Source organism: Candoia aspera, chromosome 1, assembly GCF_035149785.1.
Source record: "Candoia aspera isolate rCanAsp1 chromosome 1, rCanAsp1.hap2, whole genome shotgun sequence".
Taxonomy (NCBI): Eukaryota; Metazoa; Chordata; class Lepidosauria; order Squamata; family Boidae; genus Candoia; species Candoia aspera.
Window position 1 is genome coordinate 63,608,083 of NC_086153.1, and position 60,948 is coordinate 63,669,030.

A 60,948-nucleotide genomic window follows, 5' to 3' on the forward strand; every position below is an offset into this window, starting at 1 on the left:
AGGGGCCGACCAAGGGCAAGATGGATGGGTGATATTCTAGAGGTGACGGACTCATCCCTGGGGGAGCTGGGGGTGTTGATGACCGACAGAAAGCTCTGGCGTGGGCTGGCCCATGAAGTCACAAAGAGTCAGAAGTGACTGAACGAATAAACAACAACATGTAACTCAAATTCGTTAAAAAGCTGGGGAAGCAAACTAAAGCCAAAGACTCATTCTTCCAGCATTCATGCAGGCCTGGCTGAAGGGAGGGCTCTTCTCAGGCAGCTAAAGGATGTAAAGTTGGTCCTTCCTGAACTTCAAAGAGAAGCACATTTGACTATACAGGTACCTCCAAGAAGGCCCACCCACAAACAACACCTGTTGGCCCTCCTTGGTTCTTAGAGCACCTTTTAACATGGCATCAGTCACCAAAAAAGCCACTCATCTGGAATTGATCAGTTTGAGAGAAGGACCTTGAGAAATAGCAATGTGACGGTGATGATGTCATCATTTGAAGTGAAGACAATTGACCAGTAGTGGATGTGGAGTGTTTTGTGCATGCTGGGAAGTGTGGGGACACTCCTTCCTTTGTGGTTTCTAACCAGCCTCCAACTCATCCATTTCTGTCCCCTTCATTGCCATCTGCATTAATTCTTTGTTTCCTGAGTTCCTTTTATATATTCGTCATCTCCCTACTCACTCTACTTTTGATGCCAACTTCCCTCTGGTCTTCAATCAAGCTAGAGTGGGAAGAGGAGGCTGTTTCCACTATTTAATTTTAGGAAGAAAAGGGGGCACATTTGGGCTTATTTGGCACTTACTCTGTTGAGGAAAGAGAGTGGCTGCCCAGAATCTTGTCTGCTTTAATTCTTCCACTACAAGACTCAGCTTGTTGCAGACTCATGGCAAGGTCTGCCTCCCTCCTGTCTGTGCTATTTCTGTCCTATCACTTCTTCCATATGATTCTGTATTTCACATTATTTTAAACTTGGGAGATACCCAAATGGGCTTGGGAGGAGGAAGCTTAACCCTTAAAGAAGACAGACAGAGTCCTGAAGTCAGATCATCCCCATGTCTGTCACAGTCCCCCAACTGATGGATGGTTTCCTCACTTGGCTTGTGATATGCACAGACCGCAACAAAGCTGAAGAAGAAAAGCCCCAACCCCCCGTGTGGCTCTAATAACAGCCATGCTCACCAATCAGAATAGTACCATTTGGCAGTGACTCGGTAGAGATGCAACAAGGGCAGGTACTGTGGCAATTGGCAGTGAAGACACCAAATGCGATGCTGATTTTCTTTTGCACTGATGGCAGCACTTTAGCTTAGTGGCGGGAAAACTCAAAGCTACAATAGATCATTGATTGTGGTTTAACCTTTGGGGAGCCCTGCCAGTTGAGGTTTATTCAACAAAACATGGGAAGGCAAACCATGGTTCAGCACAATATATGGTATCAGCCTGTATAAAGGTAATTTCAGCATAAGATGCAGAAATAATTACCCTGTAAGAGGGGTGAACAGATTGGAAATAAAATTATGTCAGTAAAAGAAAGTCACCTCCTGTTTAAAAACCATCATGTGAAAAACAAAATACCAGCGATGGGGCGTGCTAATTCTTTCTATGCCTATTTTCCACAAGCTTATTACAGACACAGTGCTAAACTATCACATCTGTTTTTGTTATGTGTTAAGCCAGGAGGGGGGAGGGTTAAAAAAGAATGAAAACATTTTGTTTACAAAAACAATAGAATTAGCCATTAATTTTCAAAGAGACATGTGACAGATTACTGTAAGACCATAATTAATACTTAACTAAAACATTTATCCACACAATCTAAGCCAAATAATATCATGTGACTCACTTTAAACACTTAGTGGCTGCTAGTAAATATGTCTAAATCAGTGTTTCTCAAGCCTGGCAAGTTTAAGATGGGTGGACTTCGACTCCCAGAATTCCCCAGCCAGCAAGGGGAATCTTAAACTTGCCAAGGTTGAGAAACACTGGTCTAAATAATTTAAGTCTGGAGTCCTGGATTTCCAGGCAACTTATCAACACAACTCTTCAACATACTAAAATTCCCAAATGATTACTTAAGAATTAACTGAACTACTATTTTAGCTAGGCTGACTTGTGATTAGCTTCCAGCCCTCCTAACCCCTAAGAGGCTCTGAGAAACTGGAAATAATGACAAGGAAAACCATCACACAAGAATGGGCTGACAAGTTCATGATAGAGTCAACCCACAAGCCACACTGTTGCACTTTAGCTTTCGTAATTGGCATACTTGTGTAGTCACAGGCAAGTGTAGATACAGATGGAGAAGAAAAGCAATCCAACTCTGACATCAGGCTACAGACTATCCAGAAGAACCCTATTGGAGCAGATCAAAAGCCTATCTGGTCCAGCATTCTTTTCTCCCAGAAATAAGTAAATGCCTCTGAGAAGCTCACGGTCAAAAACCAACACAGAAAACTTGGCTAAACATATTTGCAGCAAAGGGCATTAGTGAGAGACCTGTCTGGGAGCAGGTTCTCTCAGGGAGGTTCCCAGTCTGGAATGCCTTTTCCAGCAAGATATGCCTGGCACATAGAGCAGACGAGTACAGAAATGGCCATGAAGAAGGTACTCAAGAGGTTTTATGTAAACACCAGCTTAGCCTAGAATGAGAAGCCAGAGTGAGAAAGAAACTCAAGATTGCCCTAACTTGATTCTCTTTGGTATAAGAGAGGGGAGATAGAATCTCTGTCAGGTTTTCAAACTTCCGTTATCATACCCTTTAACAATAAGTAGAGTTCTAGTCATTCTTGTGGTGTCTGTTTACTGGCCTGGCCTACCTCAATGAACTTACATCAGTTTTGAAAGTCTCACTACTTTCTATACAAATCGGCTATGAACCTTGACTTTGACTGTGGAGATAGCATCAGATCTACTGGCACTCCACCATTCACAGAACAACTTGTTGAAACACTGTTACAGCATCAAAGAGCAAGAGGATATACAAATAACAGGGACATGGTAAAATCTACAAACCATTTGGGACAAGGCTTGCCTCAACCAAGAATTGTACAGCAGCCCAGAGTCTAACCCATATTTCTGCACTCTCATGAAAGTTTAGCAGAGAAGTTCAGAAGAGCACAGGGTCAACTTCTGACTTTCACAATTCAGTGCAAATTATTTATGGCAAGTCAGCCGGCAGGATTTTCTACAGATCGTTCCAAAGTGACTTTTGTTCTGAATCTGCTGACAGAAGGTCAGCCAATAGGTTGTGCCCCTCATTGAAGGCAACGATCCCTTGCTGGACAATTACCAGAGCATTCTGCAAAGATTTAGAGCTGCATTTCAGTAGCAAATCAAGAGATTTGAAAGCTGAAGAAAGGTAAGCATAGAGCTCGTGGACCATATACTGGATTTTCAACTATTTGTCAGTGATCTGGAGCAGAATGGTCTTACTTTGATTAACCAAATTCAAGTAGGATTTGATGGGAGATGACAGTGAAATAAAGCACTCCAGAGAATTTGGGAGAGCTGTTCCAACATTGTGTGTTAATTGACGGGCATTTGGAAGACTTGAGGCAAGGTTTATATCCTCTCTTCAAGCCTATTCCCCCTTCCCTGCAGATGCTTTAAACACCAGAGCTGGAGAACCCATGCAGGTAGGACCAGTAAAAAGATCCTCAGAAGACAAACAGAAGAGGAGAGACTTTGGTTTATGTGCTCACTGTTTAATTTCACTGCATGAAATTCTGGTATTATGAAAGAGCATGTAGCAGAGAAGAGACAAAGATGATTCCCTGTGATTCAACATAAGGAAAAGTAGATATTCTTTTGCATCATTGATAAAATGATAGAGCAGAACCAGGTAGTTCACTAATGAAATAATCGAGTCATTGCTGGATCATTAGGTGAAATGGTATGCAAGATTGACCTTGGAAGACAGGAGGAAGAGCCACTAACTAGGCATGGTCAAATAAGAGGCAGCTGAACCCACAGAAGGAATGGAGGACTGGCAAACTTCTCAGAAGGGACCCCCATCCCCCTTGTTTCTTGGGCTGTAAAGGTGAGAGGGGAAAGATGTACTTCCAGACTTGCAAGATTCTGCTAATGTAACCTTACAATAAAGACAGAGCTAGTACTGCTGGATTTGCTTCTTATCTGGAGTACATCACAAGGCTGACATTAGGTGAGATAGTCTGTTTAAAATATACTGGTGGCTTTAGAGCCTGCATTTATCTTGACCATGCTGTAGAAGGCTGGGTATGTGAAATCATTCTGTATTGGATGCAATATTTTTTTTCAAGCATAAGATTATGTAGAAATTCCATTTCTCTATCATTCAGAATACACCTTGAGATAAACATTAATATTTCTATCCATATTTTCTGGATGTTTTAATAATGGAGCAAGAAATACTACAAGGCTAAAATGGAAGCAGAGAAATCTAATTTTGGAGAATTTATTAATTAATTTATGAAATAAATTAAATAAGCACATGCAGTCAAAACAAGAGAAGGAATTAAGAGAATTAAGAAATACTTACAGATAAAATGATGCTGATGGTAAATATAATCTAGAACAGCGGTCCCCAACCTTTTTGGCACCAAGGGCCGGTTTTGTGGAAGACAATTTTTCCACGGACCGGGGGAGTGGGGAGGATGGTTTTCCTTGGATTCACAAGGCACACGTCAGGCACTAGGACCGGCACAGAAACCAGCAGGTTCAGGCAAGGAGCTCCAGCCTGGTAACCATTGGAGGCTTCGGCAGCAGCACGGATGAAGCTTCGCTTGCTCACCCCTCCCGCTCACCTCCTGCTGTGCGGCCCAGTTCCTAACAGGCCACGGACTGGTACCGGTCCACGGTCCAGGGGTTAGGGACCCCTGATCTAGAAGATATACTGAAATATATGTGTGCCTATATATAGATATAGATAGATGTAGATGTAGATAGATATACCGTATATGCACACATATATTTCAGTATATCTTCAGAACAAAACTACTTTAAAAATAGATAACCTTTGTTAAAACATTTGATAGATTTGAGGTAGGAGAACTAAATAATAGCCTTCTCTTTATCTGTGTTCTATCTGAATTTTGAGATTTTCATCAAGTTTCATATTTCTGTTATCTCATATTTCAGGTAACATGGGCATCAGACAGGCTTTTCAGTTGTGGTGCCCTGCTTTAGAATGCTCTTTCTAGAAACAACCATTATATGGCTAGATTTCCAGAAAATTCTGACAAATTCCTTTATAACAAATACTGGTATAAATTTAGTAACTGTGAGGTGAAAGGACAGATCATGTTATAAATGGTAAATGGTTAAACTAAGGAGCAGAGATTAGGGCACAAATTACTCATCACATTGGATTAGTGGGAAAAAGAAATCTGGATCTTGTAAACCCTCAAAAGTAGTCAGCTCCAAGCTTTTTCCAGGAAGGTCCTCCAACCTCATCCTCTTCCAGGAGGTCTAGAGGAGCCAAACCATCTCTTCACCATGAGGCAAGCTCACAGGGAAAAGACTGGCAGGAACTAATTGGGGTTCTTGGTTAACCAGAATGTGTTAAAAGCACTGAGTGAACTCTGAATTCCTAGCAGCAATGTCAATTTGTATTAAGACCACACATACACAGATAAACATCTTCACAGTCGCACTGCTTATCTGCTTTTTTAGGAATCCAGCAGTTCAACCGGTTACTTCTTTTTTCACCTCTGTGATCACGCCATTGCTCTGAGCCTGTCCTAACAGCCAGGAACCATGCTGAGACAATGAATAGGTCTCTAGTGCTTTATTACTGCTACATTAGACTGAAAATCCTAACAAACCGAAGCAGCATGGGAAAAACCCAGACAAACCCCAAAAGTCAAGGCAGGTCTGATCTGTGTCTCTTCGAATGGCTGCTCAACTCCTCAGTACTACACATGCGTTTTCCCCCCTGGATAGGGGCCCCCTCCTGCTCACCATCAGTGCCCATGACAGAGCCAAGCTAACCAAGATGCTGCCACCTTGTCATTCTGTCCTCCATAGTGAGCAGGTCTCTATGTGTTGCATGATAATTTACCATCTAGCAAACAGACAAATGTGTTGGGCTTTACTCTCTCCAGCATCATCAGCCAAGCTTTGTGTTGAGTACCAATAAAGAGAGGCTGGGTGGGAATCCACTACCCATAAAGCTCAGTGGTCAGAAGATGAGAAAGACAAGCTTTTCAGTTACTGACCAGGTTTCTGGAGACTCTGAGCCAAGTACACTCTAAAAGCACATCTGGAATGAAGTTATAACCTGTACCTTCTTAAAGAGACAAGCATATCAAAATGTGCCCAGAACAATAATCTTCAACATTTTCATACCTATTTGCATTCCTACCGTTACGAATATTTTCATGGCTCCATAGTTACCTATACATGTCACTTCTTTTGCCTGTGAATGTAGTACCCCTTTGAGCCTATGTGTTTGTTTCTGTTTCTAACAGGATCTTTGCTTAACCAGAGGGAAGAAAGAGGAAATCCATATGTAATGAACCTGTTTGTTTTAAGGAGCTCCCTTTGAGAGAGACAAGGGAGCAGGAGTTATGCAAAGCTTTGGCAGCGGCAGCGGCTGCTGGGAAGACTGTATCTGGTTTTCATTTCTGCCAGTAAGTGGAAGTGACCACATCAGGCAAGACCTGGTAAACTCCCAGCTGGGAGAGCAACACACTTGTGTGGACCTGTCAAACTTCATCTTGGCCATTAGTCCTGCACAAGGCAGTCCTCCTCCCTCTCTCCCTTCTATTTATTGCTGCCCTGGCCCACCAACTATCCTAAGTCAATAGGCAGGAAGTGCTTAAAACCAGCATTAATCAGCACAGCAATTATATTGTGGGGAGCTGAAGCCAAATCCTTGACAACTCTTCTAGATCCTTGCCTCAGTCTGAGACTGACAAACTGTATCATTCCTTACCTCAAAACTGTGTGTGTATGTGTGTGCATGCTTTTGAGTCAGTGTTGACTCCTGGAGGCTGCCTGGACTAGTCCCAGCAGTTTCCTTGGCAATATTTTTGGAAGTGGTTTACCATTCGCTGAGAGCGCGCAACTGGCCCAAGGTCACCTGGCTGGCTTTGTCCCTAAGGAAGGACTATAATTCACGGTCTCTAGCCTGGTGCCTTAACCACTATACCAGACTGGTGCTCTTTCCTCAAAATGCAGAGATCCAAATCTCCATGTAACTACAACAGGCCAACGTTACACTTGCTGCACGGAAACTGAGAGTGCAGGGTACAATTTAAAATAGAAAGGAAGTAGATGTATTGACCCTCTCTTGGTAAAGTCACTTTTCTATCCTTGCAGTGTATTGGAAAGGGTCATATGGAGAAAACTAACTGCAAATAGGGGCACAGGGGTATCCACAGGGAGGTGGGTCAAAATGGAAGCCACAACCATACAGTCAAAACCCTGTCCCTTTTTTACCTGTGTCACAGGTAGGACTTTGATTGCATAGCTGTGGCCATCATTTATTTCTCAAATTTGTCACCCCCACCTCCTCCCACCAGAGGGGATCTGGGCAGTTTACAGCAAAACAATAAAACAATAGAAATACAATACATAAAAGTACAATATCTAAAAGTACAATTAATGTCAGCAATACTTATAAATAAGAATAGAATCCAAATGGGAAATAATCTAAGTCATCTTGACTTTCTCGACCCTCTCTCTGAGGACATGCCTATAGGGGCACTCAAGGGATAGGAAGGAGGTAAAACAGAAGTTGCCTCTGTTCCTTTCCAACTTTAAATGTTACCTCTCCTTTTATAAAAATGGAGAAAAATCTAATAACAATAACAATACTATAAATATATATAAGATTAAGGCCAGCCCATCGTGGTTAAAGATATGGGTTCGCCACCCATTTTGTTTGCTCTTAAGCACTTTCTAAATTAAAAAATTAGAGGTGAAGTGCCTGCAGGGACAGTAGCATATATACCTGTGTGTATGCGTGTGTGTATGCGTGCATGTGAGAGAAAATGGTCTTAGATTTTACATCTATATACTTTTTTCTGTTTGCTTGCATATCACTCTCTAATAACTCATTATCACTCTCTAATCTGATATGGAGTCATTTATGAAGACTATCTAGGTGTGATCATTCAGAATTAAGAATTCATTTAACAGTTGTATCATCTAGTTCATATTTTACCATGTTATTAATAAGTTCTTACCTCTGCAACTTTGTTCCTGTCACATTTCATAAATACAAATATATCTCTATTCACTTTCCTAATCATTTTTTTTCATACTTCCATAACTAAACTCATTGCTGGTTACACTTTGGCCTATTTAGCAATGAAGATACCGACAGTATAAATTAATTTCGTCCAAATTACTGGACAAACCTAAGTAAATCATCTGAATCAAGTTGAAAATGAGGGGTGGTTTCCCAAACCAACAGTCTTCTCAGTACCAGAAGGAAATCAAATATCCCTTTTGTGCTGGGAGAAAAGAAATCTTAGATGCTCTGCTAAGTCAGAATATTTTCAAATAAATCCACATGCTAAAGCTGATAGTCTGAAATGAATTGACGCTGGCTGGAATTTGAATCAGATACAGGTTGAAATTATATATTAAAACAAGCTTAAGGTCACAATACTGTACTCTTTCATCTAGGAGTAAGCCTCAGTAGAACTTACTTTATGGTAACTAAAGCTGAGCCACAAAACTCAGAACAAAAATTTGTTGTTTATTCGTTGTCGCTTCCAACTCTTCGTGACTTCATGGACCAGCCCACGCCAGAGCTTCCTGTCGGTCGTCAACACCCCCAGCATCCCCAGGGACGAGTCCGTCACCTCTAGAATATCATCCATCCACCTTACCCTTGGTCGGCCGCTCTTCCTTTTGCCTTCCACTCTCCCTAGCATCAGCATCTTCTCCAGGGTGTCCTGTCTTCTCATTATGTGACCAAAGTATTTCAGTTTTGCCTTTAATATCATTCCCTCAAGTGAGCAGTCTGGCTTTATTTCCTGCAGTATGGACTGGTTTGATCTTCTTGCAGTCCAAGGCACTCTCAGAATTTTCCTCCAACACCACAGCTCCAAAGAACAAAAACTAGATGGCAGCAATTAAAAGTTAGATTAGTAATAAAAGTTAAAGGCTTTTATATCTCTTTGCAACTACCTAGTGATCATCTGGATCTTCACAACACAGATACAGGAGACTTAATTTACTTCACCGAAGTGGGTTACCTGGGAGGTCCCCCAAAATGAGATTTACTCCCAAGTAAAACCACAGCCCATTCTTTTGAGATTTCTCATTCTGTGAAAAGAACACATGCCTTAAATTTGGTGGATTCTTTAAAAACAACTGATCGAGTATAAGCCCTTTATCGCTTGGGACCAGGTTACTTGAGGGACCATCTCTCCTCATTTGTTTCTACCAGTCCAATCTGGTCAGGCAGGGCGGGCATATTTCAGGTCCCATCAGCTAAGGAATGCTGGTTGGCAGGGCCTAGAAGACTTGCCTTTTCTGCCATAGCACCTGCCTTATGGAACATTCTCCCTCTGGAGATCAGGATGGCCCCAACCCTGCTGGCTTTTCCTAAGTCCTTAAAGACCTGGCTCTTTGCCCAGGCCCAAGTATGTCCAGGGCCCCAATTCTTGGTTAGATTAGTAATTACAGCGCATGATTTATTTTTGGCTGCTATTGTCAGGCCTAGCCCAAGAATGACGCGGAATCATTCCAGCCAAACATCAGTTCTTTATCTAATCACACCATATAGACAGAATCTTGCCAGACTAAAGCTACTCTACTCTAACTTAAAGGAAATAACCTGGGAGGCTCTAGATCAGGGCTACTCTGAATCTCTTTGTCTTCCCATGTTCTATCTCTGTGTTTCTTGTCCTGCCCCCCTCCTTGGAATGTGCTCCCTCTTTCCTGAGAACCAGCTGCATTACTGAAATCCATCAGCTCACCTCCCCCCTCAGAGACATATTCAATCACATCTACAGTATGTACTTTAATTTATGTATTATTGTAATTGTTTTTATTTTATTTTTAATTTTGTTCACCTCCGAGAGTCACTTGTTGAGATGGGCAGCTGTACAAATCGAATAAATACATAAATCTGACTCTTCCATGCTAACACAATACGTATTGGGGGGGGGGTGGTTGTATCTGTGCAAAGTTGTCTAAATTCTACAGACGAGAGGTTTCACTTCCTTCTGTGTACACTATTCAAGTAATACCGGGGCACAGGAGAGGATTAAAGCTATCTTTGTTAGGATATTTAATATATAGGATATTTATCTCTTTTAATTCCCACTTTCTAAAGTTCTAGCAGCAAGATCATAGCAAAATATTGCTTTATTCTTATGCCATATTTTGGAAACTCATCTAGTTTAAAATAAGATGCTGACTTAAAAAAAACCTGAAAGTACTGTGCATGCAAGACAACCACCACCAACAGTAGTGATAGAAAATGCATTCTTTAAAACTGGAAATGAAGAGGACATACTTCTTACAATTTGTGAAAGCTGTCTAAAAGAACATTCCTGTAATTTTGTTGCTTTGGAACATACTGTAATAAATTTTTCAATGGTAATAACAAATAAAGTAAGGACCACTCATGCCAAAGCTAAGAGAGATTAATTGAGGAAGAATTATGTAACACAAATACGTCTGGGAAACATGAGGATCTCCTTCTCAAATACAGTGGAGCTGAAAAACAGGATTGCGATGGAAGTATAAGAAATTAATTCACTGATCATTACTAATTATATAAAAGTTAGTAACTGAACTATGTCCACCAGCTAATATAGGTCACAAAACACCTTCACACAACTGTTGAAGATTGCAAATCGGCTGACCAGAAAGTGATGTAAATAATAAAGCTAAAGTTCTCTCTCTATCCCCAAGATCTCTCCATCCCTGTTGTGGTTTAGAGTAACCTCTCTTAAGATCTGGGCCTCTGTCTGATCCAGTGCACACTCATTAAGAATTCAAAAACTGACCTTGAGGAAGCCATTCTTCTAAACCTCATATCCCCTACCCAGTTAAGACTGGTTGGTGAAGATCACTCAGGAGGTGTCTGCTTTGTTGAGGGAGGGAGTGATTCTAGTTGCACTGAAAGATGTGCTGATCCACCCCCTGCTCAAGAGCCATTCCCGGGCAGAACAGTTCTAGACAATTTTTGTCCAGTCTCTAACCCTTCCAAAGAAGGTTGGGCTGCAGCTTCAGAGGGCTCTAAAGAAAACTGATATCTACACCCCTTCCAGTCAGGATTCAAGCCAGGATATAATTCTGAGATAGCACTGGTCATGCTTATTGATGACCTCTGGTGGAGCCAGAGGGTAATGCAATCATCCTGGTTCTCCTTGGTCTTTCAGCAGCTTTTGATACCATTGACCATTCTTCTGGACTGCTGGGAGAATTAGAAATGGGGGACATAGTGTTGCAGTGATATTCCTCCTTTCTCTGTGGTCAGGTCCAGTCACTGAGCCTGGGCCCCTGATGTGTGGAGTGTCCCAAGCCTCAACACTCTGACCCCTCATTTTTAACAACTACATGAGGCTGCTGAATGAGGTCATCCAATGTTTTGGGGTTAGATGCCATCAGCATGCTGATGATACCCAGTTGTATATCTCAATGTCATGCCAATCAAGTGATGTGTCAAGGTCTTGTCCAAGTCCCTGGTGGCTATAAGGACCTAGATGGGGAAGAACAGACTCAAGCTCAAATCTGAAAAGACCAAGGAGCAATAGCAGCTGTACCAGGAAGGTCTTCACCCAAATTCATCCTTCACCTAGACCAGGATGCCATTTGGACAGTCATCCATATGTTGATCACCTCATGTGTGGATTATTGCAATGTGCTACATATGGGGCTGCCCTTGAAAACCACCCAGAAGCTGGTCCAGGAACATGGGCATTTATGGACATGCAATGGCATTCCCATGTAACATCTTTGGTTCATGAGCTGCATGGCTTGCCAGTAGAGCTTCCAGGTGCAAATCCAGATGCTGGTTATTACCTATAAAGCCTTTCATAGCATAAGGCCTGGTTATGTGAGGGACCTTCTGTCTTCCCTAGTTTTTGCCTATCCTGTTCAATCAGGCAGAGTAGAAAGCATGCCTTCTCCATTACAGTGCCTGCCCTCTGGAATACCATCCCCCCAGAGATTCATTTGGACCCCACCCTGACTTTTTTCCAAAGAGCTCTTAAAACCTGGCTCTTTCCCCAGGCCTTGGACCAAAAGGATGGCAGGCCCCTTGTGTGTTATACGGCTTGTTTTTTTAGAGATGGTAGCATTTTTCCCATATGCCTACAATTCTTTTATTTGTATTTTAGATTGTTTTACTATTATGTGTCACCCAGAGTTGCACTAGAGTCAGGCTGCCTTATACATATAATCAATAAAGAAACAAACAATTCACTATGATTATGCTTGGTTGGACTTCAGAACACTTGCACACTTAAATGAAATGAATCTGAATCCTGAAATGCTGATTTTAAAATATGTGACTTTCAGTGGCCCTGCATCAAGAACTTTCTCTAGAACAAACTTCATCAAAACAGGACACAAATAAACTGATTTTACTTAAAATCTTTAAAAAATAGTTTATAAAACAACTACCTATGTATCCACTACACAAACATACAATAATCTGTCAACTACAGCTCATTAGAAGTAAACAAATAATAGTAATAGCTATCAATTTTTCTACTATTCCTTTTCTTGAATTTAACTATTATTTTCAACTTTACCTTTAATAACATTAGTTTAATATAATGTGTATCAAATGCTTATTTCATAAGTTTCTCAAAAGAATGGTTCTAATAATTAAGATAAGCTACCAGCACCTAAATGGTTGATCAAGAGCAATGTTATTAAGTATACAGTATTTAATTATACTTAATTAAATAATTAAGATGGACAAGATTGGATCAAAAGCACCAGAGACCAGCTGTAAATCACCTAAGATCTGTTTCAACATCCAAAGCTGAACAAAAACAAAACAGTAATTCTAGATTTTCTGATATTGATGAATAAGTATTTCATTTAGGAAAGTCTACAGTATTAACTTAGAAAAGACTGCTTTTTCTGTAGTGAAGAATCTCATAAATTTTAGTAATTAATAGGTATATAAATAATCTAAAGTATCAATCATATAAGTAATATATTTAACATAGTAAGTATTCAGACTTATTCATTCTTCTGTGTATCTGCAAAATGGGTTATAATTCTTTTTATTATGAAGAGAGTGTTAAAACAGAGAAAAAGTGATTCCGAGATCTATAGAAATATGTAAAAGAAGGCTTCAGAAACATACATCCTTTACTAAGATGGATGCTGTTAATAATACAGACACTAGAGGGAAACTCAAGATTGTCCTATACTTTGGAGGAATGCCCGTTGCAAAAGCACCACTTTTAAATTTGTCCAGCATTTCTCTGTGGCCACTTTACTTTTGGCTTTCTATAGATTTTCACTAACATGAATACAAAAAACACACACCAAAAAAAAAAACCCCAACAACTCCTGAGTGGACAAGAGTCTAAGCTTTGGACACACTTTCCTGCTCTGAGTTCTCAAGTTGTACACAGACGCAACCCCAGCTCAAAGTACTAATGAACTATGATTGCAATGAATCCGCCCAGCTACGTCAGCATCAATGTCATGCTACAGTTCAACACAGATATTGTTTTTCTAATCTGCCCTTTTTTAAGAAAACTTTCTCAAGCATTTTCTTCTTTGCTATGATCAGTGAGTTTAGGGGTAAAACAACAAAGGGACAATTTTCAGATTACTGCATTTAAGAAAGTAGCATGAGCACTCTTCACTTACTTACAGCAACCCTACACCAGATACTAATAGATCCACCAGTGCTTTATACGTCAACACACTGTCATTGTGATAATGGGCAGCCGTGACAATGACTCACTTGCTTGTTATTAGTGTTTATTCAGTCATTTATTTAACAACATGCATAACCCATCCCAATCCCAAAGGACCATTAGATGGCTCACTCCACTAAAGTTTTGAAAGCTCCACAAATAAGTTAGTGTATGGTTTTTTTGTTTTTTGTTTTTTGCAGGATCTACTGACATTTCAGTTTTGGAGTACTTTGCAGCAATGATGGAGCTTCTTCCTCTGGAACCTGTTCTGCTAATAAAAGGGCCAGCTGAGATAAGAGACACAGATTGAAACCATAAGTGATAGAAGATGTCAGGGTGGGGGAATTGCATAATGTGTTATGATGTCACATCATACATGGTTTGAATTATACATTAAAAGACAGGGGAGAGAAAGATATTGAGCAGCTGTTCTAAGCACTATCCATCAGCAATACTGTTCCACACAGCTATTACCTATTTTTGTCATAGGGGACCAGAGAACATCCTGGAATGATATGCTGTTGTACCAGTCTAAGAAGGGCAAAGGACCTGAATAGCTAAAGTTACATAATGCCCAGTAGTAGCAAAGGCAGATCCAGATACCTCCAGACTACAACTCTGGGTCTCTAAAAAAAGTACTATCCAACTAAGACAGACTGGTTTCATCTTTCCACACCAGCAGTCATACCTCTGTCTAGCGTAGATTAAAATTCAGACTAATCACTCTCAGATGCTGATTCAGAGCATTTACTGTATGTAAACCAAATACCAAATGCCAGAGCTAGAAAGGAAAATAGAAATGGGAATTAGGCAGGTGGACAGTTAAATAAATTGTGGTGGAACAACCTCCTGAGAGTGACTGGGTCTGGGTGATCATATGCCTTTTCTTCTCTTATTGCACCAACAATTTGTCAAATATCTTCTCATGATACTTTTGGGAGAGATTAGATCCACCTGATGAAAAGGCCTGTGGTTTCTCAAATGGCAGAGAATCAAGGAGTGTTATATATCACAGCAGATTTCACCTTTAAATCACAGTTTTCTGAGTTATGGAAATGACTCTCTCAGTATCAACAAACATTCACTGAGAAATATGTAATTCAGAGCAAAGGGCACACACATTGATTAGAAATGAAGTAAACTGGTCTGGATGATATAACTGTCAACATGAACCTTCACCTAAAAATTCTAACCCGACCAGCTTGAATCTTTATTGAAATCTCACATTCACCCATTAAGATTTTGTAAGATCAAAAACATCATCATTTTCCTTCCAATGTTCTCTTTCACTTAGTGCTTTACCCTCTGAGGGGTCACCAAAAAGTCACCTGCTCTGTCCAATTTACAAAGATCCAAAAGATACTGAGGAATTAACATTGGATCTCTTCCAGGGTTACAAATCAGTAACTGCCTGGGAACCTGAAATCATACTGTTTAGAGCTGACAAAGAGGGAAGTTGGAGGATAATACAAAATCAGGAAAGACAGCAATTATTAGTGCAACTCATAATGTTCAATGATTTCAGCAACTTGGAAGAAAGAGCCCAAATGGTCCAGAGTTCTGCTACATTATTTTATGACACCAGCTTGTTTGCCTGAAAAGTGCTGGCCCCACTGTTAAACATGGCAAATAAAAATGGATATTTCAAAATAGATTAAAAACAAATTTTCCTCCTACAACTAAAAAATGGGGAGTTTAGTCACATCTAGTCAGAATGGGAAAAGGAAAAAAGAGAAAAAATTGGCTGTGCTGGAGATGAACAAAGACCTCCTACACAGCACAAAGGACTAAACAGAAGATTAAAATCATCTGGCTGGAAATGTCATCGGACAGCCCTGCAGAAAATCCTTATTGTGGTACTCTGCTGTTAGAATATGTGTTGAGCTTCTCATGCTGGTGCTGGAACTAAATGAAAGGAAGAGTAAGAACAGAGCATTTTCTCTAGAGTTGTATCTATCTGACGAAATCCCCTGTAACTATTAAATGTATCAAACAAGATGTAGAAAAGAGATTTATTCGTTACTTTGCATGCATATCCTGAAACTAATTTCAAATACTACCTGAGAGGTTGGATTCTGAAACTGAGGGCAGATCTGCACTTTCTGCTTGGCCCATCACCAATATGGGCCACTCCCTGCTTCCCGAGTGCTGGAACAGATGACATTGCCCCCCTCTCGCTCCCAGCCCATTGTAAATGCACCTCACACCCGTGTCTTCCAGGTTCAGTTCAAAACCTTCTCAGCACATTCTAGCCACCCTGTCTCCAACTGTGTCCGCCCTTCAAGGAAGGCCAGATCAGAAAACCTTGGTGGTTCTCTACAGGACATGTTCCTTATTGCTTTAACTACTGTAGCACTGGAGCTGCCAATGGTACTGTAAGAGGAAATAAGAAAGCTTTGTGTTAGTATCAAAGAAAATAATGTAGGGAGGGTGGGTGGGGCTGAAGGCATCCATGCATACAAGTTTCTGGGAAAGCAAAAGAAAGATATGGGGGTGGGGAGAACCATAGTGAGGAGGGAACAATCCCTAAAAGGAAAAGACAGGCACTGGTAGATCAGCCCACACAGAACCCCACCAGTAAGGCTTGTCTTCCCTGTATAGGTGGGAAGGGCAAGAAGCAAGGGAATGACCAATCAGGAGTGAGCACCAGCCTAGCCCCCTAGCCTATCCACTGCAATATGGACTGGGATTTCCAAGCTTGGCTTAAGAAGCAGCCTGAGCAGCATGGGAAGCAAGCAGCTTAAGCTGCAGGTCAGAACTGCCCTGAGCATGAAATGGAAAGGATGGTACTAGCACTACAGACTAGCATCTGAACTTAGAGTAGCAACACTCAAGCCAAATGTTGAGCCCTAGTCACAAAATGGAAAATACCACGTATCCCAAGACGGTCAAACAACAACTAGCTGATAACTGAAGGATATTTTTTTTTTTAAAAAAGGGCAGATTTGTCTCTTCAGCTTCATTCTATGGCTAGGTTGAAGAATGGTGAATCACTGATAAAAACCCAGAGTTCCTCTGAATCAAGCAAGATGCTAGTTAGAAGATAGCACCTTTACAAGAAACCTAAGCTGCGAGAATGTGGTCTTCCTTACAACAGTCTTTCAAAAGTCACTGTTTCTTTCTGTCTTCTAGTTTGTTCTGTTTTGATATTTTTTTTAAAAAAGCTATCAAGCATCCAAGCTAGAGGGAGGAGGAGGAGTGAAGGATCAAATTTTTTTGGAGGGGAGGAATGTATAAATCTTTCTAGGTAAACGTTTTTGGGGAACATTTCCTGCAGAACAGGGAGAGAAATTAGAGTTGTATCAAGTGATGCAAAAAAATAAAAAATAGCAAGTTCCAGCATACCTGGTTCCTGTTTAGGAAAAAGTCTAACAAGATAAATTTAACTTAAGGACACCTTGTTTATCATGTGGCAACTCATAGCCCACTGAACATACTTGGTTCCCAAGTTTTTTTGTGACTACTGGAACCCCTAGAATATTTTGTTAAATGTTGGCAGATTCTTCCCATCCCCCCCTACACACCCAATAAGAAACAAAAGGTACATTATGCACCCCCCAAATCAGACCGAGCAACAAAATGTTGGGTCCTGCCCCTTCCAATTTACATCACTGTATCATCATTGCACACTCTGAGGTTGATTTAAAAAAAACAGGAGCAAAAATTACTGATCACAATTATTTTTCCTTCCTGTTTCTCCTGCTACAATCAGAATTCAGTGAAGAAATGAGAAACTGCATGATTTGCTTTTGGTTTGTTGTATGCTGCCCAGAGTCACTTTTTGTGAGATGGGCAGCCAGAGAAATTAGATTAATAAATAAAAATAATCATAATGTATCTGTTTAATTTGAGGCTTTAAATCTGCACTAACGTTTTTTTTTCTCTCTGAATGTATGCATTTCAAGCTTGAGTTTGGCTGCAAAATTCAATTAATTCCCCCATTGAAGCTGACTTGTTTACACTTAGTTTGAAGTGTAATAAAATTATGATGACTATTTTACTATGAAAAATAACCAAATCCAGGGGGAAAATCAGGAAACACTGGAAATATAAACATGTTTTCAAGAGTGTCTTCTCCACTTTCTCATCCTGGGACCTATTCTCCTGTTTCTTTATTTAATATATCATCATTCTCTGTTATTTGTATTTTCCCACCATTAATATTCATTGTGTGCTCTTTAGCTACTCCTCTAAATCATACTGGCAGGAAACATTTTCTGTTACACCTTCTAAATATATGATCAGGGTCACTGTTCTAACATTCTTTCTGTGTGGAACTACACACTCTAAATCAGTCTTAAAACCCTGCCTGTCCCTTTCCTTTTCTTAGCAGAGCAAGAAGGACAAATCAAGCAGTACACAATACACCCTAATCGAGGAACTAGTAACTCAGTCAATCAACCAAGCAGCAAACAACAGCCTAACCAAGGAACTCCCAAGGAGAGAACCACATCCCCAACCAACACTGGCAGGGCAAGCCATGGTATATAAACAGGGAGCAAACCCCACTCCCTTCTCGCACTGAAGATGTTACCTAGTCAGGCAACAAAATGTCTGCAAGAAAACCACCAGGCTCAGAGAGCACCAAGGACTCCAAAGCAGGACATAGTATCTAGTTCTAGCAGGAGAACTGCAAGGTATTCCTGTCTTTTGTGCAGTGCATTCCTTGACTAGCACACTCTTCTGTTAAGGTTCTAGGGGCTGGGGAGAAATAATGGAATAGCCTATCACCAACAAGGTTGGATTTTCAAAACTTCTTAGAACAGAGAGACACAATTGTAGCCTATAGGCCACCTGTAGCCCCCTCCAAATTTCTGGTGCAGCCCATAGAGTCTTTGCAGTCATTGCTCTTGAACTTCTATAATATTCCAATGTGCTGCAAATTGCACTTACAATTAAGGTTGCTCCAGGAGCTTCACCAAAGACTTTGGGGACTTCATTGGTTATATCAAGTGGGCTTCCTTTCACACTGGTATGTCCTGTGCTGTCGTCAGCCAAGAAGCAATTTTGCACAGCAGGAACAGGGTGAGCACAAGCATCTTTATAGGTACATCCTACATCTTCATAACCAAGGAGCAACAGGAAGAGCACTTTGTTCTCCATTGCTTCTACTGGTGCCACCACTATATTCAAGACACTAGCACATTCTCTCCCTCCAGCTTTTCTACCTCATCCCCTGCACTATCTTGCCACATCATATACTCACATGTACAGAGACAATTATTCCAAAAGGATACGTTCTTCAAGCTAGGGGGTCCCTAAATTTTGTCAGGAGGAAATCAGCCTGTTCCAATAAACTAAACAAGACCTAGTGTTCAGTTTTGTTTGCTACTTTCTTACATTTCTGTGCTACCCTAACTTCTCCTGAATCAAGATTTACATAACTATAAAATACAATCAAATATAATAAAAATAATGAAAGGAAGCCAAGTGCACCATCCATCTAAAAGCATGATAGTATGGGTGGATAGTATGGATAGTATGGGTTTCTTTGTCTTGGTTAAACTGAATGGGGGATGTCAGGAGGGTTCTCACCTGCTATTTTAGTTATTTGTGTTATTTCTAATTTTGGTTGTTTTTACTCTGTTTTTATTGTTTTAATTATTAGTCACCCAGAGTCATGCATTTGAGATGGGCAGCCATATACATTTATTAAATAAATAGGTAGATAAAATGTTGCAATAATATAGTTGTAGAATATAAGCCAGGTGGAGAGTCCCTCAAGAGACAAGGTGATCTGTAATGTGAGAGCCACCACTGAGAAGGCTTGCTTCCAGGGCCCCACCTCCTAAACCTCACATGAGTTAGGGATCTGGCCCAGTTTTATTTAGGATGAACACACTGGATGGTCTAACTTGGGTTAGGAGAAATGGTTCTGAAAGTATGTTATCTATAATTTGAAGAAAATGTATCAAATTTATGAAGGCCTATTTGAAACATCTTCAAAATAAAACAGGATGTATCATTACTCTCCCTCAAGAGGAAGTTATGAAGTTATTTGAATATAATTCACAATTCTATTACTCCTTTGCTTCTCTTTGGATGAATTTATCATTCGTCAAAGAAAATACGTAAAGTTTCATGATATGATGTCCATTTTTGCTCCATTAAGAAATATGAACCTAACCTTTAACATTTTACTCCTCTTATACCAAATCAAATTTGCCAGCAAGTTGGCTTAGAATCATAGCCTATGACTTCCAGTTTGATCATTTGAAAAACTATGGATACAGTTAGAATATTTGTCCACTGAAACATTTTAGTGTCACAATGAATAGCCAATTGATGAGCTGTCTAAGTTCTGGGGATTGTTTAATAATACTAGCACCAGGCACTGTAGTATCCTAGGAATGGAGAAGAAAATATACTGTGGAGAACAAATTTTAGCTGGAAATTTCTGTGTATGGGACCTAGATGGCCTTGGTTTTTCCATCTCCATCTCCATGTTCCCTACTTCTTTAATTAGGATTGATTTGATATGCCATCAGCCCACTAGTTAAATAGATATGCAGGCTGAAAGAAGGTAGCCTGAAAAGCATACATATGCCATTCATTAACTTTGGCAAACTGTGGAAAGTGGAAGGGAGCAGGGGAGGCTGAACATTTTGTCTATAATTGGAAAAGACAGCTATAATAGGAAATTATCAACAAGGAAAACAGCAAGTCAGATTAAATGTACAGAATAAGAAAATTAGAACCTGTGTTTTACATACATAATATACAACATAAGATTTTATATATTTGTTTATTCAGTTGTTTTGGTTAGCCATCTAGAAATTCTCAGGATAATTTCATATTTACAGAGATGTGTATATGTGTACTCTGGAAATCTTAGCAGATTGGATCAATGTTAGTATCTCCTTGCTGAGCACATTAGCACACATAAAGCAGATATTTTCATAGAATCATAAAAACACAGAATGCAAGGATTTGAAAGGACTTTGGAAATAATCTAGTCTAGCCCTCTGCCCAGTGGAGAAATCCATCACACAACCTACCCAAAAGATAGCCATCCAGCTTTCGTTTAAACACCACTGGTAAAGGAGGATCCACTACTTCCCATTAGTCTTCAATTGTTGGACAGTGTTTACTATTAGGACTTTTTTCTGGTGTCCAACTAAAATCTCCTTTCTTGGAATTTAGATTCATTGTTTTTTCTGGAACAACTCTGAACAATTCTGCCCTGTCTTCTGTATGACAGCCTTTCAGATACTTCAATAATTAATTGATTTTATTTTTATTTCTCTTGCTAAATACCAATAGCTGTTATCTTTCCATAATCTAAAGCAGAGGAGGAATCTGTGGTCTTCCAAGTATTGGATTTCAATTTCCATCAACCCTAGTCAATGTATAATTTTTTTCACAAAAAAGAAAGCTTCAAGCTATAGCTCATTATACTTTTAATAGCAGTTGTTCTCATTCCAAAGCTCCTTAAGGGAAAAAAAAACTGGCTTCCTGAACATTCATATTACAAAAACATCTTTCTCAGCAAAACAAGATTAAAGAAAACTGAACTCTCCTGGAAAGCCTTGAAAAAAATATATTAAGATATGGTATGTTTTGTGTCCTCTATTTCCAAAATGTCAGGTCATGGAATTTCTTCTGGATTCATCTTAAGGTTCCTATTAAAAAACAGTAAGAGTTGTATTGGCTCATTACCCCCAAGTCATGACTGATGGTGGTAACTGTAGAAAACTGCACACCTTTTTCTTTCCTTGCAATGTACAAGGAATAGCTCTAGAATTCTCTTTCCTTTCTTCTTCAGGGGAAGACTAAACATATGATCTTTCCAAATTCAGAACTATGAAGGGGGAATCTGAATATGATAAGCTTACATTTTAAAGGGCTTTCTGCTCAAGTTGGCATAGAGTTTTTAGCCTGAGGACTAAATTACTTACACTTAACAATCATGATAGAAAATCCACTCCGATCAGATAAGTAAATAAAGTTGCAGGCTGTCTTCTGGTTCCAATTTGCTACAAGAACAGTTAATTTGCAGTAAATTAGGTGACATTTTATGCGCAATCGCTCTTAATTATCCCATGATTAAGAGGAAAGTATAATATCAACAATGAAAAAAGTATTAAAGTAGGCTCATAAGTAGCTACTTGCCTTGTCAACAGTGATGAAAATGAATTGTTGTCATATTGCAATACAAGCTAAGCTGTGCCATGAGTCAACTGCAAGATGATACTTGTGACCTCTAGCAACTGTAGTTTTATATAAGAGAAAGCAAACTTTCTAAAGAATAAAGGAAAGGAAGGGGCCCAAGGCAAAACTTCAAATGGACCATGCAAATATACTGGGCAGAACATGCTCAACGCTAGAAGAGTTACATCATTTTTCCTCAGCTAGAGATGAGAAAAGGCATGCCTATGCATGTATCTGCAGAAGGAACAAGAGACATTGAGACAAACCTGTGAGTGCCCTAGACTAATACAGAGGGAGGGTAGTGTTTTGGACTCTTGAAGGTTAGAAGGCAATTTGAGGAACCCTGCATAGAGCAGTGATAATAGCTGACTAGTGGAGCATGAAAATATGCTCTCCCACACCTTCATCTAGAGGTCTGCAGGAAACTAGATTCACTAGGAACAGTGCAAGATACTAACCCAACTCTCCAATAGGAACTTAACCTAGATGAGTGTTGCTTCCTTACCATTCCCATGGGTTACCAAACCCATCTTGATTCAAATAATGGGCATGTCTTCCTTCAGCATACTTAAATTATCCAAAAACAGCATCATCACTGCTGTTCTATTGGTGGTGGTAATAGCTGCTCATAGGGGAAGCCAGCAATATTTCTATTAACATCTGCCATTTTATGATTTTCTATGTGTCGTGCTTTTCTTTTCTCTCCATGTGAATATCCCATTAGTCTAATAGGAATGTATCTCTCCCTTCTTTCCTGAAGTACACATGAAGCATACAATTGTTTCATTAGTCTATAATTTCTTATTGCTTAGCCTGAATATTTATCATTAGCTATAGTATACAGAAATTCCCCCAAACAGAAATCTAATAGTGTGCCTATTTCTGAAAACTCCAATATTCCAGTTTACTAGGAGAAGAGCTATATTTTGATATCAGTTTCTAGAAGAACACTGACTTTGTCATTTGGGCAGATATATTTTAAACTGTTTGTATGAGGAGATATTATTCCTCAGGTTCAAACTCCAAACAAGAATCTTTAGAAATTAAATTTCTGACTAGACAGCAGATGCATCTATCCTGACTTCAGTACACAGATATGAGAACTAAGGCCAAAAGGTTAGATAGTTGTTAAAAATTGTAGATGGATGGAGAAAGATCCATCCACTGTACATATATTTCCAAATTATCCTAATATTGTCCCTGGTCAAATCTATTTTTAAAACATTAAAAAAATCTGTTACCAAAAAGCAAACAGATGTTCAGGCATTCAACTTTTCTTTAAATTTTAAGGCTATCAGATCTGGCCTGCAAAAATCAAGATGACCATTAGACCACTTTCCATTTATTTCCCAGGGAACACAAGAAAGATGGAATGGGGAACAAAGGGGGTGGTGGGTACAGCAAAGCCCACTTCATCCACAATTCTGCTGATCCCACTGTTGCCAATATATTGTGATTTTTTTTTTTAGAATTGTTAAAAAGGAGGATATTGTCAGCCAGCCAGCCATAAAAAAAGGGAACTGGAATACTAGCCAAGATGGCTGCTGTCTTGTGATCTAGAGCAGTGTTTCTCAACCTCAGCAACTTTAAGATATGGGATTTGAGTCCACACATCTTAAAGTTGTTGAGGTTAAGAGACACTGATCTAGAGCATCCTGAGGTTGAGTGTCACCTGACAGTGAAACACCAAGTAGTTGTTTATGCCAGGCTGGTCCCCACACATCATGCTAATATCCCTGAATGCACTCTGCAATAGTGGTTGACTGTTGGGCTAGTCTTGAAGCTGTGCCTTGCGTTACCTAAAAAGAGTGGCAGATGTGTGTCCAACCACTTCCCCCCATCCCCCAGTTGACAGGTTGGCAATGCCCTGGAGGGCTATGCAACAAAGCAGGAAGGCCACAGATGGAGCATCAACCGAGCTCCCTCCTGCTTCATCCTATACTCAGGCTGAAGGGGAGTCAGCATCATAAGAATCTGTCCCGAAACAATGGTTAGCAAGGCATCCTCAAACTGCTGTTAGGGGGATGTGTGAATGAGCCCTTATATAGTACTTTCAGCCTTTCCTAGAGTTACCAAATGTCCAGCAAAAGGAAGCTATGTCCTCTTTTTTGTCCTCATGTCCTCTGTCCAGTAGGCATAGCCTTAAAATCAAATATTGTCTGGCTTTTTGAGTGTCTTTCTTTGTGGGATGGAAATGTTTTCCAACAGTAGTCATTCAAATTTTCATGTACTGCGGCCTTGTAAATTGTCTGCTTCTTTCTTTCCCTCATCCATTGACAGACTCAACAGCCTAGATTTACGTTATGTATTTCCTGAATCCAGCAATCAGCTCTGAACCAACCATGTCAAATCTATTATCACTGTAGCCTGTAGATCACCATTGATCATATGTTTCTATGGTAAAATTTGAAAAGTGCATCGCTGATTTTATATTATCACTAAGGTGTTCTTGAAAATACTGTAAGAATTTTTAGCTGATAGAAACAAGAGGCATTAAAAATTCTTCAGGACAAGCCTCTCACGCTAGAGACTAGATAAACATTTGAGAAAGGAATGTACTGTTCCACTGAAATAATACATTCAAGGTTAGCTTCAAATAGACTGGAACTAATGAATAGTGCATTCTATTCATTTGATGAGTAACTGTATTTTATGTCAAACTAAATCCTCCCTGAAGTTACTACATAAAATATTAGGATGATAATAAAGATGAGCTAGTGAAATTAATGTATTCATGTATCATTAGATGTATAAATACTAAATTATGTCTTTGTATGGTACAGCCACAGTATACAGAGTTATTTTGAGTTGCGTTGTGTACTAATAAACTTATTTCTGACTCAGCCAATTAGAGGTTTCAGTTGGTTCCCGGCTTGGGAAACGAATGGGAAGATTTCCACCTTCTAACAATACTGTAAAGGTTTGTTGGGAAAATATTGCAATTGAAAAACCAAACTTTCTAATGCTGGAAAAAGTAATGTCAGATACATGTAGGCCTAAGTACATTTTTTTGCAGTTTTTGTGGAGGATGCCAAGAACGTTTGTGTCCTCCTTTCCTATTGTCCGTGTCCTCCTTTGCCTGTCCAGATACCTGGTAACCGTGGCTTTTCCTATCCCACAAAATTGTGTCTGAGAAGACAAAATCAGTAGTGTAAGAAGAATTAAAGCCGCTGACGCTTCTTAACAAACAGCAGCATCTCAGTGCTTAACTTAGCACTCATATTTACAAAACAAATCCACTTGGAAAGAGAAATCCACAGGCAACTCATCCTCCCAATACTGGTAGCAAAGGAGACTCCCAGTTAGCAGGTTAACGTGTAGAAACCCTCGTCTTCATGGCACATCGTTAGAGCAAACCTATTTCGTGGATGAGATCCTGCTCTGCCGTATTTTTGGCTGAGAAAGGTTAAGCGTCCAAACATACTTCGAAAGCCCGGAGTTGGCTAGCCGCCGCGGCATCGGCGGCGCTTTCCCGGGGCGGAGTCGGAGACCGCCCAGCCCCAATCGCGGGACTGCGGAAGCGGAAGCGCCGTAGCGCTTCTAAGATGGCGGCTCCCATGGGGTTATTCTCTCGCTTTACCGCGCTTCTGCCTCGCTTTTTGGGGGGCGCCTGGACTCGGCCTCCGTTTCGCGGACTCCGGCAGGGTGAGTGCCGATGTTTTCTTTCCCTACCAGATGCTTCAAAACCAACGGCCGGGGCCCAGGGGAGAAGCGCTGGCCAAGGAGTGGTTGAGCATCTTCCGCAAAGAGCCCGAGCATCTGGGGCACTTTCCTCCAGGGCGATGTCTGGCGGCCCTCGAAGAGAAGCGCCGTTTCTGTGCAATTTTTTACGGTCTTCCGCTTAGATCGGGATTTAATGAGTCCGAGAGTGGGTGGGGGTCGGGGCACGTGCTCGTAATCCCTAGGATACACCGTGCAGCGCAAGGTAGAAAGGCAAGACCACATTATCAAGTATATAATATCCGTTTCATAAGCGTGAGCAGGTATGAGGTATGCTCCACCTCTTCCTCTTTTCTTTCTCCTCCTCCTCTCGGGGTATGAAGTGTCGGAGAGTTCACTCTGTTGTAGCAAATGCACCGAGATAGTATGTAACCTGGAAGTACTGAAAAGAAAGTTCAGGTGGAAGTGTAGCTGCAGATAATACAGAGACAGTGCATTGGATTGATCCTCGTGGATGTAGATTGTAGGGAAAAACGGCAAACACACCTAGGCTGGGGAAAGCTGGTGTAGTAAGAATGTGGAATTAACAGTCTTAAAATAGTATCAAGTGTCTAGATCATTGTTTCTTCAAGTGTGGTCCCAGGATCCCTGGTGTTCCCCAAGATCCTCTCAGAGGTTCGGGAAATCAAAATTATTTGCCAGCCAATGTTGAAAAATAATACAATATTAAACCCCATCAAACAATTGTGAGAAGTGGTAGTGGCAGCCAATACATCAATTTTAATTTTTAACATGGTAAATGTCAGTAAATATAACCCATACAAACAAAAGCTGTTTTGTAGTCCTCCATAATTTTTAAAAGTTGGAAGGAGTCCTGAGAGGACAAAGTTTAAGAAACACTGGTCTAGATTGTCAGTCAGAATTCTGACAGATTGATTTTCTTAAGGGAGGGGAGGTTGTTTAGTAGTAGACCATATGTTTTATATATATAAGGTTAATCCCCGCAACTCCAGGTTAAGACTGGAAAAACATTTATTGGAAACCGGAGAACTGCTGCCAATGAGAGACATGCTGGGTTAAATATGCCAGTGGTCTGACTCAATGTAAGGCTCTTCTCTTCCCATTTTCTTGCCCCGCATATTTCCTATTGGTTGAATACTTTTCATTTCTTTCTATTAAGCTTTTTAGGAGGAAAATACTAGTGTTCTGTGTGTTACACTTGTTTTCCCACAATGTTATCAAGTTGCACTGGACAACTCTAGTTTTTCTGTGTAAGAGTACAGTAAGTCTGTAATCTGTGCAGGGATTCTGATAACATTGACTACTCTAGGATTTTTTTTTTAATCTGCCTCTCCCATATTGGGGGGTTTTATTTATTTATTTTGCTCCCTAGCTGATGAGATTTGGCACATGAGATTTGGCACATTTTCAAATTCTATCTTTCTCATGCTAGCTTCTCCCATATCACATTTGGTCCATTCCACTTTGATTTCAGAGAGTTATCCTGCTAATAGACAGAGTCTTAGGCTCCTTTACATAATTTATTTCCAACATTGCTTCGGATTGGCAAGAATAAAAAATGTAAGAAAGAAACCTAGATCACACAACACTATTCTCTATGTTTATCCAAATCTTTATATTTAACTGAGCCATCTTTGCTTCTGTCATGTCCACACATGTTTCATGTGTTCTCTTTTTTTCTTTCTCCCTATTTTTGTCATGTAGTTTTGTTTGATTGAGGATCTCACCAACTCTGTTTAGCAGTGATATTCCCAGTCTCCCACTTCTTTTCAACCCATTTAATCTTCCTTTGTGCTTTTGTTTTACCATTCAGTTCTTATTCATGCTCTTTATATGACCAAAACCATCTCATTTTAGTATCCATTCATTCATTTTCTATCCAATCTCTTCCTTTGTTGTTGTTTATTTGTTTAGTCGCTTCCGACTCTTCGTGTTAAAAGGTGCTCTAAGAACCAAGGAGGGCCAACAGGTGTTGTTTGTGGGTGGGCCTTCTTGGAGGTACCTGCATAGTCAAATGTGCTTCTCTTTGAAGTTCAGGAAGGACCAACTTTACATCCTTTAGCTGCCTGAGAAGAGCCCTCCCTTCAGCCAGGCCTGCATGAATGCTGGAAGAATGAGTCTTTGGCTTTAGTTTGCTTCCCCAGCTTTTTAACGAATTTGAGTTACATGTTGTTGTTTATTCGTTCAGTCACTTCGGACTCTTTGTGACTTCATGGACCAGCCCACGCCAGAGCTTCCTGTTGATCGTCAACACCCCCAGCTCCCCGAGGGATGAGTCCATCACCTCTAGAATATCATCCATCTTGCTCTTGGTCGGCCCCTCCTCCTTTTGCCTTCCACTCTCCCTAGCATCAGCATCTTCTCCAGGGTGTCCTGTCTTCTCATTATGTGGCCAACGTATTTCAGTTTTGCCTTTAATACCATTCCCTCAAGTGAGCAGTCTGGCTTTATTTCCTGCAGTATGGACTGGTTTGATCTTCTTGCAGTCCAAGGCACTCTCAGAATTTTCCTCCAACACCACAGCTCCAAAACATCTATCTTCCTTCACTCAGCCTTCCTTATGGTCCAGCTCTCGCAGCCATATGTTACTACTGGGAATACCATTGCTTTAACTATGCGGACCTTTGTTGTCAGTGTGATGTCTCTGCTCTTAACTATTTTATCGAGATTTGTCATGCTCTTCTCCCAAGGATTAAACGTCTTCTGATTTCCTGGCTGCAGTCAGCATCTGCAGTAATCTTCGCACCTAGAAATACAAAGTCTTTCACTGCTTCTACATTTTCTCCCTCTGTTTGCCAGTTATCAATCAAGCTGGTTGCCATAATCTTGGTTTTTTTGAGGTTTAGCTGCAAGCCAGCTTTTGCACTTTCTTCTTTCACCTTCATCATAAGGCTGCTCAGTTCCTCTTCGCTTTCAGCCGTCAAAGTGGTGTCATCTGCATATCTGAGATTGTTAATGTTTCTTCCAGCGATTTTAACTCCAGCCTTGGATTCCTCAAGCCCAGCATGTCGCATGATGTGTTCTGCGTACAAGTTGAATAGGTAGGGTGAGAGTATACAGCCCTGCCGTACTCCTTTCCCAACCTTAAACCAGTCCGTTGTTCCGTGGTCTGTTCTTACTGTTGCTACTTGGTCGTTATACAGATTTCTCAGGAGGCATACAAGATGACTTGGTATCCCCATACCACTAAGAACTTGCCACAATTTGTTCTGGTCCACACAGTCAAACGCTTTAGAATAGTCAATAAAACAGATGTTTTTCTGAAACTCCCTGGCTTTTTCCATTATCCAGCAGAAATTGGCAATTTGGTCCCTAGTTCCTCTGCCTTTTCTAAACCCAGCTTGTACATCTGGCAATTCTCACTCCATGAATTGCTGAAGTCTACCTTGCAGGATCTTGAGCATTACCTTACTGGCATGTGAAATGAGTGCCACTGTTTGATAGTTTGAACATTCTTTGGTGTTTCCCTTTTTTGGTATGGGGATATAAGTTGATTTTTTCCAATCGGATGGCCATTCTTGTGTTTTCCAAATTTGCTGGCATATAGCATGCATTACCTTGACAGCATCATCTTGCAAGATTTTGAACAGTTCAGCTGGGATGCCGTCATCTCCTGCTGCCTTGTTATTAGCAATGCTTCTTAAGGCCCATTCAACCTCACTCTTCAGGATGTCTGGCTCTAGCTCACTGACCACACTGTCAAAGCTATCCCCGATATTGTTATCCTTCCTATACATGTCTTCTGTATATTCCTGCCACCTTTTCTTGATCTCTTCTTCTTCTGTTAGGTCCTTGCCATCTTTGTTTTTGATCATACCCATTTTGGCCTGGAATTTACCTCTGATGTTTCTAATTTTCTGGAAGAGGTCTCTTGTCCTTCCTATTCTATTGTCTTCTTCCACTTCCGCGCATTGCTTGTTTAAAAATAATTCCTTATCTCTTCTGGCTAACCTCTGGAATTTTGCATTTAATTGGGCATATCTCCCCCTATCACTGTTGCCTTTTGCTTTCCTTCTTTCTTGGGCTACTTCTAGTGTCTCAGCAGACAGCCATTTTGCCTTCTTGGTTTTCTCTTTCTTTGGGATGTATTTTATTGCCGCCTCCTGAACAATGTTGTGAACTTCTGTCCATAGTTCTTCTGGGACCCTATCTACTAAGTCCAATCCCTTAAATCTATTCTTCGCCTCCACTGCATATTCCTTAGGAATATTAGTGAGGTCATATCTAGCTGATCTGTGGGTTTCCCCTAATCTCTTTTGTCTGATCCTAAATTGTGCAAGAAGAAGTTGTGATCTGAACTACAGTCAGTTCCAGGTCTTGTTTTTACCGACTGTATAGATGTCCGCCACCTTTGGCTGCAAAGGATGTAGTCAATCTGATTTTGGTGTTGTCCATCTGGTGAAGTCCATGTATAAAGCCGTCTCTTAGGTTGTTGGAAGAGAGTGTTTATTATGCAGAGTGAGTTGTCTTGGCAAAATTCTATCAGCCTATGTCCTGCTTCGTTTTGTTCTCCCAGGCCATGCTTACCTGTAATTCCAGGTGTCATTTGACTGCCCACCTTAGCATTCCAGTCTCCTGTGATGAAAATAACGTCTCTTTTAGGCATGTTGTCCAGTAGGTGCTGCAGATCCTCATAGAACTGCTCTACTTCAGCTTCTTCAGCATCTGTGGTTGGGGCATATATTTGGATCACTGTGATGATAGATGGCTTGCCCTGAATTGGAATTGAGATCATTCTGTCGTTTTTTGGATTGTATCCAAGCACTGCTTTAGCCACTTTACGATTAATTATGAAGGCTACTCCATTTCTTCTGTGGTCCTCTTGTCCACAGTAGTAGATCTGGTGGTCATTTGATGTGAAGTGGCCCATTCCAGTCCGTTTCAGTTCACTGACGCCCAAAATGTCTATCTTTAATCTTGACATCTCACCAATAACCACATCCAATTTACCCTGGCTCATAGATCTTACATTCCAGGTTCCAATGGTGTGTTGATCCTTAGAACATCGGATTCGCCGTTCACCACCAGCACTGTCGGCCGCTCGCCGTCCTTTCGGCTTTGAGCTAGCTGCGTCATCACATCTGGGGCTAGTTGAACTCATCCTCTGTTCCTCCCCAGTAGCATTTTGACCATCTTCTGACCTGGGGGTCTCATCTTCCGATGGTATACCGACATATCTCTGGTTGTACTGATCCATTGAGTTTTCACGGCAAGAATACTGGGGTGGGTTGCCATTACCTTCCCCAGGGATCGCATTTAGTCTGACCTCTCTGTCATGACCTTCCCATCTTAGGTGGCCCTTCACGGTTTAGTTCATGGCATCATTGAGGTGCTCAAGCTCCAGCACCACGACAAGGTAACGATCCTTTGCTGAAGAATCTCTTCTTTTATCACACCACATTTTAAGTACTGCATTTCCACTGTAGTCAATATGTGTATTTCCCCAACATACCAGCCTCTCACTTCCATATAACCAAGTGGGCAGGAGTGCACTCTTACATACAGACATTTTTGTTTCTTTTCACAGTGCTACTCATGACCTTTCCAACAGCATTTTCACATCTTGAAATTACTCCATCCTTTCCCCCATCTTTAATAAACTTTCTACTAAAATAAGCAAATTCCTCTCCTTGCTCCCAGACACTAGCTGACACAATCATCAGAAAGTGTGAATTGCTGCATTCATAATAAAATCTACACTTCCCTGCATGTATCATACAAGTAGCATAACAGGATCGGTAAGCTTAAAATTGCAAACTCCAAGGTATGAAATTTTCCTGATGAAGAAAGGCCAACAAAGTTGCTATGAATAAATGTCTCTGAGATAGTATTCGACAATTAGGGCACCACAATTGAAAAGACCTTTTCAATAGTTTCCTCTGTTACCTCAAGATAAATGCCTATTGATGGCTGATTTGTCTGAATGCCAAGCTTACAGCTGCCACTATAGCACACAAACTAACCAAAGCCCTCCAAATCATCTTAAGTAAAGCAACAGATGCAGTAGCCCAAGAAGAAAAAATAGGAATCTACAACATACAGTGCATGGACCATAACAGCCACTATGTAGGACAGACAGGCAGAAGACTAGTCGAGTGCATTCATGAACACCAACTAGCAATCAGAAGACACAGTGAAAACTCCTTAATCTCACAACACATGGACAAACTCAACCACAGTTTCAACTGGGAAACTGTGAACGTCCTAGACCAAGCCAAATCAAAAAACGCTAGGGAATTCCTGGAAGCTTGGCATACAGACAAATCAGCCATCAATAGACACATAGAAATAAACCACATTTACGCACCATTCAAAAAAGACAATAAAAAATCTAAGAAGGAAATAAAAAGACCAGAACATACATCCTCTCCAGCAGCTAATACCCAGATAAGCAGGGATTAACACTAGACAAACAAACAAGCCAAAAACAATCCCCTAATCAAGGAGCTACCAATGAGAAAACCACACCCCCCACCAAAATTGGCAGGGCAAGGTACTATATATAAACAGGGAGCAAATCCCCCCCTTATTCACACTGATGATGTTACCTGGTTGGGTAATGAAACGTCTGTAAGCAAACACCCAAGCTCAGAGAACACCAAGCACTCCATGGGTAATAGTATGATACAGACTGTGGCTCAAACACTGTGAGACAATCAATATAGAACCAGCCTTGTGGATGAAACCTATGGGGGAAAGAATCTGGGGAAATGATTGATCCTGTCCTAGTTGAAATCAAGGACAATAAGAAATCCCTGCGATTAGCACCTAAGGAGAGCATTGGCTACAGGAGAAGATCCTCTGTTCCTGTTTACTCCAGAGAGTATACCTTTAATTCATTTCAGCATGAAACCGACAAGGAGGTAACCACCAGCTGTTGGGGCAGAGGGTGAAATTTTCCAAAGAAAATTCTTGAAATTGATCTGTTGCCTTTTCTAAAGGAGATAGCAACACACCCTCTGGGTGTGTGATGTTATCAGACAAGAGCAAAACAAAGCACACACAAAATGGATTTTACTTGACCACACAGCTTTTTTATGTATTGGGCTTCAGGGTTTGAAATTCATCCATTGTCAGGGACAAAATAAAGATCTTCCCACTTATGTAGGCTGGTTACCTTTCCAAATTATGTGGCTGTGAGTCATTTTATTTTCACTGTTCATGATTATGTGTCATAAAACAAGATTATTTATAGTATGAAAAGTGCTGAACCATTAGGAAGTGTTTTGTGGGATACACTGAAATGTGAGCTAAGAAGATACCCTTTTGCTCATCGAATTGCCATTGAGAAGATGTGATAAGAAACTTTAACAAGAGTCTGCACATTGTGATGAATCTTCCATCATTTGTGCCATAGTCACCTTTCAACTTGTTTTATTTCTCTGTTCCCCAGAATATCAAGTTGCTCCACTCAGTAGAGGATCATCTGTACATTCCCCAGAATGGCAGGACATTTAGATTACATATGTCCTAACAGCCAGGAAACACACTGAGACAAGGAACTGGTCTCTAATATTTATTGCTAGTACTTAACAGGAATCCTAACAAACTGAAGAAGCATGGGAAAACCCAGACATATAAACCCCAAGGGTTAAGGCGGTCCCGATCTGTGTCTCTTTGAATGGCTGACCAATTCCTCAGTGCTACGCATGCGCTTGACAGTCTGGATGGGAGCCCCCTGCTCGCCATCCTTACTCATGACAACATAGTAGCTAATTTTTTCAGCCTGAAGGTTTTATTTATTTGTTTGTTTGTTTGTTTATCGAATTTGTCACTGCCCTTCTCCTCCCACCAGAAGAACTCTGGGCGGTGCCAAGATACTTAGTAGGCTAATAGGTTCAGGTTGCTCTCAAATTGTTATTGCTGATGATTACTATACATACTATTTTCAGTAATCTGGAAAACATGACAGATCTTTCCTTTTCATGTAAACTAAATTTATTTTAATTGCCCTTTCTCCAAGGATTTTGTGGAATAATATTAGAGAAAATATTTGGAGGAAAGGTATTAAGTATTGCCTTCCTCAAATATCTTTATTTCCATTCTAATACTATATTTATTACTAGGTCACAGCAATTGTAAAAGCGCTTTTCATGATCACACTTTCTTTACTGAACAAAACCAGCCATCACTGGATTTAACTGTATCTGACATTCTCTTCTTTGTGTTTGCAGTTGTAGAAACTACTGAAGGGAACACCACAACAGTAAGTACACCATATCTTCTAAATTGCAGATATTCACTTTTATAAGCCATCAACTTTCTATTGAAAAATGGAAGTGAATAGTAACCTTCAACGAATAAGCAGTCCATATTTAAATCTGTTGTGTTTGGATACAGTTCTGAAGAAAACCTTCCTAACTCTTTGTATTGTCCTTCTGAATATTTTCTCAGAACTCGCTATCATAATCCCTTGCTGCTTCAGTAAAAACAAAGATTTCTTAGAGGGTAGGGATGCCTGCAGGTCTGGAACAGGGCTATGAACTTCTAGGACCCTCTTTAAAACTACTGAAACAGTATGGAATTGCTGCAGCTGCTGATTTCATTGGGCAGGAAAGAACTATGAAGTAATACAAGAAGAGCCTTTTTGAACTCATTTATTCATTGATAGAATTGGCGCCGGGATCATTTTTTCTAGTTTGTTGTCTGTTAAAAAAAGAAAGAGGTAACAATTGAATTTTAAAATATAATAAGGTAAAAGTAAAGACTCCCTTGAGTCAAGCCCAACTCCAGGAGATTTCATAGACACATCCATGTAGCTTGTTACAATATAGAGTAGTTTGTTTGTTATTGCCTTTCTCTGGGATATTTTTCAACTCCCTGATATAGCTTACAGCCCTGGGGATTTCTTATGGTTTCTCATCCAAGTATTAACAATGTCCAACCTTGCTTAGTTTTTGGAGGTTGGATAGGAGTTGCCACCTCTTGGTTAAAAAAATATTTTTCAGTTTACTATGAATAATGACATAGAATCCCAATCATAAGAAATACATGAGGCAACAGACACAGAGTATGATAGTGTCATTTGGCTTAATCTTCTAAAAATAAAAGCCAAGTGGTAGAAGGGCTTAATAACAACCTTAAGTAATAGCAAACTAATGTTTGGACCTCATTTCTCAGTCTTTTATATTCCAGTTCCTCCTCTAATTTCACCTGCTGTTCAGCTCTGCTTCTACTTGTGATATAAGTTCTTGTCCTGATTTTAGGGCCTACGTTTCAGTTTCTATAAATTTTTTCACTCACATTCCTGTATTAGCTAATTCATATTTGAAATTCTTTCTCTGAAAGAAAAAGTCTAATTGTTTGATGTTCAGATTTAAGTGCATTAAGTTGATAATCTTCTACTGTAAGTAATTAGTTGTTAAAATCCTGTTTTTGAAGGCAGAGGAGAGCCAGTGTTGTATAGTGGTTTGTGTATTAGTCCAGGACCACAAGACCCAGGCTCAAGTCTACTCATAGCCATGGAAATCTACTGGCTGACTTTGGGCCATTTATTCTCTTTCAACCTAATATAACACACATGTTGTGAGAATAAAATGAAAAGAGCTCCTGTGTAAGGTGCTTTGAGCTTTGATGTTTTCTGTTGACTTTCCATTTGTGAAACACCCTTTCCTTGTCTCCAGAGATAACACCAACCTGGTATTGCTAGGGAAACCTTTTTTTTGTAATTTCCCAGATACTTTGATCTGAGACTGCCATTTTATGTTGTTGTATTGTTCTGATATGTTTTTATGGATTTGTGTCATAATGTATATACTGTAAAATAGACCAGTATATTATTTGATAGAGTACAGTATAGTAAATTGATAGAGGAATGTATCTGAACTTGTGAATGAATTCTAGGGGTATACTGGCAGGTAGAGTTCCTCAACACAAGAAAATATCAATGCATACAACCAGCTGCCACCTCTAGCACCAGGGCTGAGAAATATGAAGGACAGTGTCCATTCAACTGTAAGAAAGATGGGGGAAATAAGGTATAGCTTTAAATTACAGGGGAAGAAGTAACTCATGCTCATGTTGACAGAGGACAGTCAACTTCTTAGAATAACTGTAATGGTTGCCTGTTCTAAAACACCATCAGACTCATGAGCAGGAATTCAAAGATACCTGATTTATTAAAGAATAGTATGCAGGATCACAGAGAAAGCTGAGAATGATGAAAGCGCGCCAAATTCAAACTAAAAACCCTCAGTGCAAATGAAATCCCTCCCCCTGTAGAATCTTCTCAAGTTCACAATCCCAGGTGCTCCTAACGGTTTCTGATGGTCTGCGGGAAAAGGCCTTGAACAGATAACATAACCCAAACACATTCCATTGTACTGATTTCACATACAGAGCTTGGCACAAGGTTTCACAGCAGCTCCCTCCCAAACAGAACCCGCGTCAGCACCATGGCATGTGAAACGTTACGATGTATAAACTACATTGAATCAGTGAACATGACAGTAACTTCATTCTGGTATACTACAAAGTTTACAAGTCTTACCATGTGTATCTGGGCTGTGTGCACATTACTAGGTAGGTAGGTAGGTAGGTAGGTAGGTAGGTAGGTAGGTAGGTAGGTAAAATTTAGCTATAGCCAAGTTTGTGTTGGATAGCTTGACAGGTTGATTACCATCTCCCAACTCCTTTAACAAGTGAAGGAAAGCCATTGCTCAGAATGAGAACAATTGCTACTGGTCATTTGGAGACTCACTGATGTTTACCAGCTAGCCAGCATCTTACTTGAGTACCAACACAAAGTGCTTATTGAGATAGACCAGGCTGTCTAAATCATGAACTAGGTAACCCATCATCACCTCAGGTGGGCCTTTCCCAGCAGTAATCCAGCACCAGGAGCTGGCTTTCTTGCCACATAAATAGGAGGGGAATCTAACAAGGGTGTCTACAGAGCATAGTCAAAAAAGCGAATACAGCAGCCACAACAGTGCAGTTGAAGGTCTACCTGTTTTTATGCGTACACCATCTTGACATTTTTTTACCATAGCCTGCAGATGCCCCTGGAATCAAAGCTCATTTATTACTTTCTTCTCTCAAAGTGAATTATATATCTCCCTAAGACCAACAGACTTCCCCACTGATCAAGCCTGTGTAGGATTCTTGATAAACTTAACAACTGAGGTTGCTGCTAAGTGGGAAACACCCCTTCTGATTCAGGTTAGCCCTGATTTGGACAACCATGCTATTTGGACAACAATAGCATATCTGAGAACTCATTTCAAGGATTCTGCCATGCAGGTGACAGCCAACTGCAAAATTCACCATCTGATAGGGTAAGCAATCAATATGAGAGACTTCTGTATAGTTTCAGTTGCTAGCTAAGGATGTCAGCTGGAATAAAAAGGGTTAACTGACCAGTTCAAAGAGTGTGTGTGTAATGAGTTGGTTTATAATGAGTTAGTTTATCAGGGTGCTTCAGATACAATTACTATATGGACTTATGTGAGCCTGACAACTCAAAGGACCTGCAGGTGAATACAAGTAGGAAGGAAAGACTCCACTATTCGCCTTCATTCCATTTTCCTTTCGCTTCCACCCTCCCATAGGAGGTTTCTGAAATTGTACCCATGCAGCTGGGAGCCTGCAGGGAATGAGATTATTTCAGATTTATAATCCACATGTTAACTTGAATAATAATGACATCATCTTCAGCTGCCCTGGAGCAGGGCCCATGGACTGCAGAGGCTCAGTCCACCCATTGGTCATCACTTCACAGAATGGGAGGTCACCAGCCTTGCCTTTCAAATACTTCGACTAGGCAGATGTCTTCTGCATAGTCTGCCACCTTTCCCTCATTTTAATGCAATATTCATTCTTGTACACAGTATACTTAGCTAGACTTGCTCTGTCAAGTATCTGAGTAACTCCAGCTACATTCAAGACACCATGAACATTTCTGAAACAAGTATTGGAAGAATAATGTAAAATGGGACTCACGATAATACAAACATGGAGAAACTAGTCAGAATCTTCCAGAACTTTTCTGGAAGATTCAAGGTTGAAGAATCAAGAAGATTCAAGCACTGAATCTTCAAGTAATAATAATATTGTTTCCTATATGGGTGCCATACTGGGATACAGGGAAGTCCACTGAAGATGTAGGTATAGAGACCTTGAAGTGCTACAAATGCACTATTATGGCGCTGAACTTTTTTTTCTTGAAAAGCAAGGATCTCTTATCACAAAGGATGCTTGGAAGAAGGCAAGGAAAATATTTTGGATATGAAGAACAGAATATTCATTCCCTCTAAGTTGGCTTTTCTTTTGGTTGTGAATACTCACAAGACTACAAAAATATATCATTACTCTCTAATGCTAAATAGTGACATTTTCATGGTCTCTTTAAGAATGATATGGTGTGGAGATGGTTCACTGACAATTCCCATCTGTGCTTTGGTGGGTGAATGTACTCACGAGAAAAAGAATATTCTGTGATGTTAAGAACATGGTGCAGATGAAATTAAATAAGCTTTGTAAATGAGATCACTTGTTTGGTTTTATTTTTTGCCTGGTTTATAAGTGTAATCTGAAAATGTTTTCCTGGACAGTTTGCTTTTCTCCTTAGCATCATAAATGTCAAGTTGAAAAACAGAGCCAAAACCTTATGAGAAAGCTGCATTTGCCTCCTCATCCAGCACTTAGTATGGCTTTGTGAAAATACTTGTGGTGAGGGCATGGACATAAGCTTTGATCTTCAGAGCTACATATGAAGTTGTGTAATGAAGCCTTTTGCTATCTAAATTGCTATACAGTTTTTTGAGCCAGGTGACACTAACATACATTTGAATATGGTTCTTGTGTACTAATAACCACACTAAATCAATTTGAGCCCTAAACTAATAACTCATTTTACATACTTAAAGGGATCCAAGTTCTAACATCTCCAAAAAATCAGTTCTTTTCTCTCTTCATCTTACGAGTAAATCATTTCAAGATGGGAGCCCTATCTACGTAAGAGTGGATTTGACACTAGTCCTACACCTGTGTCCCTTGTGTTTTAAAAGCAGAGCTAAATAGTGTTCAAGACTGGTTTGCTGGCACAAAAAAAATCAAGAACAAAAAGGGAATATTCAGACCTCTCAGAAGACTAGTTTTATTTTTAGAAACACGCCACAATGTCTTATTGGACTGAAGATTGAACAAACGTGTTCACTGATATCCAGATGGTAGGAATAAACCATAAAAATAGTAGAGAAGCGGTTTAGGTAGATGAAAAGATCATCTACCTAAACATTAGGATGTGGGACGCGGTGGCGCTGCGGGTTAAACCGCTGAGCTGTCGATCAGAAGGTCGGCGGTTCGAAACCGCGCGGCGGGGTGAGCTCCCGTTGTTAATCCCAGCTCCTGCTCACCTAGCAGTTCGAAAACATGCAAATGTGAGTAGATCAATAGGTACCGCTTCGGCAGGAAGGTAACGGCGTTCCGTGTCATCATGCTGGCCACATGACCCGGAAGTGTCCTATGGACAACGCCAGCTCCAAGGCTTAGAAACGGAGATGAGCACCGCCCCCTAGAGTCGGACTCGACTGGACTTTACGTCAAGGGAAACCTTTACCTTTACCTTAGATGATCTTTTAAGTTCAGATAGCACATTTGACATTTTGTGAGTGTATGATGAGGGCACTCATTAAATGGCTGCCATGGTAAGAATAGCCAGTTACAAAACATCAGTTTACCAGGAGGGGATCAAGCTCCTTAAGTTGCTCTCTACTATCCCAGTGGGATCTTTGTTGTTCTAAATCAGTGTTTCTCAACCTTGGCAACTTTAAGACGTGTGGACTTCAACTCCCAGAATTCCCCAGCTAGCAAGGTCTGAATACGGTTCTTGTGTACTAATTGAAGTCTACACATCTTAAAGTTGCTAAGGTTGAGAAACACTGTTCTAAATAAATACAATGTCCTGGTGCTGTGCCTGTAGTTAGTTTTTATTAGATGGCTTTAAAAAAAAAGTTGGGTAGTGCAGGGAGCCTCAAATTTTTGGTGCCAGTGGGCACTGTGCATGCATCAGAAGATACTTCCAAATGGAATATGCTCTTTGGCAGAAGAGTGGATTGCCTCAGGAGCTCTCTCTTTGTCTCAAAGTAGTGAGCAGAGGCTAGAAATGCCTGCTGCAGTTGCAAAACTCTTCTGCTGACCAGAATTTGGACTAGAAGACTTCCAGTTCAGTGATTCAGGAGGCCAAAAGCATGGGAAATTAAAGCTGTCTTCTTTTAGAAAAGGTTAGAAAAGGAATATATTTTAAAACACTCTCCAGTGATTGCTGATTGGATCTGGAGAATGCTACCTGGGCTATTCGTTGCATGTAAGCTGCACAATCTTGTATTGTTTTTGTTTGGGTGGGAAATTGCCTGTAAGTTTTATTTGTCGTAAAGTTGCTCTGTTTTTTAATGTGATCTGGGGAGAATAGCTTGAATGTGTGTTTTAGTGGAGAGGTGTGTTTTTGTGTGAATCTCTTTTGTTCTGTAGAAATTGGATGTATTTTTGTTGTGCTACCTGAGTCAAATATGGGCTTTAGCATTTGGATCTTAAACCCAGCTTCTGCCTTTTAACCTTCCCAAGAAATTGACTATGTATTTTTTGTAGCAAGCAGATTTCCAAGATATTTTGTGATGATGCCCATGATAATTTGTCACATTTTCAAATATGTCCTCAGACCTTCTTTTAGAACAGGAATACAAAAGCTAGTTGACAGAAAATGCCATTTGGCAGATAAGCTTTTTATTGAAATGCTTCCTCAAAGAAAGTCTATGAATTCCCATAACTTGAAACACTTTAAAGCTAAGTTTGGAGTGGCTTTGAGAAATATGCTGCAGAAGCCATCCTAGTCATTAGAGATGCAATTATGAGAAAAGATCGGTATTTGAGCTTCTACAGGTTGTGAGTGCTGTCGCCCCCAAAGTGATAATCTTAACAAATGCCTTTTTACTTTCCTTATTTTGGTTGGGTAGGACTGTGGGTTCTGTTGCTTTTAGGAGGGAGTATTAGATAGATATTCTGAGTTTGTTCCTCCTTTGTGAAATGGGATCCTCCAAATAGGGAGTTGTCTAATATTTCAGAACTTGGTGGTACTTGCAAAACGCTGCTTAAAACTCAAGGAAATTTTTTTTCTTTCTGTTTTCAAGTTCATTCTCTGAGATATTATAAGTTGGTAGCAGCTAAGTCTAATTATTCTTTTCTGTAGTTTGATGTGCTTAAGTTGTATGTGTTGAAGAAGTTATTGTAGGAAAGCAAGCAGTAGTTAAAAATGTATTTTTGAAACTTGGATTTGAAATTTTCCTTATCAATTTGTTCTTAATATCTTAGATTGAAGGCAAAATGATAGAAGATGTAGGAAACCCAACTCCTCCAAATCCTTCTGGTAACTGTCCTATTTGTCGCTGGAACTTGAAACACAAGTACAATTATATGGTGAGTTTTTATTCTGATATTTACTAAAATATAGCTGTCCTGACATCCTCCTGCTGAGGATGAAGTATAACTAAATCAAATTATTTTCAGATCATTCTCATAATTGTATGCCTGGTGTTGTCAAATAAAACAATCATCTGTCTTAGAGGTCAACTCTTCTTTGCACAGAATGTCAGGGGGATTGCTGAGAAACAAAATTATATGTGTTGTCTGTGTGTTACTGCTAAATTTATATCCCAGCAAAACCTAATGCACACAAGATTGTTTTTAGTTGAAAATAATAGCTTACATTCTTATAGGCACCACACAAAAGGAAAAGAAGATAGAAGAAAAAATTAGCAAGCAAAAATGCCATCTCTTATATAATCATGGCAGTCGGCAGGAATCTTTCAGAGAGGGAGAATTGCAATAAAGGATGTGATCATAATGTGTACCTGTAGTATGCACAACATTGAGATACATCTAACTAATGTGCACACATAAGCATGTACAAGTAAGTTACTTCTCTATATATGTTTGCTGCTTGGCAAAATGATCTTTTCCATAAATCTGACAACTTCACATGATGTGGCAGGAAAAGGTTTCCATATTCTAGGATAGGAATCTAGGAAAATTCTAAAGTTTGTTAGTTACACAGTAACAGTAGATTTCCAGGGTCTTAAGACTGAAGTCTATCCCAATCCTACCTAGAAAGACTAGGGATTAACAGTTATTTATTTCATCTTGGGAACATTGGTGAACATTCTGTACACAGTAGCACTAGAATCTAGGGTTGTTGAAGCTCTGTTTATTTTCACATTGTTGACCAGCTATGTTGTTGAACATAATATAACTTTTGCATGAATTGCATTTCATACTGAACAAGCACTCCTGGAACTGCAAGATAATTCATGAAATTGTTGGTTTTGTGCACATGTAAGAAAAAGAAATCCTGATTAGTATCAGAGGTCTACTATTTCTAACAATTTCTGGTGAGTGGGCGGTATGTTTTCCAAGATAAATAGGAGAAATTAGTATTATAGGTCTACCCTTTTATTTTTCAGTGGGTAAAACTTGGATCTAGACAATATCTCTCCAGCTGTAGCTAAAATTCTCAAGAGCAAAATACCAAAAACTGTTCAAGACCTAAATTAATCATGGACTGGATGAAGAAAAACAAATTGATACTTAATCCAAACCAGACAGCTGTATTTCTGGTTAATCAAAAGGCAGCTCAAGGAAAGTTACTAAATAGTTTTAGCACCATTATGTAAGGAAGGCTGAATATAAATCTAAAAAATATTTTGCTCAACTATGCAGTGCCATTTCATCTAGGGTTCTGCAGGGTTCTGCAGCCTCAGTATTACAAAAGGGATTTGGTTATTTTTGCAATGCAACTCTTTACAATACATGGGAAAACATAATTTCTGAGCAACCACGCCCCATGGTGCCCTAAAATCAAGTCCTACTCCAAAAGAGGATAGGTTATGCCCATGAAGTAGGAGGAAAGAGAACTTGTAGCCCTGCTTTTAACTCCATACAAGCATGTATCAGAGATCCCTTTATAATAAATTGTATGGCTGCCACAACCAACTTTGGTAACATCTGTCCCTATCAGCTACATTTCACTTTAAAAAAATAGCAAGTAAGAGACTGGACAAATTTCAGACTGCAAAATAAAATCTGACTTCAAAGGGTTACTAACTCTGGTCACACTATGCTCACTAACTCTGAAATCCTGAATTTTTGAATGATTGTGGGCAGAAAGCATTTCCTACCAGACTCTTTGTATTTAGTGAAAGATTGTGGCCCATCTGGAAGGAAAGCAATTGCCTCCCTCTTCCCCTCCCCACTCTTGCAAACTCCACATGGATAATGTTACTGAAAGTCCAATGCAGGATAGGAAGACCCTGCCCCGACGTGGGGCTTTGCATCCTTCTGAACATTAAATGGATCTAAAACCTTGGCTCTGCATTTTTCCTACCTAAGGAGAAAATTAAGATAAGGTTTTAAAAGGAATGTGAATAGTGATATCTGTGCCACTGAAGTTATTGTAACCAGTTTTTTAATTGTTAGCATAAGAAATAAGATGTGAACACTCAGTAGTTACTTTCACAAAGGTTATTCCAAGTCTAATATAGATAGGATGACAAAAAACATACTGCAAATGAAAAGAAAGGAAACCAGACAATGATATACCATTAAAGCGGAAGACACCAAATCTGCAGTATTGGTAAAGATCAGTGGGATTAATAGGCCATTGATACAAATGCATCTGGAGGAAAAGAAGTAACTTCTGAAATGGCAATCCTACGAATGAATGAATGAAAGAAAATAAGAAAAATAAAGAGTTGAATCGAATTTTAAATGATTTAGTGACAATGAGCTTTCAAGAAGACAAATAAATATTTGAGACTTGGAATTACTTTGCAGGTCTGGGTCATTTGTACATCAAGAGGGTCTGCTAAAGTACTATTTCACTAACTTTACAAAGCTATTTGAATTGTGTGATAGTAATGGAAAAATTAAATAAATACCAGATGTTCTGAAAGCAATGGTGGTATTTATTTATTTATTTATTTATTTATTTATTTATTTTTCAAATTTCTATTACTGTCCATCTCCCCCAAGAGAGGGGGACTCTGGGCGGTTTACAATAAAATGCCACACACAAAGTGCCGAGACCAAACTACACACAAAAATAAACTTATGGCCCAATTACCTCAAAAGCTGCGGACGCAAGTTGTGGGAGGAACCTGGCTGGAAGTGCAATATGGTGGGAAGGAGAAGTCTAAGCCCCTTTCTATTGCAAGTAGCAGCTTTGCACCAATTTATTTGTCCGAACTGTGGCAGAAAAAAAAAAGATGACATTGCAAACAACTTTGCAATTCCAAGGGTGAGGATTGTTATTTACAGCATTGTTATTGCTATTTACTTTCACAGTTGTTAGGATTGTTGTGTGCATTGTTTAAAGCCATGCAGAATTAAAAACCATCACATAGACTTGAAGTGAGGATACTGAATATTTAGGATTTAATGAAGTGTGCAATAGCAAGAATTGCCAGAATTGCACAATTAAAGGCTACTGTGCTCAATGTAAACACATTCTCTCTGACTGAAGTTAGTGGAAGAATTTTAGGAGCTGGAATAATAAACTCCTAACATTGATTATATAAAATAAATTGGTGTCTTCTGATCCTGTTTTATAACCTAATAATCTTGAACAAATATTAAATGAGAGATTTCAAAGCAGTTGTAAAACAAAAGCATTACTGTGAAGTCAGATGCCTTGATTTTATAGGCCATATTTTTTTCAGATAAATTCTTTACCTCCCACAGCAGTTGACAGATAGTGAGACAGAAACAAACTAGAAGTATCTGTCCTAAGGGAAACCATTATTCTTAAAGTTATGCTGTTAAGTGCTGTTCTCATAAAAACAAGACATCTGAATATCATGTACAGCATTGGCTAACTTTTTTTCTATTAGTTTTTTTTTTAAAAATACCTACTTTCATTGTTAAGAGTCTGTACAGTAATTCTAGTGTGATTTTAACTTATTCTTGCTGCAGTTACATAAAGCTGGATAGTTTGAGTAGTAACTTTCCAAGGGTGTCTAGTGAAAGCTGTGACCTCCCGTGTCTAAACACTACACTCTAGTTTATTTGTTATATTAGCCACCTACTGATATGTAAAAATAATATAAGAAAAGAGAAGCAGTAGCATCTTAAACGATAGTGCTGAAACTGATTGGAAGCATCCTTAAGTGACTTGCTTTGCTGACAGCTATCCTCGTTAAGAGGGTAGAGGAAGACCCAGAGAGATCAGATAATGCTGCTATGAAATGCTTCAGCTTCAGTTTGGAAAGAATGCTTCAGAACATGTAGGATTATTAGCAATTAGTATCAAGACTGAATCTTGTAGCACTCCTTTCCAGGTTATGAGAGCAGTTTTGAGTACAATTTTTGAGCCAGTCAGCTATTGTAAGGATGGAGGCTAAGGACGACTCTGAGGCAGAGGAGGCAGAGATGACGATGTCAGAGGAAGGAGAAGGCGCGAAATTCAAAGGGACTCAGGAGCCACTGATTGGAGGAGACTCCGAAGAGGAGGCTCAGCAGCCAATCAGCGTGCAAGAATGGAGGGCGGCAAAACGAGCCCAAGAGCTCGAGAGATTATTGGTTCCCAGCTGCAAGCGGAGGGAAATCCAAAGAAATAAAAGGCACCCAGGACAAGAACAAGTTGTCGGAGACAACCCTTCTCTTCTCCCTGCCTCGCCCTCGGACCACACTGCCTCAGCTGACCTCCTTACCTTGCCTGCCAATTCCTCCCAGCCAGATTCTGATGCCGCCAAGCTGCTTGCCTCCACTTTCTGCCCCGTTGCCACACCGCTGCTCGCCTCAGAGCCTTCCTTTGCAGCCAAGCTGCCTGCCTCCACCTTCTCCCTTGCTGCAGCAGCACCACTTGTCCTGGAGCCCGAGTCCACTGCCAGGTGATCCCAGCCTTCCAGTCCAGCCTTGCTCTACCTTGCTTTGCTGCTGTGCGATCCAGCCTCCTAGTCCAGCCTTCCTCTGCCTTGCCCTGCTGCTGTGTGATCCCAACCTTCCAGTCCAGCCGTGCTCCATCTTGCCTTGCTGCTGTTGAGTCTAAGACCCTGGTTGTAGAACTCAGAATTGTCTGATCCTCTCTGCCACGTGTCAGACAATTCAGTTTTCGAATGCAGCTTTGCTGACTTGGAAAACTGCTTATTCCTGATTAGCCATTGCAGTTATTGTGTTTAACAATTGCAATAAACAGAACTTGATTGCACCTCTTCCATGTCCAGTCTAGTTGGCCAGAACAGCTATCTACTTAATAGTCATGCCATCTAGCTTACACATTAATTTGTTTGTCAGTCAAAATATGGTTGGCTACTTTGTCCAAAATGGTGCTAAAATGAAGATACATTATATCCATCTACACCATTCCCATGATATATTCAGGAAGTTACCCACTCAACAAATGAGATGAGATTGCTGTGGCAAGACTTTTTTTTGTGAAATGCATGTTGGCTTCCAGTAAAGACCATATTGTTTTCAAGACCTTACAAATAAATTCTTTATGTGCTCTAGAAGCTTCTCAGGTATTGACATCAAACTTATTGATCTGTAGTTTGTTGGATCTTTCCCCACTATTTTAAGATGAGGGCAACATTTGCTCTCTTTTAATCTTCTGGCCCTTCACCAATTTTCCAGGATTTCTCAGAGATACAGTTTCTACCAGACCATCAGGTAGTTTCCTCAGTATCCTGTGGCACAGTTCACGAAGCACTGGAGGTCTGAACCCAAATTAAGTATTCCATATCTATTTTTGGTTAGTTTCTTAATGGAACACATCTCTTCTTTTTGGAGAAGACTGAGCTATAATAGTTGTTGCATCACTGAACATTTTCATTTAAGTGCTTTAATACAAGAACAGGGAACATGTGATTTACTGCCTTAATTTAGTCCACACATGCACAAGAAAAACCACTTCTCTAGAATCCCTCTCTGATACCATCAGCCACATTCCAAGCATGCCTCTACTTCAGCTGCTTTCTCCTTCCCCCTTTGGGAAATGTGAGACCCTGCCCACAGGCACTTGAAACAGAGCTTCTGAAACCAAGACTAAGCCATTTTTTCCATTCAGACCCTGGCAGTGAAATAATTCTCTGCTTGGTCCTGCAATTAATGACTTACCAATTCATCCTCCTCTTTCCAGGTAAGAGCAGACAATGAGACATTAGATTATTAGAAAATCTTCAGTTTGAATCTGACTCTGCCATGAATTCATTGCAAATGTTATGGAGTTGTTGAAAAAATTAAAAGAAGCTCAGTATGTTTGGAAGATAAAGGGCACTTTATTTTTATTACAGTTTTTAAATTTAATAATGTCCTAGCTTCTTAATTATATTTAGATTTTCTTAAATGTGGTTTCATTTGAAATAGAGGTGGTCAAAAGTGCCAGAAGACAGATACAAGAAGCAGCAGATCTTGTGCAACCCAAAATAATGGCATGGGATGAGAGCATGCTGGTTGTGTAAACAAATTCTGAAGGTCATTTAGTCAAATTATTAGCACTTGTCAGCCATCCAGGTGGCCTTGGGTATTGGTCCTGCCCACAATTCCAGCCAGATTTCTGCTTCCATGAGAATACATTGCTCATGATGGATTTTGTTTACCTAGCAGAAGAAATCAAATACTCTGTTGAGATGAAGGCAAAACTTTATTTCCTCTTCTCTTGCTTGGAACATGATTAGTCTGACCATGAGTAAATGTCATCTCACTTTGGCAGAGGAGAATGGAGACGGGACTGCAGTCTTTGCTTCTGAGTTCCAAATTAATTCAATCCAAGTTGTTTTCATCAGATCCTACAGATTACAGGGGTGGGAATCTGGGTTCAGCCTCTCCCAGGAGCTGTCCAGTGATTAAAGCAAAACTGTAGTTTCAGTCTTGGCTGCCCATTAGCACACACTGTTAATTTCATAGAACATGACGGCAGCGCTGATCTCTGCCAGAATAGTCTTTTCCTTTAACCCTTTTGTGTTCTTGTTTGTTTCTCTGTTGCCCTAAAACCCAGCTGTGTACCTCTGCACTGCCTTTGTAGCATAGATGAAATCTGTATGAGGAGCAACACTAGGTTGTTGGACTTGAGGCTTTTGTTAAACTGAAATTTGCCCCTTCTGCCTCATTCCAACAACTTCCATAAAACATCTGAAGCAAATGTCTTTGGAGCACTGGATGTTGAATTCTTCCTTTATTTTCCCTGGTGGTGCGTGCAGTTATATCCAATAGCCAGGGAGAAGCATTATTTTTTTTAATGTTTTTATTGTTAAGATAACGAAATACAAAAGACAAGAAAAACAGGATAGAACAAAAAGAAGCAACTACTATTTTGTAGTGTTTCATGATTTTTATTTATATTTTCTGGAATTATGCCCAATAAGAATATATGTGGTTTCATTTCATATTTTATTCTTAGCATTATCAATATATATCATCTTGCCAAATTAGTAATCATAGAGTCACTAATTGAGGATACCCTTAGGATAGATTCCTAATCCTAGGAAATTAAGCATTCCCTATAATGTTAGGCAGTTCTATATGTTTGGTGTTGAAATGTGCATATATAGATTCAAGGTAACACTGAGCTTGTACACCTGCTCTGTTCGGAGTAAAGCTAGTTGATTTGGTAGTATAGGGAATCATCAAACATTTAATTATGTATTTGTCTTTTCTCTGATGGCTATATAGACTCACATAACTGTATCCCCACAGCTACTCTCCAGGATAGGTTGTGCTAAGAGAGTGACCGGCTCAAAGCTATACAAATTGCTCAGTGGTCAGCTGGGGACATGATCCTCCCTAAAGGCTCTGTTTCTTCTGGATTCTACAATGCACAAAAAGTAGAGAAATCATTTTAATGTAGTATAACTTTTATTAGTAATAGTACTTAAGGAAATTAGTACTGGTTTTATGTTGCAGATCAGTGCTGAAGCTTACCTCATTTCTGGACAAATTCTAGTAGTACGTGTTTCTACCCTTCTCAAAGCCCAAATATAAATCAAGCCTTGCTAAAGTTCTTGGCTTTTATTTCTAAGGGAAACGTGTAGGTACTATATGCTGAAGACTTAGAAAGCAGAAGGTATAATGAGGAAAGATTCCTATCAGAGAGGCAACACTACTGTACACCATAGGATTCCCATCTTTGCCAGCTCCAGACTCTGTTTTCACATCTCTTACTTGCTCTTGGTCTCTCTGCTTCCTCTTCTTCTTCACTGCACCAAAAACTGTAAGAGATTGTAAGCATTTCCATGCTGGTAAGAGTGCCCTCTGAGTAAAAGGTGGGGTATAAATGAGATAAATACTAATAAAAAACCTGATAATGAGATACTAGCTTTTTAATGGTGACATGAATGATGCACAACCAGTTATACTAAATGAGGAAATAGAATTCAGATTTCTGTTGCATATCTAATCTTTGGATTCACATCTACTGTTGGATTTGAGATTTTATCCACATACAGTGTATTACAGAGAGATCATACTTTATAAACATAATGGAATAAATAATTATATGCTGCACCGGCTCATGGTCCAGTTTAAGTAATTCAAACTAATAATTTTAATTTTTAAAATCTTAACTGGCTTAGAACTAAAATAAGTTAAGGACCATTTTCTTCCTTATGAATGTACTTCAAATCCACCTTGAAAATTATTCTCCAGGTGCTACTGTTTTCAGAGGGGAATCAAATGCTGACCAAAAACTGGCATTTTTCAGTGATGGTGCTTCTACTTTGGAACAATATCCGTAAGGAGATTCAGCCAGCACCAAATTTGATTTGCTACTTCGTTGGCCCTAAAAAAAACCTTATATTTTTCCAGACCTCCAAGTCACTGATTTTTAATTTGCAGATCGTTTTATTGTTTTGATTTTATTACAGTTTTTAAGTCATAAAAGATGCTGGGAATCATTGAAGAGTGGAATGCAAATACAATAAGCATTAATTGGGCAACTCTGGATTGTGCATATTTGATAAGATTTTGAGACAGTGCAGGACTTCTTGATAAGAACCTGACATAAAATTGTACAGATGCAGAAGCAGAATCTCCCTTTCATTACTACATTTCAATAAACTTTATTTAAGAACTGATTTCATCCAAATAACTTTTAATTTGGATGAAATCAGTTCTTAAATAAAAAGTTTACTGAAATGTAATTAAGTTATGTGGGTTGAACAAAAAATATAAGATTTTAGATCTTTGTATACTAAATATACTGTATATTGCTCAGCATGCACTATCACTTTTGCACAGTATTCTGTCAGTTCATTTCATAGGTTTTGTATAACAGGTGATCTACAACACAGTAGGAAAAAAAGGAATAGCTGCTTGCTGATCATTTTATAAACATAATAGATAGAACTAACTGAGATACACAATGCCAACTAATACAATGAAAAATAAAGCATGAAAAATGTGTACTATAATTCTGGAATTTCAAATATTAATTTATCTGAGGCATAAAAAGGAGCTTTTACATTGCTCAGGATCTAACATTGCTCAGCCTTACTTCAGCTGAGTACATTAATTTGTCTTGTGAATAGCTTACATAATTGCTAATTCTTCAGGCTGCTTTGACTCCAAACTCAGTAATCTGACCAATAAGCCTGTGTAATAGATGCATTTCCAAACATGTATCTGCCATGTTCGGTTTTTGTATTTCTTATACACAGTGTGGAAAGGTCTCATGGAACATAGTTTTCATGCTGCTATGCCAATGTGTTTTACTTTAGTTTTAAATTTCTCCATTCCTTGTTGTTTTGTCTTAGTTCAGTATAACTTTTTAACAGGAATTTAGTTACCTAAATATTCTAGTTATACTTTCACCCAAGAACATCTAGAAATGCTTCTTGTGGCTTGCTTTGCCTGATAATCATTGCCTGAGGATTAGTTGAATGTTCTGGAATGCACTCCAAGATAGGTTGCCGTGCTACATTTCTTGTCTGTTTGAAGAAAAACCCTGAGTAAAATCATATTTTTACTAGTGAGGAAATAAATTAAGGTATCTAGAAAATTAGAACATCCTCAAGTTCAGTTTATATTTTAATTCCTTTTCTATAAGAAGTCTCACACTAATACAGAAATAATACTGTGAAAACTGAAGATCTTGCTCATAGCAAAAACCTCGCACTTTTGACTGTTCATGGCTTCATGTGTCACCTTTGCATTTCTAAGCACTGTAAGGGAATAATTTTAGCATAGGGGATACAGCAAAATACCTGGTAGTGATGCACAAATGGTTTATGTAAAAACATTCAAATGGCTAGTTTCATAATGCTTTTCAGAAGCTTTTGCATCCCCATCACCTGCCAGCTTAACTGATACTGGTACTTCTGACACTGAGTTTGTTCCTTTTACTTCCTCAGGATGTCTTACTGCTAAGTCAATTCATAAACTCTAAAGGAGGGATGATACCCCGTAGGATCACAGGCCTTTGTGTGGAAGAGCACAAAAAGATTGCAGTGTGTGTGCAAATGGCTCACCGAGCAGGTAACTACTTCTGGTTGGGAGCTACCTTGTTTCTCTTTTGTGCGGTTTTCTTGGATAATAGCCAGCTGCAAAAATAACCAAGTCTCAGTTGCTCTAAAATGTCATTCTCAATGGTATTTACTTGTCCTGCTTTCACTGCTTCTTCAGCTTGCAAGCATCCCTACAGCAGAGCATCAATTCTACAGTTTAGGGTTAAACTTCGAGAATAGATCTTTGCAGTCGTTGTGCTATATGATGCATTTAACAATCCATAGCAAAATACATCAACAAATGGCTTAATGGTATAGACTCTATGCAAGAGATCCTGTTAATGCTCTGGTGTTACAAAGCAAATTGAGGCAGAGGAGTCCCTTCTCTGATGCTATTTCGTCTTACTCCATTGTGCAAGTTATAAGGAGGAGACAGAAAGTTACTATATTGGAGTATGGCCCTAAGGTGAGGGACTAAAAGCCAACAACGATTTGGTAATAAATGGAGGCTAGAAATCTGATGGATTATTGCATGTATAGCAAGATTCTGGGTAAAATCAAATTGCTACAATGAGATCAACTTGCTAACTTACCCATATGATTTTAGACACTTTAAATAAAAAACATTTGCAGTTGATTTTTGTGCTTTGAAAATATACAAGATACAAGATTTCCATTTATTGGAGATGAATGGCTAACTGTATTCTGAGTTCAGAACCCAAGTTATGTACTTATACTAGAATTGGATGCATATTTAGGAAATTGTCTAATTTTCTTCCTTTCTCTCTCTCCCCCTTCTCTACCCCCATTTTTAGGTTTGTTGCCAGATCATAAACCTAAACTTCCTGAAGGTTTTGTTCCCAAACCTAAGCAAATCCTCAACAGGTCAGTTGCCCTTTGACTACTAAGTGTGGGAAAAAAATTCTTAGAAGTAAAATGGGTGGACTGAAGACAACAGATATATCCACGATCCAGTTTGTTGAATATAACATCCCTCAACCTGGAGTAGAAGTGTCTCTAAGTTATGGATATCAGAGTTCACTCATCTCACCTAATTACCTCTTAGTTGATAATTTTCCTACGTATACTGTAATGAACACTCAGATCCTGCTAGTTTTCCTAAACTAAGAAAGAGTGAGATTGGCACATGTCTAAATAATTGAGAATAATTGGAACAGAGAAATCGGTTATCTAAAAAGTAGAGAAGATATCTGGACAAAGATACAGTAAAAAAATAGGCATCTTAATTTTTCATTTGTTTCATGTGAACCGTATTTCAGACAAACCATCTGGCTCTTTTTCAGTCTTCATGCTTCCATTCTCTCCATTCCCCCCTCCTTTAATTTTCCTGTTATCAATTTTTAATTATTTGGCAATTGGCAAACACTGATGTAAGCCACAAAATAGATAGGCTAGCTTGTTAGTATCAGTGGGTGGCAGAATGAACGAGGAGGAGGTGCTCATTCTCTCTCTCCCCCTCCTTTTAATGCCTGTTCTTTTGTTTTGTTTTGTTTTGTTTTGTTTTTTTCTTTGCCTACACTTTGTAGTTCACCTAAAGTTTGCCCTTTCTTTCTTCCAGTCTTCCCTCTCCTCTCCATCCTGATTTTTCACCCAGTTCCTAAATGGGGGAATTTAAACCTCCTTTTGCCTTTTTTGCTTTGCTATCTGTTAAGAGGAGCTAATCCTTTGTTTATTACCTTGATTTTTGTTTTCCTGGAGATGTCAAAGCACTTTATGAAGTCCATATTAGCAAGCCGTGGGGTTACCAAATGCCACAGTCACTGTTGTTTGGGAAAGCAGGAGCTCCAAGGTTGCATCTTTGTCCATTTCCAGAGATGTGGTCATAGCTCAGTCACTTTTTCTGAAGATTGTGTTCTCTGCAAATTTTAGAAATGCTTCTGTTAGGTTTTTCTCCTGGAATTAAAGAATTTAGGTTCTTAGGTTTTTACAGGGATATACTGTATTTTTAAGAACATGTTTTATGTGTGTAGATTCATATTGATATATGTATAGACCAGTGTTTCTCAACAACTTTAAGATGTGTGGACTTCAACTCCCAGAATTCCCAGCCAGATGCTGACTGGGGAACTCTGGGAGTTGAAGTCCACACATCTTAAAGTTGCTGAGGTTGGGAAACACAGGTGTAGACTGATGTTTGAAAAGTAAAAAAAGAGGATGCCTACTACTCCATAGTATTGCTTTTATCAAATCTTTTTTGGACTTTCACATGATTTATTAACTCTAGCAGGACTCCACTGCTCTGAAATCAGCCTACGAGATGAAGGCAGCAATGATGAATTCCATCCCTTTCCCCATGGAATAGGAATTGAGTTTAAGCCTAGCAACTTTAACAAACTGTTGTATAGTTCCTAAAGAGGGATTTAATTTTGGTAGCTCTTATGTCTATCTTTCCTTTGCTTTCCCTGTCTAGAACTGGCAGACCTGGAGGGTGGGAAAGAATGGAAAAGAGTGCCAGGCTGGAATAAATTTGGTAGCAGGGACAGACTAGAACAAGGAATTGTATTTGAAAGTGACAGAGCATTAATGAAATGCAAAGGCTTCGGAACAGTTAAGTAGGAACTAGTAGGGCAGAGTTGTCCTTGGTGAGGCGTTTTTAGGAATGCTTCTCCAGCTCATTGGGATTTTGTCTCTGTTGGCTGCAGAGAGGAAATGCTGCATTTTTGGACACTTGCCATGTTTCAACCAGGACAACAAGGTTGAGGATTCTGGCTATGTGCCTACCCCCACCTGTGCCTCCCACGTTGATTTCTGGAACAGCCAGTAATGCAGAGAAGAAGAAGCTTTTTAAACATTTCTTTCCACAGTTATAACGCACTGCCCAAACTGCCACATCCTATATTCAGAGCAGCCTCAAAAGAAGCAATGGTCTTTAAGGCACAGGAGCCATGTTTGAAAATTTGTTTCCAACTTTGCTGTGATTTTGTTTAAGTATCTGTATCTGTGCTCTCTGCTCTCACATGCACAATATCACCTGCAATTGGAGGGAGAGAAGGTGCTAGGTTCTTGATATGGTGAAAACAAATCATACAAGTGTTATACTGTGAACCAGAAGGTTGACATTTCATGGCCTCTAATTTAAAAATTATGGCAAGATGCATTTTACATTAACTTCCAGAAGTGTAGGAACCATATTCTGAACAAGGAATAAATTATTCCCAGTATATATTTCTTCTTTCATTTCTTCTTTTTTAAGTGAGAAGTGCATTGCTAAACTGAAATACTGGTAACAGTTGCAGGAAATAGTGATCTAAAAATACTACAGAGTATGATTAATACAACCTTTGTGAAAATAGATTGCAGTTCTACCTCAAAAAATACCAGAATTGAGAAAATGTTTCCACCACTCTGTGTTATACATGTTATTACTGTTACTACTAATTTTGATTTGCCAGCTTTCCTACAAGATCGCTGGAAAAGGCCCTTCCCCCATGTAGGAAGGTTATGCTCAGAGCTGGCGACTAGACAGGGTGACCCAGTCAGCCTCATGGCCAAGTAAAGATGTTAATCCAGTTCTCCCCAGTAATAGCTGAACACAAAACCTAGTACCAAACTGGCTATTTTCTCTTACCACAAGCCTTCGGAGTGTTGAATGTTGCCCTCCCCTGAATAGGATGAAAACAAGAATTTTGTTCTGAAACTTTCCCCGAATTGAAGGACAGGTCAAGCATACAGAGTGCGTGACTTCATGGGAAATTTTGCTTTACGTGTAATAATTAAATCTTTGCTTTAACCTGAAGGCCACTCTCTGTGCTCATTTCCCCTAGACATTCTTCTTGTTATTCCCATAAGCAAAGAGACAAGTAACCCTTTGAGATATCTTGGCTCGGTGCCCTGACTTGATGAAGGTGTAGAGTTCTGGCTCTCTCCTGTGGTAGCAGATGAGATGATGACTGCATGAAACCTTCTCTCAATGCCCCTTGACCCAGAATCCTGAGATCACACCACTGAAGTTTGACAGCAGATTGGCCCTATTTCAGAGGCATGGACTTCCCTGTTTTTTATAATTTTTTCTGGGTTTTTTTTGGGGGGGGGGGAGTATTTTTTTAGAAAAGATTAAATACAACACTTCTCATCCAAGGGCGTGAAATTGCCATGAGGGGGCAATTGGGGGCTGCTTTCCAGAGTTTGGAGGAATTAAATATAGGTAGTCCTTGCTTACCAATGGTAATTGTGACCGGGAACTCCATCACTAAATGACGCAGTTGTAAGGCACAATGTCATGTGACTGCACTCCCTTACAACATCAGTTCCAGCAATCCCAGTTGCCATTGTTAGGCAAATCCCACATGTTGTGTAGTCCCATGGTCATGTGATTGCCATTTGTGACCTCCTGATGGCTTCACCATTGACTTTGCTTGTTGGAAGCCAGCAGTGAAGGTCGCAAATGGCAATCACGTGACCGCAGGATGCTGCGACGTCATAATTGTGAGCCAGTTGCCAAGAGCCCAAGTTGCAATCACGTGACCGCGAGGCTGCTGCAACCGCCACAACTACAACGACCGGACCTGTCGTAAGTACCCCTCTTTCAGCACCGTCATAACTTTGAACAGTTGCTGAACGAGTGGATGTTAAATGAGGACTACCTGTATGGGAATGGGAATAGTAGGTAAATCTGTTATAATCCTTAGTGCCCCACAAAAAAATCATGGAAAAACAGCCCAAAAAATAAGTTCAGGGTGGGAATGAGACTGGTTCACCTCCCAAGGGCTTCCTGCTCCCATTTTTATTAAGTCTTCCCTCCACCAAAAGAAAACACCATATCACCAGATGACCTCCTGCAACCCCTTGGAAGATTGTGAGTTGCAGCCCCTGATGTAAAAGATTTCTATACCACTCTTCATCAAATCACAGTATAAATAGCTCATTCAAAGCCTAATCCAGTCCAAGAAAACCCTGGGCTACAGATGGACATTATAGGACATACAAAGGGGAAAGCGTTGTGCATCAGAGCAGCCCAGCCTTCATCTTGAGTTCTGAATTTCCCTTCCTCTCCTCTTTCCAGCCACCTCTCTCTTTGCCCAGTGCTCCCATTTAAGCAGCAGCAGTTTTACTGTGCCATCATTGCACTACTCTAAAAGTTCTTTAAAAGTAATTTAAGAACATCATCTGTTGTCATCCCAGTTGTATAATTTTTAGATTATATTATATGTCATATCTTCATCTCCCAACATCTGTTTCCCAAAGCTTCAGCAAAATTATATCTAGGCTATATGACGATTCTTCTTCCTAGCATTTTCCCGCTATCACGGGGTCTGCTTTTCAGATCCTGAAATGCCACTTTGCCTGATTGTCGGTATCCTCAGGGTGCAGACCCTCAATTTGCATGTCCGTATTGATGGTGTCTTGCCATCTCTGTTTTGGTCACCCACGTGGCCGCCGGCCATCGATTTTAAGATGGTAAACTATTTTGGCAACAGTGGAAGGTTCTGCTCTAAGGACAAGTCCATACCAACGAAGCCGGCTTTCTCTCATCTTCTCTGTAATTAATGACACACCTAGTCGCTGTTGGATGTGACGTGATCAAGCAGGGAGATGCCCGATATCCAACAGGCTATATGAAGGCTTTATGAAGATTAGCACCTGGTAAATTACATCATAAAAGTAATAATGTAAAGTGCATATATGCTGCAATAGGAAGTTAATCTGATGCCATGCATTACAAATTCATGGTCTTATATGAAAATATAGTAAGGAAAGTCTATGTAGAGGGTATTTCACTGAAAATAATGAAACAGGTTGATTTAGTATGTCTTCTTTTTGTTACAAAGGCCACAATATGGCTATTGAATATCACATTAGAAGCTAAAGAGCACTAAATGACTTGTTCCTCATAAAACTTTTTAAGACATTAATGCAGTGTTTCTCAACCTTAGCAACTTTAAGATATGTGGACTTCAACTCCCAGAATGCTGGCTGGGGAATTCTGGGAGTTGAAGTCTTAAAGTTGCTAAGGTTGAGAAACACTGCATTAATAGCTGGTATAAAAAATAAGACTGTAAGGAAGAGATCTGGACTTGATTTATATGCTTTAATACTTTTTATCTATTGCTTTTTGCTTTATTAAGCATAAGGTAGTATCTCAGCATGTTCTTTCATGTTCTTATCTCCAGACTTGGTTGGCTTACCCCTGCCCTGCTTTTCTGAAATTTCTCCTGTTTTCATAAGCAGGCTTGGTTCAGCTCACTTTCTACAAGATAGTAGATCAGGTTTTGCGGGAAAGGGGGCAGTTCAGTTCTAATCTTACTAAAGCAGGCAGAGACAAAGCTGTAACTACAATCCACACAGGATACAATTTAGAAAGGCCTACTAGAATTGGCATGTGTTCCATACTTCACATACGACATGTCACTTGTGCGTTTCTGATAAATTTAGATGAGACTGGGTCTCCTAGTGGTTGCCCTTGGGTTGTATGATGCTCTGTTGATGATGCTCTGTTGAGATTTCCAGATTCTGCAGCATCACATTTTTCATGCCCATGCTGGAAGTCTGTTCTCTCATTCCCTCTCATCTGACCTGGGAAGCAGAGAGTTAGAGTAGTTGCAGGTGAGCATACCCACAAGATATCCTCGCTAATGGATGCAACCAGAGAGGAGCCTATTAGTTACTACTGTGACTGTGTCCTATTGCTTTTTGCTCTCAATCAAAACCAGAACTAATAATGTTCAAAAGGTTTATCAATAGAACTCCTGCCTCATTGTTCTATTTCCAAGCAATGCTAAACCTAGACATTAAAACTTTGAAACCTTTCCTGTCTTAGAACAGATAATTAGGAACTATCCTCCTGCCATGTGTTTTCTCATTTTGGATATTAGAATAAGACCCAACATTCAGGGTTAGACTGTATTACATAGCAATAATTGGAGTCCCTCTGAATAAGACAAGTTGTTGTCCCAGCGGACTAGGATAAATTTGCTAAAATAAATTAAAGATACTTCCTGGTATTTCCAACTGATTTAGGCCTTCCCCCACAATTTCCTTCCCCTAATGTGACTGGCAAAAAGGAAGGTGGCTATGGAGATTCAAAACTCAGTCTTGGAGGTTTTAGTCTAACATGCCAACCAAATTTGACAAATCCCTGTAATATTGGAAGTTATGTTCATTGTAAAAAGAACTTCCAATCAGTGCAGGGGTATGTTCTGAGATCCCATTTCTACAATTTACTCTCTCTCTGGATTGTGATTCTGCCATTCAGGCTATTTTTACAACAGCAGGTATTAGCAATAAAAATAAAGTATGTTTCAGAAAGCTATGTATCAAAATATCTTAGCAAAATATCATTCGCTTTCTGACTGTTCACTAATGACAAGAGCAGCGAATTAGATAAATTTGCATAAGATAGATAATGTAAGTTTTAAAACATGTACTTAGTTAGCAACTGCAGTGTGCTTACAATTTGAGCTACTACTTTATTCAATTGCCAGCTTTATTTCTGCACCAGAGAGCAAAAGCTTCTTTGGATCCTTCATTTTGAAAAGTGCTGGGGCAATGGGAACATTTTTATATGTTCAAAACTGCTTGAGGCTACTGAGATTTTATTACCACTTTACACACTCAACATGGGCAAAGAGGCAAATCAGTTATACACAGCCCTATCCAAAGCACTTAACATTTCAGTTTTCACACAGTGGAACAAGGAGTGACCAAACCACAGGAATGAAAAGAGAACACCAGGATCATATTTCCATATTATTGCTCACCAGGGAGTTATACATGCAATCTTACTGATCACTCCCTTGTTTGCACGGTTGCATTTATCAAGATAGTTTTGTTAAACTGCAGGAAAAAAAGCAATTGCTTGGGAGCAAAATGCTGGGATGAATCTAAATTGACATATTTCTGGTTAATCTTGCCATCAAAAGCTAGTGGAGATAACCAGTCCACTTACCGTAGCTCCTTAGTCTGTGTTTGGTGTTCTCATAGGAAATATGTATTTGAAACCCATTTAACAAGCAGCTTAACTCATTCCTTTTTTTTTCCTTTTCCTCATTTAGTTAGTTTCTATTATGTTTCAATTTTCCTTTTTTCTTTCTATATATTACAAACAATAACATAATTTTTAAAAAGAACTTCACTACAGTTTCTTATTGGAATGTGTGAAAATGAATGGTCCTGCCAATTCCTTATTCCTCTGTATAAAGAAAACTTAACCTAGTTTTTTAACAAAATAGACATTAATTCCTTTGGCAATTCAAATCCTTCTCAACTTAGTATAGCTGCCTTGTTCCTGTCTTATTAATACAGCACAGATTTACCAGATAACTTGGTATTATTTTAAAAAGTTGAAATAGGATAAATTTGAAGTTGGCCAGTGTATTGGAATAACCTGATACCCAGATGTAGCCAGTCAGAATTGGACTTTGCTGAAGGACTAAGTACGTGCCTAGTTTTGTTTTTTGTTTTAAAATAATGAAATGTTGGAAAGAATGAATGGCCATTGACTGAATTTCAGAACAACACCTAATAAGAAATTAAAAAGGGAACAGAGTTTCTTATTCCTTGCCTGACCCTTACAAATCTAAAGCAACACTGGGCAAGTGCATTTTAATTAATTACTCCTGCTATTGTCATTGAAGAGGTACAGCCCACCATCAAGTAAGGTGCTTAGATCGTTGCACTGAGGCACACAGTGCCCTAGTTGTCACTTCTGTGCTAATAAAAATAAAGTGTGGATGCTGTTTGCGACTACCTGTTGCATCTCAAACATGTTTTGTGATTGCTGGTTTTCTGCTTCTCTTCACAGGTACAATACCCGATACTCTAGCAGGTCTATGAAACCCATTTACAATAAGGGGAGAAAATGGTGCAAAGTTCCCATGCCTGTATCACATCCAATTCTTAAAGATAATATTAATTATGGATCAAAGGCCCTTCGTTTTAACCACTGAAGGAGAGTACAGCTTGAGTCAACAGTAGATGACTACCATTCAGAGAACCCTGTTTGCATCAGAAACTCTTGTTCGCTATTGCGAGTATTTAGATGCCCTGCACAGTCTGGAAAAAAAAAATAGTTGATGTTGTTGTTGTTTTGCTGGAGCCTGGGAAGGCTAGTTTAACAACCGTCACTTCTATGGAGGTGTATCTCATTTTTGTGTATATTCCAATTAAACTCTTGAGATTAATTTTGTGTCATGTGCTCTTTTCAGTTATTTCAATAGCCTATACATTTTGCACCCAACCTAAGCTAATTGCTGAAGAATAGACTCATATAATGTAAGGTTTGGAAGGGATCTTGAAAATCATGTAGCCCAGACCTCTGCCCAGTGCAAGAATCCCCTATTACAGCATCCCTGTACAGAAGCTATCTACTAGTTCAATATGCTTGTTATAGTTCTAAGGCTAGTTGCTGTACCTGTTGTCATTAGTTTGGTCTTCATTATATTTAATATTAGTCCCATTTTTTCCACTGCTCCTTGACTTTCATTACTGAAGCATGCAAATCATTTGTATTTTCAGCTATCAGAGTAGCATCAGCCTAGCACAAGTTATTGAAGTTTCTTCCTCCGATTTTAAAACCACACTCATCTTCTAATCCAGTTTCCTTCAATCTATATTCAGCATATAAATTGAATACATGTGGAGAGAGTATATTTTCTCACTCCTTTGCTGACCGGTTTCACCATATTCCATCCAGACTGTAGCTTCCTATCCTGTATATAGGTTTTGGATATGGACAATGAGACCTTTGGGGATTCCTATTTTCCTAAGGACATTCCATAGCTTAACATGATCAACACAATTGAAGGCCTTTCTATAATCAATGAAGCACATACTGACTTCTGTTATTCTTTGGCTTTCTAAATTATCCAGCATGCATTAGCAATAATGTCTCGTGTCT

At 39.6% G+C, this 60,948-nt stretch overlaps 1 protein-coding gene across 1 annotated transcript; it reads left to right on the forward strand.

The window, feature by feature from the left end:
* The first annotated feature begins 25,501 nt into the window (after positions 1-25,501).
* MRPS18A (mitochondrial ribosomal protein S18A) lies at positions 25,502-60,232 on the forward strand. The gene is made up of 6 exons (XM_063305159.1): positions 25,502-25,632; positions 33,843-33,874; positions 40,975-41,079; positions 51,000-51,123; positions 51,908-51,977; positions 59,854-60,232. Exons 1-6 carry the CDS (start codon positions 25,533-25,535, stop codon positions 59,996-59,998), a joined length of 576 nt encoding a protein of 191 aa, XP_063161229.1. The 5' UTR covers positions 25,502-25,532; the 3' UTR covers positions 59,999-60,232.
* Positions 60,233-60,948: the final 716 nt, after the last annotated feature.

Excerpts from the sequence above, each read along its gene's own strand:
- MRPS18A (XM_063305159.1), top strand. The coding sequence starts at position 25,533 with ATGGCGGCTCCCATGGGGTTATTCTCTCGCTTTACCGCGCTTCTGCCT. Across the intron at positions 33,875-40,974 it reads CTGAAGGGAACACCACAACA|ATTGAAGGCAAAATGATAGA; the intron begins GTAAGTACACCA and ends TTAATATCTTAG. Across the intron at positions 51,124-51,907 it reads GCAAATGGCTCACCGAGCAG|GTTTGTTGCCAGATCATAAA; the intron begins GTAACTACTTCT and ends CCCCATTTTTAG.